General features: G+C 41.3%; 1 protein-coding gene across 1 annotated transcript; it reads right to left on the reverse strand.

Annotated features, from left to right (window-relative positions):
• Positions 1-30,496: 30,496 nt before the first annotated feature.
• LOC148014852 (uncharacterized) lies at positions 30,497-48,577 on the reverse strand. The gene is made up of 5 exons (XM_087665122.1): positions 48,415-48,577; positions 47,543-48,296; positions 31,559-31,810; positions 31,118-31,281; positions 30,497-30,963 (listed from the first exon to the last, which is right to left on the reverse strand). Exons 2-4 carry the CDS (start codon positions 48,292-48,294, stop codon positions 31,140-31,142), a joined length of 1,146 nt encoding a protein of 381 aa, XP_087521248.1. The 5' UTR covers positions 48,295-48,296; positions 48,415-48,577; the 3' UTR covers positions 30,497-30,963; positions 31,118-31,139.
• Positions 48,578-72,089: the final 23,512 nt, after the last annotated feature.

Raw genomic sequence — 72,089 nt, forward strand, 5'->3', positions numbered from 1 at the left:
AAAAGGGTATGTATCCAACTAGTTTTCACAGCTCATTTGGGCCTCTTTGGAGATGAGGAAACTCATCCACAATGGTGGTTAGGCACTAGCAGGCTTCTTCCAGGGGTAGGCCTTGCCATTTGATGAGGTATTCCTTAATGGATCAATATCTCAAGTGTTTATCTCGTTGCCCAATGTTTATCTCGCTACCCAATGATTGCCTCATGGATATACTAAATGATGCCTTCTTCTTCTATGGAAGGTAGCTCTTCCACATAGTCCATGGAGGTGCCAATGAAATGCTTTATCTAGCTAACATGAAACACATTGTGAATTTTTGTGGTGGGGAGAAGCTCTAATCAGTAAGCCCAGTCACCAACTCTCTTGAGGATTGAGTAGGGCCCATAGAAACAGTGGGCCATCTTACTACTACTGCCCTCCTTGAGTGTGGAGTAAAGGGACTTAGGCACTTTCAAGAGGAAAAACTCTCCCTCTTAGAAGCCCAAATTCCCTCTTTTCTCATCAATGGAAAGCTTCATGTGATCTTGTGCCTTTTCTGAAGATTCACTTTGTATTCTTGAAGCAAGGCCTGCATGCGCTCCTCATTTTTGTTTCAATCTTCCATTACATATACGTTACAAACTTTGACCTTGAATGTCTTGTAAGGGCATTTTGAGGTATGGTCTGCTGTGTACTTGTCACCACATTTAAAACATAGGTTTTTTTCCTCTCCACTCCTTCACACATCTAGGGAGATGAAATTCTGGCCACTTGGATCATTCAAGGCTAATGTAGTTTGGGGTCTATTTTTAGCATATTTACTCTCACCATTAGACCCGAGTGCTATCCGAAAAGTGCCTTGTTTTCTTTCAACATGGAAGGGGTTGCCTAAAAACACCCCCATATGGGGCTGACCTCAATCGAGTGCGAGGCTACTATCCATAACCTTGCTGAAAAATCTCATTTTTACAGTACTTTCTTGTGTATCTTTCAACGAATTCAATTACATTGAATAAAGTGGAAGGCTTTTGAGCCATTACATTAGCCAACAAGCTAGGCTCTAAATCATAGATATACTTGTGCAATTTCCCATCATCACTAATTGTCTCAACATACACGATCAAGTTCATGAATTGATTTATATACTCCCGTACTATAAGATTATGTTGATCAAGTTGATACCATCACCTTGCCAACTTCTCTTTTTCCACTAGGGATATAGAGACCTAAACCATATGCATCTTAAAGTCTTTCCAATCAATGAACTCGGGATTCTCACGGCTAATGTAGCACCACTATGTGTGAGCAAATCCCTCTAGATGGAGAGAAGCAAAGAGAATTTTCTGACCATCAATGTGTGGGTAAACATTGAACTAGGACTCTAATTTGGATATCTATTCTTCCAAGTCCGATGGGGATGGTGATTGCCCATTGTACTTCATAAGAATGATCTTGTGACAGAGTTCATTGAGGTCTTACTACCCATGATAGCCATGCTCTCCATGAATACCATGATTCCCATACATACCATGCTATCCATACATGCCATATTGTGCATTGAACACATGCTGCCCATTGTTGCCATGCTAGTTATTAATACCATGTTTTCCATGATGGAGCTAAGCCAAATAAGGCCCATCGGGGCTCCTAAGGAGAGTGGGTGAGGTTGTGGGCGAGGGTCTTATAGGGGGATTGATTGCATGGATGATGGGAGAGCTCACGAGAGGCTCATCTTGACTGTGAGAAGGCTCGCCAATCTTGAATATGGAGGGATGAGGGATACCCTTAGTTCCAAGAATACCATGTGGGCCATGAAGCAGGTCCAATGGTGGAGGTCATTGTGATTCACACTTGGACTCGTTTGCCTTGTCTTGTGCCAAGATGGTGGCCAACTGGGCTACAAGGGTGGTGAGTTATTCCAATGTCTGTTGATTCTAAGAGTTGGAAAGGGACATTTATTCAATTGCAAGATCTATTTTTTAGAGCATCTGACAATGATTGGCAACCATATCATTGTGCCTTTCCATGTGATGGATCTCATGCTAACAAAGGGTGTGATTGAGCATGCTATAAGGATCTATATTGGGCACTTCCTCTTGCATCTCACCATTAAAATATTGTGTCAATCTAGGTTCTTCATTCATTGAGGCTCTAGAGTCCCTAATCTCCCTCTGGACCTCCTCATGGACCTTGCCTTTGCCTTTTTTGTCCTACCATCTGAGTGCAGTCCACAAGACCCACTGTCAATAAAATGGGCATAACTGCTAGTAGGAAACTCTGATCGATGAGATTTTTTATTCAAATAGAAGGGGAAAAATCCTCTTCAATATGTGTTATAAAAATTTGTGTCAAAAAATAATCAGATAATTTTGCAATTGGATCTATGTGCCTATCCTGGAGGCAATCAATCCTCAGTGCACAAAAATGGCCATATCTTTTAGACCGTAGCTCTGATTTAGGAAATTTTTTATAGAAATCAAAGGGAACAAAGCCCTAATCTAGATGAGCTATAGGGTTCACTCCAGACACAATACAAAATTTACTGCATTAAGCTTTCTATAACTGTTCTTAAGTGTCTGTGACTAAAACATTGTCTGTCCCAATTCCAACATGCATTGTATGAGTGGCTCCTAGGCGCTCCTGGGCAAAGGAGCCTAAGAATCATAGTAAGCAACATACTGAGCATATTGAGCACAATCCCAAGTACATTTAAGCATCCATTTTCTCTACCATTCACTGCATAAGGAGGCCTTGAGGTCATACATCTTACATTGACTGCATAAATGTCAAGCGACATTCATAGGTGTCGTGATCACTAAAAGTGTGTCAAATCAGGGGGTATCTTATCAAGAATGGGGTGACCATTGAGTGTATCTACAACTACATATACAAGTATCAAGCTCCAAATCACTGAGAGGTGGGCAAAGTTCCCCCCGGGCCCGAGTTGTGCACCCCTTTAGGGTTTTGAGTTGTAAGAGAGAGTCACCTCTCTTTTGGCTTAGCGCCTCGCCTAGCATCGGCCTTTTTCCTCAAAAATGGAGTATACATGGTAAACATTTTAATTTATGCAACCAACATGGGATGAATTGGAAAATAGACATTGGGTATTCACAAATGGAAAGATTGAACAAGAGCTAGGATGGGGCTTACCTTGGCAATCTAGTGACTTACTAGCTGCCACACTTACCCTTTTACAAGGGCTTATTATAATTCAACACACACGTGATTGAAACTTCCTCTAATGGTGGGGGTCTCTCATGATGGATCTTGACCTTTCTCTTCAAGAATTGAAAGCTTCAAGTGGAGATTTCACGGTTGCCCTTAAGAATTCTTTGCATGTTGAGATCCATGTCTTCAATCCAAGTGAATGAGGCCAAGAGTGGTTGAAGGGGCTCCGAGGGGGGGAGAGAAGCTTGATTTGAGAGCTTGAGTTGAGCTTCAAACAGTTTACTACTATACACTAGGGTTTTTAGCATGTGGTGGGAGCTCAAATGCTGGAGAAAGAAGGTTAGGATCTTGATCAAGAGACTCAGTCAGTTGTTGCTAGAAGACCAGGGAAGCCATGGGAGAGGTTGGTCACAACCGAGGAGAGGCAAGAGGGGAATAGAGGCTACATAGGGTTGAGACCAGCCAAAATACTACTCAATCTCAAGCTGAGGATGCAAGGGATCAAGTGCAAGTGGTGGTGGCTGATGTCTTAGGAGGGATAGGAGTGAAGATCTTGAAGGTTCTTGGACCTCAAAGCCATGGCATCTTGCAAGGGAAGAAAGAGAAAAGGGCTAGAGTAAAAGTAACTAATATTTTTACTCTCCTTTAACTCTTAAGCCTCCAACTTTGTCCTCAACCCCCTAAAAGTTGCATAGAAAATAGTGACAACCTGAGTTAACCATTTTATCTCCACATATGACAAAGGCTCCAACCATAGCTCTTGCTTGCTTCAAGAAAATTGTCACTAAGTGTAGTCTTCTTGTTGTACGTGTACCTATTGTTGCTTGAGTAACTAGGGTTTTCAAATTTGAAAAGGGGACTAGATAGAGAATGAGAAAAGGGGAAAAGGACCAAAGCCTAAAGCTTTGATACCACTTGTAATGAATGAGGCTGAGAGGAGAGAGGAGAATGAGCAAAAGAGAACAAAAGGGAGGAAGAAGAATATAGGGAAAGACTAGAAGAGGAGAGAGAAAGACAAGAAAAAGGGGAGGAGGAAGGAAGCCATGGAAGCTGAAGAAGGAGGTGAAGAGTAAATTCTTGATTATATCTTGATGTACTAAACTAGGTCTCTTACACCTTATATACCCTGGTCAGTGTGACTAGGTATCTGACCCCTAGTTTGCATGTATCCTGCTTGTTAGATGCCTCACATAGCTGACGAATGCTTTGTCATGATATACTTAATGTTTGTTGATAAATTCAAGGGCTTCCTTTCATGTGACCCCTCATTGAGATTGGTTTCACTGCTATGGCAGTATGACTGGATCTATCCGTTGACCTGGCCTTGGAGATAGTTGGTATTGGTGATGTCTATCTCTACAGTTTGGTTTAGGCAGCATGTTCACTCTTCATGATGTCTAGTTATTGGTAGTGCCCTTGGTTCAGGTAGCATGTTCACTCTTCATGATGTCCAACATGTACGAGCTCTTACAAAGAGCCTTATCTCTGTTGTTGGCACCTTGGATGATGTAGGTTATTTTGTCTCTTTTCGTGATTCCTCATGGAAGATTACCCTTGGAAATCTTGTTCATGCAATATGTTCACTCTTCATGATGTCCCAACTCTCACAAAAAGCCTTCTCTCTACTAGCACCTTAGATTATGCAGGTTATTTTATCTCTTTTGGTGATTTCTCATGGAAGATTACCTATGGGAATCTTGTTATTGCATGTGGTGCTAATAAGTATAGTACCATTTATCCCTTGCTTGTATCTGGGATCAATTGACCATGTTTTGGATATGGCTATAGTACCACATGTATCTCTTTAGCCTCATCGCCCTTGGGCACATGTCTTTGAAAGGAATGAAAATGCCTACCAATTTACAATATCTTTCACCCCTTGACTATAAGTGTTTTGATTATTGTGATCATTGTTTATATGGCGAGAAATACCATAGTATGCATAAGAAGTCTGTCATGAAGCGCATGGGTGCACCTTTGGCTCTTGTCCATTTGGATGTATGTGGTCCCATGTCCTGTCAATCACTAGGTGGTGTGAATTAATTTGTCACCTTCATTGATGATTACTCACGTAAGGTTTGGGCTTATCCTATTAAGAAAAAATCAAATGTCTTGTCTACCTTTTAGCATTGGCTTGCTCTTTCAGAACCAGTCTGGGTATAGGTTGAAATGCCTAAGGTCAAATAATGGGGATGAGTATGTCTTGAAAGATTTTGAGCAGTTTTGTGATGACCAGGGTATTAATAGTCAATTGGCTGCCCCCTGCACCCCTCCCCAGAATGATATTTCCGAACGCATGAATAAGACTATTCAGGAGAGAGTCTATAGTATGCTTAGTTAGACAAGCTTACCGCAGCACTTTCGGGCTAAGGCAATTACTACTGCCATACACTTGATTACAGCAGGTCCCTTTGTAGTGCTATCGATTGCCAAGTTGCAAAGGAGGTATGGATTGGGAAAGCTCCATCATATGCTCATTTGCGTGTCTTTGGTTGTGAGGCATTCTACCATGTTTCCGAGGACAAGCACAATAAGTTGGATCCTAAGTCCATGAAATCCATCTTTCTTGGTTATGGGGATCCAGGTGAGATGGGCTATCGCCTATGAGGTCCACAAGCGCATCGGGTTATTTGCAGCAATGATGTAGTTTTCCATGAGGAAAAGATGCATAAGCAATCTAAGCAAGTAGTTGATGTACATAGGGTGATCTTTCAGGAGGATCCTCCTACTCGAGTATAGTCAACTAGACAGCCTTCAGCAGAGCTGATGCTCTCGTGGCCTTGGATCCATCTGTTGTGTAGGATCAGTCTATTTTGAGATGCTCTACTAGAACTAGATGTTAGCTTGAGCACTTTTTATGCCCTCGATGGATTATATGTTATGGTGACAAATGCAAGTGAGCCTCTCTCTTATGATGAGTCCATGTATAGAGATTACAGTCATTCATGGGACATGGCTATGCAGTCGAAGTTTGACTCCTTACAGACAAACCATACATGGGATTTGATTCCTTTGCCTAGTGTCAATAAGGCATTTCCATGCAAGTGGATGTATAACTTTAAAAGTATTCCTTAATACCCCAACCTTTCTTATAAGGCTAGATTGGTAGCTAAGGGTTTCAAATAGGAACATGGTGTTGACTTTGATGAATTCTTTTCTACTGTGGTCAAAATGATGACCCTACGCATGGTACTAGCATTAGTGTCTCATCTATATTTAGACCTTTATCAGATGGATATAAAGACTGCTTTTCTACATGGGGACTTGCATGATGAGATTTATATATAGCAACCTAAGGGCTTTGAGAAAAAAGGTAGGGAACACCTAGTGTGTAAGTTGAGAAAGAGCCTTTATGGTCTTAAGCATGCGCCTAGGGAAGGGTACCACAAGTTTGATGCTTGTATGCACTCACAAGGATATAGTCGTAGTGCTATGGATCCATGTTTATACACAAAGAAGACTCTTGATAGCAGCCTTATGATTTTGGTACTCTGTGTAGATGGTATGCTTATTGTTGCAAAGCTCATGATGAGCTAGATACCTTGACCACTCAACTCAAGAAGACCTAAATTGAGATGAAGGACCTGGAACAGGCTTCGCATATTCTTGGGATGCACATCACACTCTCATGCGAAGGCTAGTCAAGCCTATTATCTACATTCAAATGAGCAAAGGGCCAAGATGGCCAAGATCCCTTATGTATCCATAGTGGGTAATTTTATGTATACCATGATAGCCACTCGTCCTAACATAACATTTGCAGTGGGAGTCATGACATGCTATATGGCTACATCTAGCAAGCGGCATTGGGATGCCATGAAGGGTATCATGATATGCCTCAAGGAGGGTGTAGTAGATATGTGCATATGTTATGGTGGCTAGGATACAAGATTCATGGGGTGTACTAACTCCAATTATGTAGGACATGCAGACAGTAGGAAGTCTGCTTTGGCTATGTCTTTGCCTATACTGGAGATGTTGTTTCTTGGATATCCAAGGTGCAGAAATACACGGCCCTCTGTTGAGATATCGAGCTCCACTCGTGATATGCCAGGGTAACCGTTGTGCATTTATATCACTGACTTGTTAGTTGCAGATGCGGTTGGTACACCGCCCATGAATAATAGCTAGATGACAGCTATCCTTATCTACTCTAGTTCGTGGCTCAATATGCCACCTTAGTTAGTTGAGTTTGGTTTTGAGACCCATATATAGGGTTCTTCTATTTCTTTGTACTAGAGTTATTTTTTGCTTACACAACTAAGAAGAGGAAAACTGTTTTCAGCCTCCACCTGTGTGTGTATTCCCCCATTGTGCAAGAAAGAAAGCTACAAGTGAGACTCCTTCCTTCTCTCCCATAATCTTGACATGGTATCAAAGCCTTGTTCGTGGTAAGGAGCTCAAGAAAGCAAACCAAGTTCGCGGTGTTCTGGTAAGAGGACCAGTGTTGCTTTCATTTTTCTGTTTTGGGAGCAAGTCTCTGGAAAGCAAACCAATTTCACGGTGTTCTGGTAAGAGGACCAGTGTTGCTTTCATTTTTCTGTTTTGGGAGCAAGTCTCTACAGGTAGCACAGCTAGAAAGTGCAAGAGTGCATTGTCTCAGATTGAGACGCTCTTCGCGGTGTAGCAAGAGGGTAGTATATGCTGCGGGAAAGGGCTTTAGCCCTTGGTTGCTCTGTTTTTTTTATTTGAAGCCATTTCGTGGCCTGTTTTGGAGGCGGAAGTTTTCTGCACGCAGTTAGGAAAAGATCCAGTTTTATGTTGTGTGACCACTGTTCTACAGGTCGGTAAAAAGTTACTGTAGAAATTACATCGTATGCCTGTGCGCAGAGACATTGGGAGTTACAAAATCATCCATGTTGCCTGTTGATACAAAATCGTCACTAGGAAGTGACTGTGTGGTCAAATACCACTTTCGTCAATTTTGCAGATTTGCCCTTGTGAGGCTGAAGATGTGTTCTTTGCAGTGACAGAATTTTTTGCAGTGTTCTGTAATGGCGTCTGATTCTCTTTCACAGATTGTCACTGAAAAGCTTGACAAGAACAACTTCCAAGCATGGAAGTTTAGAATGACGAATTTCCTTATGTGAAAAGGATATCAAGAATTCATTGCACGAAATGAAGAAGAACCAGTTCTTCCTGATGTTCCCAATCAACAGCAAATGCAGGCATTTAAAGCATGGCATGAGAGAGCCAAGAAAGTTATGTACTGGCTGTCTATCAGCATTTCAGACTCTATGATTGTGCATATTCAAGATGCAAGTACGCCAAAGGAGGCATGGGATACTTTGTCAAAAATGTATAGCACAAATACGCAAGCCAGGAAAATGCAGCTCAAGCAAGAGTTGCACAATGTGCAAATAGAAAATATGAACATCAATGACTACCACATGAAGGAGAAGAAGATTGCAGATGCACTTGCTTCCATTGGGTCGCCAGTGGAAGATGATGATTTAGTTTATGTGACCTTGAATGGTCTAGGAAAGGATTATGCACAGTTCCGAACATCCATTTCCGTCCGTGAAAGATTTCCTGATTTTGAGGAATTGATTGCTCTTTTAATTTTTAAGGAGCAGAGAAATGGTGGTGCATCTTCTTCAGGAGGAACTTCAAAAGAAGCTGCCTTCTACTCAAATGCTGGAAGAGGTAGAGGCAGAGGTAGAGGAGGCCATGGTAGAAATCAGAATATGCAGCAAACTCAAGAAAACCAGTCCTATGGAGGAGGACGTGGTGGATGGCAAAGAGGCCAAAATGCAAACAACAATGTTGAATGCTACTACTGTGGTAAAATGGGTCATATGGCTAAAGATTGCTATAAAAAGCAGAATGACATCATGAATAGAAAATTGCAACAAGGGAATTATGCATCTTCTAGTAGACAAGGTGATGACAGAAATGAGCATTTGTTTATGGTGTAGCACATGAACAATTCTGTGACAAGTACAGAAGAAAGCAACGATTTATGGTATGTTGACTCAGGTGCATCAAACCACATGACAGGTCATGCAGAATGGATGGAGGATGCAAGGAAAATGGAAAAACCAGGATTTGTGAAAACTGGTGATGATACTGCACATCCTATTGTGAAGATTGGAAAAATTCCTTTGTCTATGCAAGATGGGAAAAAGAAATACATGTCCGATGTATTTCATGTCCCGAATATCACCAAGAATCTGGTTTTCGTTGGTCAAATGGTTGAGCACTGCTTGCAGGTCAGATTTAATCCTCATGGATGCTTTGTTGAGGATATGAAAAATAAAGGTCGCTTGATAGCAAAAGTAAAGAAGAAGGGCAGAATGTTTACGTTAGATGCAGACATGCCTGAATTGAGTGTAGCAATGTTTGCACATGGGACCGGTGTAGTTGCAGATATTGATATCTGGCATAAACGCATTGGTCATGTTAATGTACAGTGACTTAAATCAATGCAAGCCCAAAATATTGTTGCAGGATTGCCTAAATTCAAGGTTGCAAAAATGCATAAGGTATGTGAAGCCTGTCAATTTGGAAAACAGGCAAGAAAACCATTTCCTAGACATGTTCAAGAGAGTAAGAAGCCATTGGAATTAATCCACTCTGATGTGTGGACTACTAAAGGTGCATCTCTTGGAGGCTGTCATTATTTTGTCACTTTTATTGATGACTATAGCAGAAAAGTTTGGGTGTATTTTATGAAAAAGAAAAGTGAAGTTTTTGGGCATTTCAAAACTCTTAAAGCTATGATTGAAAAAGAAATAGGCCTGCAAATAAAATGCCTAAGGTCAGATGGAGGGGGAGAGTACCTCTCAAATGAGTTTGCAAGGTTCCTGCAGGAGCATGGCATAAAGCAGCAATATTCATGGAGTCATACCCCACAACAAAATGAAATTGCAAAAAGGAAAAATAGGCATATTGGAGAGGTATTTCGTGCCATGCTCAATGAAAAAGACTTGCCAGATTTTTACTGGGCTGAAGCAGTTGCTACAGCAGTCTACATAATGAACAGGACTCCCACTACAGCAATACATGGGATGACTCCAGAGGAGAGGTATACTGGTAGGAAACCAGATATTTCTCATTTGAAGATTTTTTGTTGCATTGCCTATGTTCATATGCCAGATGAGTTGAGATCCAAGTTAGATCCAAAAGCTGAGAAGTGCATCTTTATTGGTTACTCTCTGTAGAGCAGAAAGGGTATAGATGCTATAACCCTTCTACTCGTAAGTTTACAGTGAGCAGAGATGTTGTTTTTGACAAGATGAGTAGCTGGTATAAACCAGTAAATGTAATTGATGATGTAGATGCACAAAATGGTAATGTTGCACAGAATTCACAGCAGCAGTCACAAAATATTAGTGGACTTGGAGTGTCCTCTAGCAGTGGTTCACATTCTTTGCCATGGACAGGCAGATTGAGATCAAGAGAATCTCCTCAAATAATGCAGATAGTGGTATGCAGGTTTCACGAAAAGGAAAAGAGAAGGTAGATCATCCCATGTTTGATGTGAATGCAGGTCACTCTTATGTGGATGGTGAATCCAGTGGCTCAAAACAGAGCATTGATGATGAGTTGGGTATTCCTTCTATTGTTACACCTGGAGCAAGGAAGACTAGGGATGTTTTGAGAGCACCTGGGAGTGAACCTACTTTGCGTAGGTCTACCAGAGCTAGGTTTCCTATGGGTAGGCTGAAATATGATGGATTTACAGCCATTCACTATGCCTATATGGTCAAAGTGATACAGGAACCACAACCCACTTCTTTTGAGCAAGCCATGGAAAAAGAAAAATGGGAGAAAGCCATGGATGAAGAAATGGATGCATTGGAAGCAAATGCTACATGGGAATTTGTACCTTTGCCTAAAGATAAGAATGCAATTGGTTGTAAGTGGGTTTATAAGGTGAAGCACAATGCAGATGGCTCTGTGAACAGATACAAGGCAAGATTAGTAGTCAAGGGGTATGCACAAACATATGGCATTGATTATGAAGAAACATTCAGTCCGGTTGCAAGGATGGCAACCGTAAGAGCAATCATTGCTATGGCTGCATCAAAGGGATGGTCTTTACATCAGATGGATGTAAAGAATGCCTTCTTGCATGGTGATTTGTAGGAAGAGGTCTATATGGAGCAGCCACCAAGTTATGTGCATGATGTTCATCCTGAGTTTGTCTGCAGGTTGAAGAAAGCCTTGTATGGCTTAAAGCAAGCACCTAGAGCATGGTCTGACAAGATAGGACAGTATCTTGTCACTATTGGCTTTCAGATTTCCAAGGCAGATTTTTCACTTTATGTGAGAAAAACAGAGAAAGGTATTATGCTACTTGTCATTTATGTTGATGATTTGATTATGACAGGTGACAGTGATGAAGATATCCTTCATGTGAAAATGCTATTGAAGCAAAAGTTTGAGATGAAGGATTTGGGAGAGCTGCGTTATTTCTTGGGCATTGAGGTGATTAGATCACCAAGTGGGATACGGCTCTTGCAGAGGCAGTATGGATTGGACATGCTGTCCAAATATGGGATGACAGGCTGTAAGCCTATTTCAGTTCCTTTGGAGCAGAATGTGAAGCTGAGCGCAGATGCAGGTGAGCTTCTGGAAGACCCTACTATGTACACATGCATAGTAGGAAGTTTGATTTATATGACTATTACCAGGCCAGATTTGAGCTATGCTGTATATGCACTATTTTATGAGACTGGGGTTCAGATACATTTGCATGGATACACTGATGCTGATTGGGCTGGTAGTATTTCTGATAGACGATCTACCAGTGGATATGTGTTCTCTTTTGGTAGTGCTGCAGTCACTTGGAGCAGCAAGAAACAGCTTACAGTTGCCTTGTCGAGCACAGAGGCTGAGTACAGGGGTGCAGCAATGGCTGCATGTGAGGTAGCTTGGTTGCATAAGCTACTTTATGATATGCATCAGCCTACAGATGGGCCAGTTGTCATTTATTGTGACAACATGAGCAGTATACACTTGGCAAATAACCAAGTCTATCATGCTAGAACAAAGCAATTGATGTGCGTTATCACTATGTGCGGGAGAGGGTTTTACTAGGTCTTATTGATCTAGTTTATGTCAGCACAGAGGATCAGGAAGCTGACATATTTACGAAGACATTGGGCGCAGAGAAGCTGCGCAAGTTCAGAGACTACCTGCTTGGTGTGCAGGAATTGGGATTGAGCTCGAGGGGGAGTGTTGAGATATCAAGCTCCACTCGTGATGTGCCAGGGTGACCGTTATGCATTTATGTCACCGACTTGTTGGTTGCAGATGCGGTTGGTACACCACCCATGAATAATAGCTATGTTGAGATGACAAGCTCAACACATGCGGACATTGATGATGGACCGCCTGGTTAGATAGGTCCACACGTCTACACTTAGCATGTCGGTGGTCATTATGACTCTCACATGGCCACTGACTCATTACTTATTATATTCAGGTTGTTACACCTATTTACAGCTGACATAGTTATAGCGCCAGTCGACTAGTGTAGTCGGTTATGCATTGTTTGACTTAGTAGGCCACATTCCTTTTATGTTGTATCTTATCTATACTTTGTGTACATTGTAAAGTGTGTGGAAGAAGAAGAAGAAATCGGCAAGAAAACGTTTTGGCCTCCGTCTCTCTTCTTGTCTCTTGAGTGAGCTTCTCCTTGTGCATTCTGTGTGTGTTCGGCGCAGCATCTTGAGCAACTCTCCCCACCATGCGATTCTTGACATGGTATCAGAGCCGCACCACTGAGAGAGGCTGATTTCGAAGGTTGAAGCAAAGGAGAAGAAGCAAGGTTCGAGCAAGCAAGCCACGGGTAAGAAGCTCTCCGATCCTTCCACTCTTTCTCTTGGATAGTACCTGTGGAGGCAGCGAAAGCAATGCAGAGCAAAAATCTCAAATTGCAGTGAGATTTGGTGTGTGCAAAGAGCGTTGTATATCTGCAGAAAAACCTTTTAGGGCTATGCCGCAGTTATTTTGGGCATTTGAGACCGTTTCAGGGTCTGTTTTAGAGCCGCAAGGTTGCGGACAGTAGTTTCAGGGTACACTGCGACTTCGGCTGTATCGACTGAAAGTGGGTGCGCAAGTTACAGATTTCAGATCTGTAAGATCAAAGGTGTTTACCAGTGAGTAAACACAAGGTTTATCTGCAACTGGTTGCAAATTGCATGTATTGTTGAGTAGACAGTGAAAAAGGTTGTCTGGTGTATTGCTGTGCACTACAAGTCGAGGGTTGCAGAAGATTTGCTTGCTGTTTGGTATTATTCTTGTGATAATGGCAGAGAATAGTGGAAGCCCCATCATTGAGAAGCTCAACAAGAACAACTACCCTTCATGGAAGTTCCGTGTCACGAACTTTCTTATTGGAAAAGGCCTCTACGAGTTCGTTTCAGGTGAAGAAAAGGAGCCGGAGGTGAGTGATCCTCCAACTGCAGAAGAGACAAAGACACGAAAGGAATGGAATGCAAAGGATAAAAAGGTCATGTATTGGTTGTCTGCAGTAATTGACAATAATATGCTGGGACACATTAGAAATGCAGAGAATGCATATGCAGCTTGGACCATACTTGAAAGTATGTTTTCTGTAAATACAAAGGCACAAAAGATTCAACTCAAGCAAGAGTTGAATACATTGAAGAAAGGGAAGATGTCTATCAATGAGTATGCATTGAAGGTAAGGAGCATTGCAGATGCCTTGGCAGCAATTGATGCAATGCCCGATGATGATGATTTGGTGTCGTCTACCTTGGGTGGACTTAACAATGAAAAGGCTTGGAAGACTTTTGTAACTTCCGTATATGTCAAAAAGCCATTTCCAGATTTCGATGAGTTGGTCTCCCTTATGATCACTGAAGAGATCAACATGCAGAGTGAGACATCTGAAAGAAGCAGTGAACAGGTCCAAGCTTTCTACTCCAGTTCAGGAAGGGGATGTGGCAGGTTCTCTTCAAGAGGACGTGGTACAGGACGTGGTAGTGACAACCAGCAAAATAGATTGAATCAGCAATTTGGCGATATGCAGGTTTTAGGAGGTCGTGGTAACTTTAGAGGCAGGGGGAGCTTTAGAGGAAGAGGTGGATGGCAGAACAGAGGTTCTAACAACTCTAGTATTGTGTGCCACTACTGTGGCAAAACAGGTCATATTGCAGCCCAATGTTATGCTAAGAAAGATGATATCCGTAGTGGTAAGTTGCAGCAAGGAAGATATGCATCGTCTTCACGACAGAATGAAGACAAAAATGAACGTCTGTTTGTTATGCAGCATATGCTGAATGCTGTTACAGGAAAGGGAGCACATGATGATGTTTGGTATGTTGATTCAGGTGCATCCAATCATGTGACTAGCCATGCAGAATGGTTTGAAGAGATGCAAAATTTGCAGAATGCAAGTTATGTGCAGACAGGTGATGACTCATGCCACCCAATTTTACACATTGGAAAAATTCCCTTGTCCTTGCATGATGGTAAGACAAAGAGTCTTTCAAATGTATTACATGTGCCATCTATTACAAAGAACTTGGTGTCAGTCGGTCAAATGGTAGAGCAAGGGCTGCAAGTCAGATTTAATGCAAAGGGCTGCTTTGTAGAAGATTTCAATGACAAGTGCAGGTTGGTAGCAAAGGGAAGTAGAGTTGGACGTATGTTTACTCTGGACGCTGGAATCCCTACTATGAATGCTACTATGTATGCCAAAGGAAAAGGTGTTGTTGCAGACATTGAAATTTGGCACAAACGCATTGGACATGCAAATGTACAAAGGCTGAAATTAATGCAGTCCAAAGGGTTGGTTACAGGTTTGCCTACATTTAGAGTTGCAGAATTTCAGAAGGTATGTGAAGCATGTCAGTTTGGTAAGCAGACAAGACAACCTTTTTCACATGATAGAGATGTAAGCAGAAATATCCTTGATGTTGTGCATACAGACATTTGGGGGCCTACACAAAATGTATCTCTTGGAGGCAGTTCATACTTTGTCACATTCATTGATGATTGTTCTAGAAAGCTATGGGTATATTTTATGAAGGAAAAGAGTGAAGCGTTTGAGCACTTTAGAACTTTCAAGGCTGCAGTTGAAAGAGAAACAGGCTTGAAAGTAAAGTGCTTGAGGTCAGATGGAGGGGGAGAGTACCTCTCAAATGAGTTCAGTGATTTTCTGAGGTCTCATGGGATAAAGAGACAGTTCACATGCAGGTATACCCCACAGCAAAATGGGGTTGCAGAAAGGAAAAACAGGCATATTGCAGAAGTTGCACGCGCCTTGATGGCTGAAAAGAATATGCCTAAGCATTTTTTGTCTGAGGCTGTTCATACTGCTGTTTATATTATGAACAGAACTCCCACAGTTGCAGTTCATGGTATGACCCCCGAAGAATGTTTTACAAGTAAGAAGCCTGATGTTTCACACTTGAAAGTGTTTGGTTGCATTGCGTATGTTCATGTGCCAGATGAGTTGCGGAAGAAACTGGATCCAAAGGCTGAAAAGTGTATCTTTATTGGATACTCTTTAGAGCAGAAAGGGTATCGCTGTTACAACCCTGTCACATGTAAGTTCAGAGTGAGCAGGGATGTCATCTTTGATGAAATGAGCAGTTGGTATGCATCTAGTGGTGATGCATTGGATGTTGATGATGATCATGATACTCATGTGCAGGCTGAAAAGCAAGAATCACGGACTCTTAGTGGACTAGAGACATCATCTAGTAGTCCTTGGTCTGGGAGACTAAGGAGTACCTCTACATCTTCAAGTGCATCTAGTAGCACTACAGGTAAAGACAAAGGAAAGAATAAAGTGTCAGAAGGCATTGATGCAGTTCTTGATGGAGACTCCAGTGGCTCAGAGAGCTTGGATGATGAGCTTGGCATTCCTTCAGTGAGGACTCCAAGTGTGCAGAGAGCACGCGTTAATGCAAAGACTCCATTGAGTGATCCAGTGGTACGCAGGTCTAGCAGGGTGAGATACCCTGTTAAAAGATTTGGTTTTGAAGGTTATGCAGCTCACCATTATGCTTATATGGTGAAACTAGTTGAGGATGTTGAGCCCACATGTTTTGAGGAGGCTGTTGGTCATGCTCATTGGGATGCAGCAATGGATGAGGAGATGGCTGCATTAGAGGCCAATAAGACTTGGGATCTAGTATCATTGCCGAAGGGAAAGAAAGCTATTGGATATAAATGGGTTTATAAGATTAAGCACAATGCAGATGATTCTATTAGCAGGTACAAGGCTAGGCTGGTTGCAAAAGGCTATGCCCAAACATATGGCATAGATTATGATGAAACCTTCAGTCCAGTTGCTAGGATGGCAACTGTCAGATGTGTGATTGCCTTGGCAGCAGCCAAAGGTTGGAGATTGCAACAAATGGATGTAAAGAATGCCTTCTTGCATGGTGATTTGCAGGAAGAAGTGTATATGGATCAGCCAGCAGGTTATGAAGATTTAGAGCATCCCACGTATGTGTGCAAGTTGAAGAAGGCACTCTATGGGCTCAAGCAAGCACCTAGAGCATGGTCTGACAAGATAAGAGAGTATCTTGTCAATATTGCTTTTTATGTTTCTGATGCTGATCACTCACTTTATGTGAGAAAGGGAGATGCAGGTTTGGTCATCATAGTCATCTATGTGGATGACTTGATTATTACAGGTGATAGTGATAGTGGGATTGCTGAAGTCAAGGGTTGTTTGAAGATGAAGTTTGAGATGAAGGATCTAGGTGAGCTAAGGTACTTCCTTGGCATTGAGGTGATCAGATGTGATGATGGTATATGGCTGTCCCAAAGACAGTATGGCTTGGATATGTTGTCCAAGTATGGTATGACAGCATGCAAACCACTTTCAGTTCCATTGGAGCAGAATGTAAAGTTGAGTGCTGATGTTGGGGATGAGATAGAAGACCCTACTATGTTCACGAGGATAGTGGGGAGTTTGATCTACATGACCATTACAAGGCCAGACTTGAGCTACGCTGTTGGTCTTGTGAGTCAGTTTATGCAAGAACCTAGAAAGCCACACTTGGATGCAGTCAGACGCATATTGAGATATGTGAAGTCCACATTACATTATGGACTTTTCTATGAGGCAGGTACAGATGTACAGGTGTTTGGATACACGGATGCAGATTGGGCTAGTAGTATGTCTGATAGAAGATCTACCAGTGGATACATGTTCTCTCTTGGTAGTGCAGTAGTTGCATGGAGCAGCAAAAAGCAATCTACAGTTGCTTTGTCGAGTACAAAGGCTGAGTATAGAGGTGTTGCTGTTGCAGCATGTGAGGTAGTATGGCTGCAAAAACTATTGGCTGATTTGGATGTGCAGGTGGAAGGTCCAGTTGTCATTTATTGTGATAACATGAGCAGTATACAATTGGCTAGAAACCCTGTGTTCCATGCCAAGAAAAAACATATTGAGGTACACTACCACTTTGTGAGAGAGAATGTACTAGCAGGTGAGATTGACTTGGTGTATGTCAGCACACAGGATCAGATAGCTGACATCTTCACAAAGGCATTGGGTATAGAGAAGCTTCAAAAGTTTCGAAGCTTACTTGGAGTTGCAGAGATGCAGTTGAGCTTGAGGGGAAGTGTTGAGATGACAAGCTCAACACATGCGGACATTGATGATGGACCGCCTGGTTAGATGGGTCCACACGTCTACTTAGCACGTCGGTGGTCATTACGACTCTCACATGGCCACTGACTCATTACTTATTATATTCAGGTTGTTACACTTATTTACAGCTGGCATAGTTATAGCGCCAGTCGACTAGTGTAGTCGATTATGCATTGTTTGACTTAGTAGGCCACGTTCCTTTTATGTTGTATCTTATCTATACTTTGTGTACATTGTAAAGTGTGTGGAAGAAGAAGAAGAAATCAGCAAGAAAACGTTTTGGCCTCCATCTCTCTTCTTGTCTCCTGAGTGAGCTTCTCCTTGTGCATTCTGTGTGTGTTTGGCGCAGCATCTTGAGCAACTCTCCCCACCACGCGATTCTTGACAAGCTAGATGACAGCTATCCTTATCTACTCTAGTTCGTGGCTCAGTTAGTATGCCACCTTAGTTAGTTGAGTTTGGTTTTGAGACCCATATATAGGGTTCTTCTATTTCTTTGTACTAGAGTTCTTTTTGTCTTACACAACTAAGAAGAGGAAAACTATTTTCAACCTCCACCTGTGTGTGTATTCCCCCATTGTGCAAGCAAGAAAGCTACAAGTGAGACTCCTTCCTTCTCTCCCATAATCTTGACACCCTCTCTACTACCGAGGCCAACTATGTTACAACCATTGAGAGGCTCTCAAGTTAGACCATCTAGTGGCAAACCTTAGTATTATTGATGTGGTCCCTACACTGCATTTGGATTCTATGAGTGCTATTCAATTGGACAAGAATCTGATCTTCCATGCGAAGGCAAAGCACATTGAGGTGCATTACCACTTCATCTAAGAAGCCGCTTAGAACAAGTCCATTGAGCTTCAAAATCTCAACTGGCCAAAATCCTACAAATCAAAAGTCTCTCAGCGGACAGTTTTGCCTTCCTTAGGAAGTTGATGGGCGTAGGATGAGATGGCATCCTTTCCTCATGAAAGGGAGCGACGGATCGAAGGTTGGACTCGAGAGCTATGGCGGGAGAGCAAGAGCAAGAAAGAGAGAGACCAAAAATGGGAACTCTAACAGTCACAATGTGTGACCGAGCCTTCCTTTATTCAAACTGTCACTAAAAGAATAAAGAATAAAGTGACTGTGACGGGCGCCTGCCACTTGCAGTGTGCAGTGGCAGTGACTGTCAGTGTAGTAATACACGGGGAGCTAAGCAGAGGCGCCTTTACCCCCAACAACCTCCCACTTAAAGGCGAATCTACCCCAGTGAGGAGTGAAAAGAAAAAGAAAAAAAAGACAGTACAACATGTATACATGTAAAACAGGATGAGGAAAGACATCATCTCATCCCACGCCCATCAACCTCCTGAGGAAGGAAAAGCACTCTATAGAGAGGCTTTTCGTGAGCAGATCTGCAGGATTCTGGTCAGTCAAGATCTTGACAAGATCAACAGACTTGTCCTCAACAACCCCACGTATGAACCTCACCTCAATGTGTTTTGTCTTCGCATGGAAGACCAGATTCTTGGCTAACTGAATAGACTCATAGAATCCGAATGCAGTGTAGCGATAGCATCAATACCAAGGTCAGCAACTAAACAACCCAACCAAATGGCCTCCTTGCAAGCCTCAGTGGCTACAACATACTCGGCCTCTGTAGTAGAAAGGGTCGTGCATTTCTGCACCCTGGACATCCAAGAAAGAGCACCTCCAACATAGGTGAATACATAGCCGGAAGTGGACTTCCTACTATCTACATGTCCTGCATAATCAGAGTCAGTGTACCCCACGACTCCTATATCCTAGCTGCCATAGCATATGCACATATCTACAGTGTCCTTCAGGTACCTCATGATACCCTTCACGGCATCCCAATGCTTCTTGCCAGGTGTAGCCATATAGCGTGCCATAACACCAACTGCAAAGGCAATATCTAGACGAGTGGCTATCGTGGCATACATAAGACTGCCCACTGCGGATGCATAGGAAATCTTGGCCATCTCGGCCCTCTGCTCATATGTCTGCTGACAATCAGCCTGTGATACCTTCACATAAGAAGGCAATAGGCAGCCAATAGGCTTTACGTCATGCATGCGAAAGTGCTCAAGGACTTTATGAATGTACTCCCTCTGTGACAAGTAGAGGAGTCCCTGATGCCTGTCGCGTCTGATGCGCACACCAAGTATGTGAGCGGCATGTCCCAGATCTTTCATCTCAAAGCTCTTCTTGAGCTGAGCCTTAAGAGCATCTAGCTTATCATGAGCTTTCCCTGCTATCAGCATATCATCCACATAGAGTACCAAAATCAATAAGAACCATCACAGGCTTTCTTCATGTAAAGACATGGATCCATAGCCCTCCGGCTACCACTCACTAGGTGCCTGTTTCAAGCCATAAAGACTTTTCTTCAATTTGCACACTAGGTGCTACCTGTCAGGTTCTGCAAAGCCCTTAGGTTGCTCCATATAAATCTCATCATGCAAGTCCCCATGTAAGAAAGCCGTCTTGACATCCATCTAGTACAAATCCAAGTCAAGCTGAGCAACTAAAGACAAGACTAAGCGCAGGGTGGTCATCTTAACCATAGGAGAAAAGACCTCGTCAAAGTCCACACCATGCTCCTGCTTAAAACCCTTTGCTACCAATCTAGCCATGTATACTGGCTTGGGGTGTCCAAGGGTACTTTTTAGCTTGTACACCCACTTGCATGGCAAAGCCTTCTTGCCCGTAGGCAAGGAAACCAAATCCCAAGTGTCATTCTTATGCAGGGAGTCTATCTCAGACTGCATAGCCCTCTCCCAGGAGTGACTGTCACCCCTGCACATAGCCTCATCATAGGTGAAAGGCTCTCCTGCATCTATAACCAAGACATAATGCATCGAGAGCTGAAATCTATCAGGTGGACGTCTGTCTCTAGTAGACAGTCTCACGGCAGGCTCTGCTACCTACCCAACTGCCTATCCAACACCCTGGCCATGAGCATTTGCTGCAGTTGTAGGCTGTCCAACTGGCTGTGCGGGAGCTCTCGGCTCCTCTCGAAATATGACCCTACGGATCTCAATAACTCTCTTCAAGCTGCCTATGCATTTTGTCTTCATGGAAGACTACATCATGACTGCGGATGACTTTTCGCGCTTGTGGATTCCAAAGATAGTAACCCATCTTGCCTACATCCCCATAACCAAGGAAAATACATTTGACACTCTTGGGATCTAGCTAACTTCTCTTGTCCCTGGGCACATGGCAAAATGCCTCACATCCAAAGACACGGAGATGCGCATAAGAGAGAGGTTTTCTAGTCCATACCTCCTCTGCAACCTGGAAATCCAAACCACTAGAGGGCGATCTGTTTATGACATGCACAGCTATACTAACTTCCTCAGCCCAAAAGCTCTGTGGTAGGCCTGCATGGCTAAGCATACTGCGTACACACTCCTGGATGGTTCTATTCATCCGCTCAGCCAAACCATTCTGGGGGGGGTGTAGGGGGCGGTCAACTGACGCTCAATACTCCTCTCATCACATAACTGCTCAAAAGCACGTGAGACATACTCACCCCCATTATCTGTCCTTAGGCATTTTAACCTATACCCAGACTGGTTCTCAACCAATGCAAGCCATCTCTGAAACACATCCAAGACATCAGATTTCAGCTTAATGGGATAAGCCCAAACTTTCCATGAAAAATCATCTATGAACGTAACAAAATACTTTGCACCACCCATAGACTGACAAGGCATGGGCCCACAAACATCCTAATGTACCAATGCCAAGGGCTCACTCATGCGTGGCCTACCAGACTTCTTATGCGTAGACCTAGTCTGCCTGCCATAAAGGCAATGCTCACATGAATCAAAACATGCATAATCAAGGGGCGGTAAGTACTGCAAACCAAAAAGCATTTTCATTCCCTTCAAAGACATATGGCCCAAACGGGCATGCCAAAGAGATACATGTGGGATAGAACCCACACACAAAACATGATCAAGGAAAGAAGCCGATACAATCAAGGGTAGAGACTGCCAGCCTTGGCACCTCTGGCAATCACAAGTCTGCCCACGAGTGATCTTCCATGCAGAGTCTCCAAAACATACATGATATCCTGCGTCATCAAGCTGTCCCAGCTGACATGAGACTGCATGTCAAAGCAGGTACATGACGTACATCCTGCATAACAAAACTGCTGCCAGAAGGAAACTACAGCCTAACATCACCAATGCCCACAATATCAAGAGAGCTATCATCACCCAAGCACACAGAACCCGAAACAGTACGGTATGAATGAAACCACTCTCGGCAAGATGTCACATGAAAGGATGCACCTGAGTCCAAGAGCCAACACTGTGCATACATAGAGTGTATCTCTGTCATCTGCGAAGCACTAGAAGAAGCTGCAAGGATATAGTCATCATCATCAACATCCTCAGGCTGCATAACATTGATCTCTTCAATTTTAACACTGGACTTTGCAGGCACTATACTGCAATCAGAAGACTTATCCTGCACTTTGTCTTTCCCCTTATCTTTGTGCCTTTCATTGCGCAGTTCATGGCATTGTGGCCTAATATAGCCTTTTTTCCCACAATGGTGACAAGTAACATCTACATTCCTACCACGGGATTTACTACGTGACTTTCCACGAGACTTGGATCGAGATTTCTGAGAATCCCGTCCACGGGCACTGCCACTCCCATGCTTTCCATATCCATCATTCCTGCCTCTAACTGTCATAGCATGCGACACACGAGAGGCATCCAAATTCTTACAGTTAACCTTTTCATGTAGAAGAGTACTCTTAACATCAGATAATTTCAAGGTAGCAGTAGAGGCACATAATGCAGTACGGAATACATCCCATGACTCATTAAGAGTACCAAGCAAGAAAAGAGGAGTGACATCCTCTGCAAAAGTGATGTCCTGCGAAGTCAAGTTCTTGAGTATAGCATGGAACTGGCTCAAGTGAGCAGACATAGTCACATTCTCCTTCATGCGCAGATCCATAAGCTGCTTCAGCAATACATCTGACTCGCTAAACTTTTCTTGTCATAGAGATTTTTGATCTTTTCCCACAACTGCCATGCACTCTGTTCTTCCTCAAAGACATTATAGTGAACCTGTTCTGTGAGAGACAATACAATAGTGGACTTGCATAACTCATCAAGCTCAAGCCATTCCTCATCTGGCATAGCAGATGGATGCCCGCTTAACCTCAAAGGTTTAATCTGTGATTTTTGCACCAACACCTACCAAATCTGGCTCTTCCAATAAGAGTAATTTGTACCATCAAGCTTAATGATGTTGAAAATAACAGGATCAGTGGACAAACTTGCCATAATGCAGGCTGGAAGACTGTAGACAGTTCAAAACTGCTTGCTATTTACTGCAAAAAATGACCAATAAATCATCAAAATCGAGGAAAAATGGCAATGAAAGTGGAACCAAAGCTGCTGCCCACCAAGTACTAGTAAAAGTACATCATTTCAGAGTGTTTTAGCATGAAAAATCCATGTCAGTCCATACATATATGCTTGCTGTAATAAATTTCAGCTTTCAGTAAAAGAGAGCTAACAGTGCCAAAATCGGATCCCAAGGCAATCAGATACTGCCAAGACCAAATCCGACATCATGTGGGCATAGCATAAGCATATGACGGTCGATAAGCATGAATCCAACACCCAAGTATGTCATACAAACATCTGTCAGTGAGTAGGCACACCCCCCAAGCAACGGGGCAAAGTGTTCCTGCCACTACCAAAACTTGACACAAGTAGGTGTCAGTTCACAAAGATACGGATCCAAAACTGAGACTTAGCTCATAAGCATACAGTGAACCAAGACATATGATGTATCATCCCAAAAGATAAGAAGTCCAAAAGTCTCAAGTGTCTGTAACTGCTCAATAGCATGTAACGGCTCAATGCATAAAAGTACCACCTGCTCAATGTTTGATAAGCATTCAAGAATGCTCCCACTAGCACAAAAGCCGTGTGTACGAGCTCAAGAGCTCAAGCCAAGGCAAGACACAGTGCCAATGACATAAGTCCAAGACAATACATCAATAGTACATCCCGAACATGTAGGCGGTAGAGCATCCGTATGTAGCATCCATAAGCATGTAAGACATCAAGTACATCCCAAGATACAACTCTGGCAAGCCAATAAATAGCTCAAGTAAGCTCCGAGAATCCAAGGTCAAGCCAAGACCGAGCTCCAATAGCAATAGGATCCAAGCAATGTAACTAGCATGTAGTAATGGCATAGGCTAAGAATGTCAAGACCGGTCAGACATAAGCAACATACATGCCATAAGTACATCCAAGACGGAGTATCCAAATGCTTTGCAAAGCAAGCTCAAGCTCAACCAATGATCCCAAATCAAAACCAAGCTCTATGTCGAGCCCTAAGTGTCAATACATCACCATATATGTCTGAAACATAGTCCAAAAAGCATAGGCATAAGTATACATGAGTAAAATGACTTCATCCCAACTGTGTACAGCAGTGATTTACTGTTCAAAACTGAGAATTTTAGCACCAAAATCAGCTCCAAATGGTTGCCAAACAATAGGCATACATTCCTCTAACATCCGGGCATCAAACGGGACCAACCATGCATCAAATGACAATGCCAAACAAGCTGTAGCATCAAATGTCAGAGTACCACTGTCATAAACTGCCTGTGGACTGTTATGACAGTCCCAAAACAATGTTAAATCAGTCCAAATGCTATGCCAACACATCAACCATCAAAACCAAGCATCAAAGCATGTTCATATGCCCAAAATGGAGCCTTTCCAAGTGCCAATGGAGGGGGAGAGCTGTTGTTGTGACTGTCAATGCTGAAGACACATGTGGGAGGGCTGCGTGATTCCGCCAACTGTAAATGCTGGTCCTGGGGCTGCAAAAAATGGTGGCCAAGCTTCGGAGGGGTCCAGTTAAAGCCAAGGAAGGCCTCAAACAAGCTCCAACAAGTCTTGTTCAAAGGCAAGTGAGATATGAAGCAAGGGAGCTTCAATGGTGGCTGCCCCAATCTTGTTTACAGCTTGTGAGACCTGAGAACTGAATTAAACCCTGAAGAAAATGATCAAATACCTCTTATGTAATGCCCTAAAGGTACCCAACAATGCCGGGCAAGTGCTCGGGAAGCCGAGGAGTGATGAGAGCTCGAAGGAGTCGGATATGGCTGCCGGGAAGGAGAGCCAATGCAAGTAGGGAGTCGATGGGATGCTGAGAATGCCACGAACCAAGCTCAAGAGTCGAAAAGCAAAGCTCTGATACCAGTTGAAAGGGAGCAATGGATCGAAGGTTGGACTCGAGAGCTATGGCAGGAGAGTAAGAGCAAGAAAGGGAGAGACTAGAAATGGGAACTCCAACAGTCACAATGTGTGACCGGGCCTTCCTTTATTCAAACTGTCACTAAAAGATTAAAGAATAAAGTAACGGTGACGGGCGCCTGCCACCTGCAGTGTGCAATGGCGGTGACTGTCAGTGTAGTAATACACGGGCGGCTAGGCAGAGGCGCCTTTACCCCCAACACCTCATTCTATTGTACTTTGTGTACACTTCTACTTTGTCACTTTTTTCTCATTCTCTCCTCACTAAGGACACATTCATCTTTGAGTGGGAAGTTGTTGGGGATAAAGGCACATGTGCCTAGCCGCCCATGTATTAGTTACACTGATAGTACCCGCACTTGTACACTGCAAGTGGCGAGCGCCCATCATTGTAACTTCATTCTTTATTCTTATTGACATATGAATAAGGGAAGGCCCAATTACACATTGTGACGATTAGAGTTCTCACATCTTGGGTCTCTTGCTCTTGCTCTCTTACTCTTTCCACCATAGCTCTTGCTTCTGCTTGCAGCCCACCACTCAAGGTTCACTCCCTTCACTACTATGTTCCATCAAACAAAGGTAGTATATGATAGCTTTTGGATAACATAAAACAAAGGTATCTGACTAGTTGACTTTATAACATCGTAGCACCTCTCTTCAAGGAATGGTGTCGCTTGAGAAGTTGCCAAAAATTTCTCTCTAAGTTGTTGGATAATTATTAGTTGCCAAGATAATTTTTTTAAGTTGTGATACTTGCAACAACTTGAGGCATTTATTACATCAAAAGAACTTGGCTAGTTATGCATTAGACATGAGTTGCTAAAGGGCTTGTAAATACTTTTCCAATTAATAGAATTTTTATTTTATTTTTTTAACTTGAGGCATTTATTAGCTCCCTTAGACCTATAGATGTTTTTTTTTTAAGGGTATTATCACTAAAAGAGGATTATAACCATTTTATACACAATGCCGATGATTTTGTAAGATGGGTAATAGTTGAATCCTTAAGCTAAGTTTTTCAAAGCACTCTTACAATTAAATTAACAATAGTACTTTGAAGCCTTTTGTTACCTTCATGGGTATGTTCATTCGATGAATAATTTGAGTGGAAACATGTCCTTTGGGCTTGTTTTTCTAGTGACTTTGTAAGTGCGGTTGAGATGATGATTGGGTCCCATGATGACTCCTACAATATGCATTAATACTAATGGTGCTAATGATGTGTTTTTGTACAAATGTAGGTAAAGATACAACCCTTCACTTACTAAGGCTTGGAAAATGCTATTCGTAGCGACTAGTACCAAAATGAAATGTAGATATTTCTATATAATGATGTCAATTTCAATTACATTTTACTTTATAAACACTCACAATTATAAATTGTATTTTTTGTGAGAAAATGGATTAATTGGATTATAGTTTGTTGTTTTTTATCATTTTTAGTTCAACTAATAAATGTAATCTTATATTTTTAAATGTATATCTCAATGGTGTCTATGAAGTAGAGATTTCATTTAAGGTAATTTATTAGCTTTTCAATAATCCTTTATGCTTTGATTCTTTGAGGGAAAATTTTAATGCCCACTTACATTATCCCTACAAACCATTAGATGTGTTAGTATCATCTAGGATAATGAGTTTTACTAATTCAAGGAAATATGGCACAAAAATGTTTGTCAAAATAAATCATTATGGCATGAAAAAAGGTACATATCTCTATCTTTTCATTGTATAAGAAAGAAAATCTTACATATAATTGATCAAACACATGGACAAATACTGGCATATCTCATTGAAACATATCTATTTAGACTATTATCATCAAGTGCAAATAGATATTACAAAAAGAAAGCACACATCACTTCAATATTTTACTTTCTTTTGATATATCAAAGGAGAATAATCAAATATAGTTAAGCCATAGTGTTATATGGCCATAACATGGCCTTAAGTCAAGTCTTTGAACCCTCTTACATTGTGACCAATAGGATATGGCCTCATTGCGACCAATAGTATATGGCCTTAAAAGGCTAGTCTTCTATACGTATTGCACTGCACTATCATATTTTCAAATAACAATTGGGACACAATAATGCACAAAATGCCTACATTGCTTACAAACAAGATAGTGTATAAATAGAACTTACAAAGAAGATGGTGTATAAATATATGTCTATCTTACAAACGATGGATATGCACACCCCACAACAACACAACACACCACAAAAGTCATATTAATGATGGCATGGAACTTCTGAGAAGCATGTTTACCATTAAAAAGACAACTTGAATGTGTTTCTCAACACACATGAAAATCTCTTAACCAATGTAAGGAGCAGACATTGTATTCATCCTTAACCCATTGGATTATCCAAATGGTAAAGCATTGTTAGCAACTATTATTTTGCTCCTCAAGTGCAATAGAAATTCGAACACCTTGAGCATCTTTTGCAAGAAAACTAACTATGCCCCAAGTACTCTTTAGATCACACAACCTATGCTGATCATAGCCTATTATCAATTCGATTAATGGGAAGCAATGGAAAATGATCCCTCTTAAAGTTTTTGCATTGACATTTTGATGTCCCCTCAAATCCACCATGCATCAATCTTTTTTGTTTAGATCACAATGAGGCTAGTCCATTCAAAGATCTCATTATTGCTCCTTTGACTAATGTCTCAACTTTTGACTATTCAATTTGGTGCCTCTATTTAAACCAATATGCAAGCCTTCTAATTTGAATCTTTTGAACTCCCTGTACTACTTTATATACAAGTTGGGAAAGTTTATAAGCATCCATTGATATCCCCCTTTCTTGATCAAAGAGGTCTTCACCCTTAGCATCTTTCCATAAGCCATTCAAATTATTTTTCCGTAGCTATTACGTATGGTCATGAACCCTAATAATCCAAGCATATCTAAACCCAAATTTCCTATGCAAGCTTCTCCATGGTGACAAACAACACTTCGACTACCATATAAGCCACTCCAAAAATAACAGAAGTTGTCAATAGTCCCCAAAACAAATGATTTTTCCATAGTTATTGCATATGGTCATGAACCCTAATAATCCAAGCATATCTAAACCCAAATTTCCTATGCAAGCTTCCCCATGGTGACAAAAAACACTTCAACTGCTATATAAGCCACTTTAATTTTGCACCATGCATCCACCTCTCAAAACCCTCCTCCAATGCAAAGTTTTTAATACCCACACAATAATTGATACTAGGAATCAACTCAAAAGCCCCACCAAGTCATATTTCAAAAATATTTCCTCACTAGGTATCTTTCACGTCATTCACTAAAATAATACCCTCTTATAGACTTTGCTAGGTATCTTTCACACCATTCATTAAAATAATACCCTCTTACAAACTTTGGTACAAATGGAACACTTAAATTCAAATATGTTGATTTGGATGGCATCTTTAGGTTCTTTTCTTTAAAACAATATTTCTCGGTTAACGAATTTCTCATTACCAAGACTTAACATAACTTCCAAAAGTGCTTAGGATTATCTCAACTAGTTTATCATTGTTGTACTTCATTTTCCTTCTAGGGGGGAAATGCCCAAGTGAATCCCTCTCATTATCCTCAACAAGATTACACAAAGAGAATGAAGGATGCCTTAAGGGTGTGGGCACCTTTTGGCCAATCTCATGCCAATATTTTGTTTACATAAATTACATGCCTATGATGCTATTATACTATAAATTGTCTTATCAGTATCCAAAAACCTATACAATTTTCAACATCCTTAAGTACCTACATATCATTTCAGCTATATGGGGACCTTCTACCAGCCTTGCATCACTGATTTGTTTGCACAAATTACTTGCCTGTGACAGGATCCTACTATAAATTGCCAACTCAATATAGTATTTAACATCCTTAGAATACGGCTTTGCCAAAATCATCTGAACTTCTTAGGTAAGCATGGTTTTTGAAAAAAGCAATTACATGAAGATGGGGAGCAATTGGTATGTGCAATTATCTGGTCTCCCTCACCTCAACTGGCACAAGTTGCTTTATTTAACGAGCAGCTTTTTTATGTTAGTCAAATTTCAATTTTGTTCCAGTGCTACATAAACAACATAATTATTGACAGTACACGCATTTCTCTCCTCTACAGTTAAATAATGATCCCTATTGTTGGACTGTAGGAAGCAAACCTTCTTCCATGCAAAAATGCCACCACCCAAGTTGACATCTACTGTAAATCCAGAGTCAATGAAAGCCATCTGCATTTTTTATGTGTCCTTTGTTGCTGGGCGTAAAACGTAGTTAGCCTCAGATTTGAAAGCCAGACTACCCTCCAAGTAGACATTAGAGAGTCAGACTACCCTCCAAACACCTCGTGACTGCACATGGAGATTAGAGTCATGCCTATTGTCATTAATGTTGTATCCTCCATTCCAAAATTAAGTTCTTAGTTTGCATGTCTGCACTGCTATTAGCACAAAAATATGAAAACGTGTCAACATCAGGCTTAAAGTTTCAGGGCATGCAACTTCGTTTCAACAAAAAGTTAATTAGAGTATAAAGCATAAGAGCTGCTTTTATGCTGCTCATACTAAGCCCACATTACATTTAGATCACTAAAAAAGGTTTAAAGACAAAACCAAAAGGTCACATCAAGCTATCTCTACAAATTGCAAGTGTTCGAAAACGTTTGTAGGCCCAGAGTACCAGAGCAGGGAGGCTATTTGTAGAAACCCAAATCGCATAGGAACAGTTGTGGACAGAAACACCCACAGATTTGACCACCAGCTAAGATCGATTTTCTCAGATTTAGACACACATACAGGAATCAGAATGGCACATCAATGGGCATTTGAACAACTTTATGAGGGTTAAAAGGGACACATTATGAACAAACAAAAAGTAAACAGCAAATGCGAGTGTCTGAAACGCATGAAATGGTAACTAATAAGTTAGATGTTTATAAACCGAGTTAAAGAGAGCAATAATCCTACAATCATGCCTTGGAAACTCGTAACAATAAACACCTAAATACCTTGGGCAATGTGTGAGAGCCAGTACTGTTCATTTTTCACACCAGTAACTAACTTAAACATGGAAAATAATAGAAACTTCCCTCTAACACACCAGCTGAATATTCTAGACACGTAATGCATATGCTATGCAGGGTTCGATCACAAAAATCACTAGAGAACTCAGCCTACTCTGCTGCCCCACACAGTATTCGAGTTTTTACATATGACAGTTAACACAAAAGAGAGTGCTTACTGATCATAACAACAGCATGAAAACCAAAGCCAATATATAAATGCAGACTAGCAATTATCCAGCAATTGTAACAGTCAAAGCCTTGTAGTAACCACCGTACTAGCAGGCCCACAAGACCTCTCTCTATGAAAAGACCACTCTCTCTATATGTACAAAATCAAGCACCAAAATATCACCAAACAATTTGCTAGAAAAGAATAGGCAATCAAGAAATGAATAAACATCGAATAATCATAAGGATCAAGAAGTAACAGTAAAGTAAGTATCAAATAATTCATAAAGATTGAGAAACAAGTTGCAATAGTATAATAAGCATGGTGATTCCCTGAGCCACTTCTTTGAAACCACCAGACTCCAGCAAGTTCTCTAGATAAAGTTATAAGAAACCATTCACCAATCATGTCTTAAGATTGCGCGATGGCAGCTTGCTCTACAGAACTCGCTCCAACTCTCTTGTTAATAACATTCAAGTCCAAGTGAAGCTTGATACTAGACCAGAGAACTGACTCTCTCAAAGCCTTTGTAGATTACCCTCGATACCACCTGTCTCAAAACCAAACTCAATGTCCATAGACCTCAAAAACCTATCCATTCCCATTTCAAACTATGCAAAAATGTCAGGTCCAATAACCATCAAGCTGCCTGCTAATCTGTTGCAAAAACACAGAAGCAAGAGGAGTTTACAATCCTAGAATGACATCTGAAGTTTCTCAATTGAGTTATTACCCCACAAGTCAAAGAAGCAGTCGACCAAGTTTTCTGCAGCTTATGCATGCTTTTGCATTGGTCACCAACTACACTCACCCGTCACTCTAAAGCACCAGCATCAATAACGAGAGGATGTCCTTGCTTTTTCAACCAGTACTCTTCGGCCATTCCATTCTGTTTGATCCAATCCTCTGATAGCAGCATCTGCATCTTCATCATGCTCAAGAGACAAGAAGCCGAATCCGCGTGAATCACCGGACCTATACATTCAACATGACAAAAGAAGCTAGCAAAGTTCACCTCAAACTCAACTGTAAATGGCCATTCTAATCAAGAACTTTCCCAGACAAGCCTCTTGTGGATGTTTGGATAGCATGATAACAGTATTATGAGCACTAATTTAGCATTTTCAGGGAATTCTCTTGTTAATTACTACTTCATAAACCATAGTATCATGTCATGTGCATGGTGTTTATACATGTTGCTGCTGAACAATTATATCCACAAAGCTCATTATGTATTCCAGAGAAAACATACCGCTTATCGCGAATTATGCGAGCCTCTGTGACCCGTCCATACCGAGAGAATTTCTTCTCCAAATCCCGTTCCGTTGTGCTAAAGCTAAGACCTGCAATGAAAAGGTTATTCCCTGGCTTTCCAAGACCAGTACTTGGAGGAGATCTTGCCCGTCTGCTTGGAGAATGCCTGCGCCTAGATCGATAACTGGAGGGAGGGCTCCGCCGTCTTGGAGAATTTCTGTCTCGACCAGAGTACCTTGACCTGTCACCACTGTGAAGACCAACCATAAAAACCGTTTAGCAAAACCATGCAGATTGCAAGGGAAATACCACAAGAAAAGGCTTCAGCACACCTTCATGTGAACAGGAACCACAACAACTACATAAAAACATCAAGCCCTTGGGATCAAAAAGTATGTTTCTGCCTTTTAAGAAATCCTTGCCACAATAGGGGCATCCTTCTAGAGCTTTTGACCAGCCAATTCGAAGGGCTGAACCAAATCAAGTAAGAACAAAGTAAAATGCTAAGTGTAAACCTCAATTCGTGGAGCACCTGGGCCTATTTTTAAAGACATGAATTCAAACCTTGTGGCACCTCTCCCCATAAGTGATGTGGTTGGGTTAAGCCTTGCAACCAGTGTTGTCATCACAGTTGTCAGGGAGCCAGAGTTGTCAGGGAACAGTAGTTGTCAGGGAACGGGAACATTTCAAGACGTATACCGCTGAGAATGGGAATGGTAACAGGTCTGGGCGAGACCAGGAACGCCATATGTCATATGCAACATCATCAGAGTAAATTTCATTCATTGGTAAGGCATCTCATACTTAATGTGCATGATGGGTGCACAAAAAAACAAGTGTACATATTTTAACTAGCTTGTAAGCTGTATGAAGTGCAAGTGCATGCACATGTGTGTGAAGCCTGCATGCCTGTGTATGTGCATGAGAAAGAGAGAGAGAGAGAGAGAGAGAGAGAGAGATTTATTATAAACTGTGATGAAGCTTTATAATAAACCAAAAAACTCTAGACGATGAATGTATGACCTCAAATGAGAGGAGTGAAGTTGGAGAGGCACGTTTCTCCATCATTCCTAAGAAAAGAAAACACCTTTTCTCCAGCATTCTTATAGACAATTTCTAGCAGTTTGACACGCAAGAAAAAGACTTAACTGTAGCCCCACTCGCAAAGAAGAGTCTCTTTGAAAAGATGCTCAACACTTCCGCAATGACTTTGGCTGTATATACTACATGGACACTTCTCAAGCCAGAATATCATTCCATTAATACAAGTATCACTAAGAAGGGCAGGCACCAACTCAAATAAGCTCCAGCACTGTACTTGCATCATATCACGACTACTTCAAAGCACACATCTGACAAACAGCAGTAGCATTAGCAGTAGTGGCAACACCAGCGAAGAGGTTCCATCAAAGGAAAAAACAGATCATCATAAACCAGTCTTAAATCTCACCTTCACACACCATCTCCAGTGACAGCGTTACTGGTGATCTTAGGCTCCCCAGATCCTGAATCACTCATTCTCACAGAATATTACCTCTCTATTCTTAGCGTCAGCAAGACTGCTTGGGCATGCCTATAAGGAGCCCCCATGCCCAAACTACTACCACTCATAGAAGAAAATACCATATGCTGTAAAATGCTCAAAGACACTGTATCAGTCAAAGTCAAGACTTATACTTACCTCTGAAGGGAGCGCTGGTACTAACTTCTACATGTAGCAATACACCTTAAGCTTATAGAAATGAATCAGCAGTATCCTTCCATTATGCACTGCTTGCATGAATCAAAAGAGCTCATAACATCTCTCCATTGTCTACTGTGCTTAACAAAGAGATCACAAGTGATTGTCTTGTTCATAGAAGTAACAGACCCTTTTTGTGGACTGAAATGATGATGAGTGGCTTCAAACATCAAGTGCTAGTACCCAAGGGGATAAAGAGAACTTGCACAACACCAAAGCTGAAATAAGATAGATGAATGATCATAAGATGATTGATGAATGTACAAATGATAGGGCCTGAATATCTAGGTTGAAGCATCCCCCTACACCTCTAACCCTTAATTCTTGGCGTAAAAGGTTTTCACACCTAGATCCGCACCTTTACACACTAATGTGTGTGCAGTGTGCACACATGGAGATGAATAATAATGAACAAACCCCACATGGGTGACCCATGACATAAACCATAGAGAAAAGGAAATGGGAAGGTCTTGCCTCAAACAAGTAATGTGTAATCCCTTACAAGTCTCTGTAGAGGAGATATATAAGCATGAGAGATGCAACATGAGCTAGGTTATGACATAGTCTATCAACAAGCTCATGAATCCAAAGCAGAACATGGTTCAGAGGTACGTGTGCTTGGCTCATGGGCCAACCAAATGCATGGCTCAAAGGCATTGGGTACATGACCAAGGGCATAATTCAAAGATGTATGTGCATGGCTCAAAGGCTGATCAAGCACCAATGTGACTCAGAGGCAGACTACACATGATCAAAGGCCAAACAATCAAGTATAGCTTTCAGGCTCAAATCAAAGGTCATGCAAAAAGCCACAATCCCCCTTGAAACATAACTCCTAATAGAATCATGAAGAAAAAGAATATACAAATATTTTCAAATAAGAATCGAAGCAAACTAGCCCACACATACAACATATGCGTTGGAAAGGTCTTAATGCGTGCAAGAGTGAGGTCAATGTCTAATACCAAACACAATTTTATTTTTATTGTTTTTTAGTTTTTTTAAGTAATTTTTGTTAGAAGGCATAAGGTTTTGGTCCACCATTGCCTAAAGACAATGATTAAATAGAAATAGTAAGAGCCTTGCAAATGTAATGGACGGCTCTTCTAAGTCGCCATCACTATCTAATAGAGAAAGCAGCCATATAATGCATGTCTTGCTTGTCTTGCCCCTTGTCCTTCATTTTGTAGCATTGGTTAACAATGTAACTAGTATGTTTGCAATACTTGCATTTTGGCGATTGCCTCTTAGTGTAGAAAGCTCCAAGGACTATACCTATGTTTTTGGTCCCAAGGGACAGTGACTATCTCTTCATACTTCATTCCCCTACCCACTTTAAGAGCTATCACAATCTCACTAAATTTATCTTCTTTCACTAGACTTTTGAGGAGGACAGCCTTCTTATTGTCATCATCCAAACAATTATTTCAAAGGCAAAGGCAAAGAATCACAAAGAGGGAGGACAAGCAATGAAGCTCGAGACCTTCACTTGTGTAGATCATTAAAGCCATCTCTAGTGAGAGGATGCACAAAGTTAGCGGTGTACATTTCATGGCTGTTATGCTCATTTATTAAGCTTGTTATTGGGCATCTTATGGGCAATTGGGCAAGTTATTTAGGGCTAGCTTGTTGTCTACAGTCTTGCCTTCTAGTCTGTATATACTCTATTCCACTCTCATAGTATCGGATCACATCCATTTGGAGAGGAGACTCCAAGTACCTTTGGTCATCACACATGCCGTTGCTTGTGTGATTTGTGTAGTGCTTCTCGTGTCTTGTGTTAAGGATTCCGTTGCTAATTCATTCATTCTTTAAGTTCTTGTGTCCTTTCTTTCACCATTCATTCTTCTTAATGTTTAGCAATCACATTCTTCCCCTTCTATTGCTCATTCCCACGTGTTATCAAGCGACCAATTTTGGTGATTTTGGTGCTTTGTGTTGTTAACATGCTATAACAAATCTTCTATAGGCTAGGCTACACCTAAAGAGGTTGATTGAATGTTGCCTTAAAGTTGGGTGAAGCTTCTTGACAACCTAGCTTTCACCCTTTGTTGGCTAGTAAACTCTATGTTTTCAGCAATCTGCACATCGTATCTACTGCAGCTACCTTCGTGGAGTCTCATAAGAAATCGCCTACCTTCCCAATCAACCACAGATGATTTTTTATCCTTGACTACTCACATCATGCTGAAAGTGGCCATTTTCTACCTTTTCCATTGGCATTTTGGTTGTTTATGCTGACAATTATCCTTTCACCCATCGGACAATTGCATTTTCTATGGCTGGTGGTGATCTACTTATATTTCAGCTTTAGACAAGGTTCGCATGTGGTGTTCATATACTACACTACATTGTTGTTTCCAAATCTTGTATCATCATCTTGTTGTAGTTCATACAACTACACAACCTTTTTATTGTCAGGGATGGTTGACCACCAATACCACAAGTATCTCTCACTCTCTATTCTCTGTCATCATCTTGCATATCATCAATTTTCATTATTATTATTCTATTTGATGGGCTTGTGATTTCTTCACCATGGCCTATACTTGATCTTCTAAGGCTCGCTTTTCAAGCTTGCAAGATGCCTTGTCTTTAATCCATGGTAAGAAAAAACTCATATTCTACTTCAATCTTGTTTCAAGCTCCACAAATCGCATCTCTAGTGCTCCTAGGACCTAAATACTTCTTCAAAGGCTAGTAATTTCCAACATGCTTCATCAAGTTCTCTCAATGGCTGCTTGCTAGTAGCTTTGGTGGCCCATCCCTATGCTACGCACACAAGATGGCGTCATGCTTGTCAAAAGTGGTGATACAACAAACCAACAAATCAATGGTGGTGACATCTAAAAAGAGGGTCACCCGGCTCTTGGATGACATTCCCAATTTTGTTCTGCCGAGGGATAGATGGCTATTATATTGTCCTTTGACTCTCGAACCAACTCAAATGGTGGTATTGTGTCAAGGAGGAAAGCTAGCTTCTCTTGCAACATAACTACTAAGCTGAACTACTACCTCCGAGGTTTGCCTACGTAAGTTTTGGTATTCCTTGATTTCCTCTACAACAATACTTATTCTCCTCCATACATATCTTAGCACAAAGCGAGGATGCCCCTATCTTATAGTAATGGAAGGGTGTGTCTAAATTATCCTCTAGCCATATAGGGATGATTGCGAGAGGACAAAGGTAGGGCATGTTTCTTATCATTGAAAGCAATTGGACGATCTTCATATGAATGGAGGAGGTTATGGGAGTGCACAACGGAAGAGAACCATCGACACAACAAATTGGGGGGGGGGGGGGGAGAGAGAGAGAGAGAGAGAGAGAGAGAGAGAGAGAGAGAGAGAGCAAGAGATGAAAGAAATCTGCACTGACTAAATAGAATGTTGAATACAAAGGAAAGGACAAATCGATCTCTCCGCGCAGCCCGAGGCTTCAGTGAGGACACCAAATCAAGCTGAAATGATGATAGCAACACCGACGATGATGGTGACAAAGATGGTAGCAGAGACAGAGATTATCCTGCCTGCTATCCACACCAGAGAAGAGAAGACTATAGCCACCTAACAAAGCACCTACAAAGGATCAAAAGAAGATGATCTGCCAACCAGTGAGGGGCAGCTATATATAGCAAAGGACCCCAAAAAGTTGGCCAACCAGCAAAATGGCCTCTAAGGCTCTAAATCTGGCCGACCTGCTAAATAATACCTTGGGACTACAATAAATGCAGTCCAACTGCATAGAAAATTTTGGCAAATAGTGAGTGGCATCGTAAGCAATCCAAATGCAAGCATGCACTAGCAAGGGCTGGATATTGACTGGAAATGCAAGAAATGCTCATAAAACTTGAATGGAAAAAGAAATGCATGCTCTAGAATGAGTTGCCTCTTCTATCAAAGCACATGCCAAACATATTAGAGCTGCTATGTCCCAATCCAACTCAAATTGAGGCTCACAAGCAGGAGATGACCAAGCATGACAAACATGACTACTAGCAAAGATAACATGGTGTTTTATTTAACAAGCATTAAAGATATTCATTGCAATTAGCCTTCTCCTCCTACTTGTCATGTTCTGTCATCCCACTATAGCAAATCTTCTTTCTCCAACCGTCGTCAACTTCTCTCCTCAATCAAATCTCCCTCCTCCATCCAATAACCTTGCTCATCTATCCTCAAATCAACACTCATGCGAGGGCCTAGTCCATCATCTTTAAAATTGTATGTAATCAAGGTTCATTAGTGGATGTGTTTCTTTAGTATCTCCTTTCTAGGTTCACTTGCTCTCTTAAAATTGCACTATTGCTTCCATATGTGCACTCACAATATCCTATGTGAAGAGTAGGAACAAGACCCAACTTGTTGGTCGCAAATTATGGAAGAAAATTTTATGGCAAGAAATTAGAGTATTTTGAAATGTTTTAACCTATGCATAGTCATTGTCAAGAATGATAAGTAGAGGGATACATGATTCAAAAGTTGACCTACAAACAATCACAAATTGAATGAGTGTCTTGTGATTGTTGTTAATAGATGTGTCAGCTCATGTGTGAGTCTGAGCTGCAGAGGCTTGGGCACATTATTTAGGTTATTTAGGCATTTTTTATTGTGTCACCTTGTAGTCATGTTGGGCATTTATTGCTGACCGACCTGACATATTTTATGGCATTATTTGTGCCTATTTATTCTAGGCTCCTCTTCCTCAGTTGGTCAGTTCACCACCTGGAGGTCCTGTGGAGAGAGGAGCCCGTGCTGGTGCCCACACAGCCAGTAACTCACTATTGTATGCAACAATCTCGTGTCTAATATATGGATTCCATTCCCCGAGCATACATCTGAGTTCTCATCTGTAGTGTGTTCGTTCTTTCCCTTTCTCTTTTGTCTTGTGTTTCAACAGTTTATTACAGCTTATGTTTACGCTTCCATTGCTGCACCACTTTTGACATGGTATCAAATTTTAGGATTTGTGTTCCTATTGTGTTTTCTTACTGATTTCAAGATGTTTTCACCCTTGCTGATCAGGCGGCTCCTGCTCCATCCAGGCGAACTGTTTGACCTGCGTTTTCTGCAGATTTGCCATCGGCTGCTGTCTACAGCCCCTCTGCTACCTACGTTTTCAGTTTTCAAGCTGCTGTGACAGTTTTCCAGCCTGTTTGTGGCAGTATTCAGCCGGTGTTTTGGTGTTCTTGACTCCTCCCTAGCTGGCAACACTACCTTCAGGCCATTTTTACCCTTTTTAGCAGTTTATGCTCGTGTTTTGGCTGTGTTCCCTCTCCAAATACCTTCTTTTCTCTACTTCTCTTCTACATCCTCTACAGACGGCTCTTCCGTGTCAGAGTGCAGCGGTGCGGAAGCGTAGGACTGAGAGAGAGAGAAAGAGACAGTGGACGATGAAGATCTGCTGTATAAAGAATGCTGAATACAAAGATATGCAGATATATACACGGGCGCAGTGCGCTGGACTGCGTGTCTCCACCTCGACAATGCAACCTGCTGTCCACCTCGAAGTCCGCTGCAGTTTGCACTGTCTGCTGTTTGAAATCTGCGAACAGAGACTGAATCTGCGCGTGTCACCGGTCTGTAATCTGCGAGAAGAGAAGTGTGCCAAACTGCTGAAAGTGCCAGGTATAAATAGCTGAAAAACCGGGGGAAAGAGGGCGCCAGAAATGGCCAGGCAGCTGCATTAAATGCAGCCGACTGCCTGCTGCAGGTCGGACTACCACGTGGCAGTCCGACTGTGCAGTCCGACTGCACCAGACCTGGCCTGCTGCCCTGATCTGTTCTGATCTCTAACACCCCCTCTCAGAGCTTGGGCAGGGCAGAAGCCTGAGGGATCTGGAATGTCTCCGAAGTAGAGCTTGAGGAAGCGCCTTCGTAAACAAATCCGCAAGATTGTCCTCCGTCTTGCAGTACTCCACAGTGATGGTCTCATCCAGAAGCTTTTCTCGAATGAAGTGGTACTGGATCTCTATGTGCTTCGTCCAGGCATGAAAAACAAGGTTCCTTGCCAAGGCAATGCAACTATCATTGTCACATCGCAGCAATGTAGGACGAGTCTAGGGGCACCCAAGCTCCTCCAATAATCTCCGAAGCCACACAGCCTCGCATGTGGTGGAAGACGCCGCTTGATACTCCGCCTCAGTAGACGAAAGGGCTACCGTGGGCTGCTTCTTGCTACTCCATGAAATAACACCTGCACCCAAAGTAAAACAGTAACCTATAGTAGACCGCCCGTGGTCCACATCACCGGCCCAATCCGAGTCGCTCCAACCTGCAAGTACAAGATCTGACCCATCTGTCCCTGCGGGGTAATGAATCCCTAAATCAGACGTCCCCCTCGGATACCGAAGTATCCTCTGAGCAGCCTGCCAATGCACCGTCTTAGGTTCACTCATGAACCTTGCCAAGAGCCCAACAGCAAAACATAGATCAACCCTGATGTTGAGAAGCCAAATCAAAGACCCAATCAACTGTCGATAACGGGACGCATCCGCCAAAGGAGAAGCTGAATGGGAAGTGGCCTTCCAGTTCGGATCCATAGGAGTAGAGAGGGCCCGACAATCCTCCATCTCAAAAGACACCAAGAGCTCCTGTACATATCTCTGTTGAGAGATAAAGATCCCCCTCTGAGACTGATAAATCTCATGGCCCAAAAAGAAATGGAGTAGACCCAAGTCCGTCATCTCGGACGTCCGATGTAAAGCTGACTTCGTCTCTTGGACCTGCTGTGCATCATCACCTGTGACAATCAAATCATCAACATATAAGACAAAAAGCACACAAACATCCTCGGAAGTGTGAACATACAGCGACGGATCGGCCTTGGTCCGCCGATAGCCCAACTGAGATTGGAGGAACGGATCAATCTTCTCGTTCCACGCACGCGGAGCCTGCTTGAGGCCATACAAGGCCTTCTTCAACCTGTAGACTCTCCCATCTGAGGATCCAAAGCAAGGAGGCTGCTCAACATAGATCTCCTCCTTCAAATCACCATTGAGGAAGGCCGACTTCACATCCAACTGATAAACATGCCATCTCCGATGGCCAGCCAAAGCAAGAACAGCTCTAATGGTCACCATACGAGCTGTGGGGGCAAAAGTGTCATGACAGTCAATCCCTGGGCGCTGTGCAAAACCTTTAGCAACAAGGCGGGGCTTGTGCTTATCCAAAGAACCATTGCTAAGGTATTTGGTCTTGAAGACCCACTTGACTCCAATCACCTTCTTATTCGGGGGGCGAGGCACGAGTGACCAAGTGCCATTCCTCTCAATAGCCTCCAACTCGGCTTCCATAGCCTTCTTCCATGGTGCGGACTGTAAAGCCTCCTTCACGGAGGTGGGCTCTCGATCCTGCATAACACGAGTCATCAAACAATAGTTGGAGCAAACAAGCTCCGTAGAATGTGCCTGGTGCCTCCGTGACCGCCGCGGACCATCCTGCGGTCCCCACTCCTCATGAACCCCCTCGATCCCTGAATCACGAAGTGTGTCACGGGCCCAACGAGGAGGAGGCCGAACCTCCCCTCGTCTTTCTCCATCAGCAAAAGACTCTGGAATATCCACCGGTGGTAACTCCTCAGAGGTGTCCGGTGGAACAATAGACTCTGTGTCAGAAACAGAATCATAATCAAAAGGCACAGGCTCCAGTGGAACTGTAGAAGGAGCCCAACTCTCCCCTGGATCTCCAAGAACGGGATGCTCCTCACCCGTTGAAGTAGCCGGAACCTCCACAAACCGCACATCACGGCTAGTGTACACATCCCGCTTGACGGGATCATACAGTCGATAGCCTTGGGACTGGGAGCTGTAGCCAACAAATACCTGTTTTCGAGAAGCTGCTTCAAATTTATCACGGTGAGCCTTGGGAATGTGAACATAGGCATCACACCCAAAGACCCGAAAGTAAGAAACATCTGGCTTCGTCCCAAAATAAGCCTCAAATGGGGTCATCCCTTCCACGGCCGAAGTAGGGGATTCCATCATGGTGCATGCCATCTCGATCACACTGCAGTTCTTCCGTTCAAGAATACCATTTTCTTGAGGAGTGTTGGTATTAGCAAACTCCTGGTGAATTCCTCTATCTGCACAAAACCGAGTAAACTCGTTAGAAACAAATTCACTCCCTTGTCGGATCGCAAGGTCTTCTCAAAGAGAAGCCAATCCTTGAAGTGCGAGAAAGCTTCTGACTTTAATGCCAAAAAGTAGGCCTATATCATCCTGCTGTAGTCATCCACGATCAGCATGAAGTAGAGCTCCCACACAAGGACTCGTTCCTCATAGGGCCACATAGATCCGTAGATACTAGCTCCATCGGTGAAGTAGACCGCCGCGAAGCTGTGTGGGGAATGGCATCCCTATGCTGCTTCCCCCGTATGCAGGAGACACATGGCTGTTGGCTCACCACTATATCCGGCAACCCTCGAACAAGCTGTCCACGTGACGCCCTCCGAAGATAGTCATAGTTCAGGTGACCAAACCGAGCATGCCATAACTCTGACTGTGACTGAGAGATAAGAAGAAGAGTAGAGAGGGCGGTGGAAGACTTTAGTTTGTAAATGCCGTTCTCCTCATATCCGGATGAGAGAACCTTCCTCGATCCACGATCAAGGACTCACACCGTAGTACTGTCAAACTCCACCAGAAGACCAAGGGAGCAAATCTTATGAACTGAAAGGAGATGGTACCCTAATCCTGGTACATGCAAAACCTCTAAGGTATGGGTACCACCTCGACCATCGGGAATAAGCTGCATCTTACCCCGACCTGCAATAGATACTGAAGAGCTGTCTCCAATGAGAATCTACCCACGCGAGGGTCGCAACTGGGCAACACCATCTGATGAAGGAGTCATGTGCCGTGAGGCACCACTGTCAACAATCCACTCTCGAGCCTAGGGAGCCGTCATCACAGCATCAGAAGCATTCGGTGAAGCGTCCTCAATGACAGCTACATGAAGAAATGCAGCTGATGAGAGTGCAGCCACCGCTCCAAAATCCTTGGTGTCCTTCTTCTTGGTGTCCTTTGTGTCTTTGTCAGGGCAATCGTTCTTCCAATGGCCAGTCTTTCCACAAATATGGCATGTGGAGTCTTTGTCCTTGTCCTTCTTGGACTTGTTGTCCCCCTTCTTCTTCTTTTGGTCCTTCCCCTTCTTCTGAGAGGCTTGACCTGTCAGCGCCTCCGACTTGGAAGCATTCTGTCCCTTTAACTATTCCTCTTGGTCCAAGACCATAGGAACCAACTCTTCCCACCGAAGAGTAGACTCTCGCCCCGAAGCAATAAGGGCAGAGTAAAATGTACCGAATCGTGGCGGCAACTGGGACAATAGTGTAATTGCCATGTCTTCGGAGGAAATCGGCTTCCCCGCATTCTGAACCTGCATCTGTAGCTGCCTTAGCTTGTTAATGTGCTCCCGTAGCGAAGAAGACTTATTTACGGACAAGGTCCGCATCTGTACCTCCAAAGAAACCCGCTTCATTAGGGTCATCCGATTGTACATCTGATCAAGCTCCAGCCATATCTCCCGAGCCACCGTCAAGTGCTCGATGTGAGCGATCACGGTTGTAGTGCATGATAGAAAGAGAAAGGATCGAATCCTGGCATTCAATTTGTCCCAATGAGACTGGGCCTTGGCCAATTCCGCACGAGCATCGGAAGAGAGTTTGGACTCATCTCTTACCGAGGGCCGGTCAATCTCCTCCTGTACCAGCTCCGCCAAATCATATGACTCAAGGATGGCCAACATCATGACGCGCCAAATGTGGTAGTTGTCGCCGTCGAGCTTCTGATCAGCAGGAAGAGCCGGTAACACAGGCACCTTCCGGTCCATAATCGACTAGAACTCCAAGTCAATCTCTGTAGACATCTTCTCCTGCAATGCCTTCACAAACGCAAAAGCAGCCCCCTCTGACTGGGAAAACTCAGCCTGCTAAGGCTCTTTCGCGTCCTGAACCTTCTTCACCCGCCGGAGGCGATGAAAAAGTAAAACCTGCACTTGTAGGCTGAAAACTCAAACTTCCTCCGCGTCAAACAGCAGTAAATAGCAGCAAATCCACCACCTGTACTCCTTTCCTATGCGCCCACACTCGTTTCAGCCTTGTTCCAAGGCGCAGCCCTCCTGTCTGCCCTTAAACGCAAAAAACGCAAATTTGTGTCGCGATGGAAACTCCTCTTCAGGTTGATTCTGCACTCAGTCAACCCTCAAACATTGCTCTGATACCATGTCAGAGTGCAGCGGTGCAGAAGCGTAGGACTGAGAGAGAGAGAACGCAGAGAAAGAAGAGAGAGAAAGAGACAGTGGACGATGAAGATCTGCTGTATAAAGAATACTGAATACAAAGATATGCAGATATATACATGGGCGCAGTGCGCTGGGCTGCGTGTCTCCACCTCGACGATGCAACCTGCTGTCTACCTCGAAGTCCGCTGCAGTCTGCACTGTCTGCTATTTGAAATCTGCGAACAGAGACAATCTGCACGTGTCACCGGTCTGTAATCTGCGAGCAGAGAAGTGTGTCAGACTGCTGAAAGTGCCAGGTATAAATAGCTGAAAAACCGGGGGAAAGAGGGCGCCAGAAATGGCCAGGCGGCTGCATTAAATGCAGCCGACTGCCTGCTGCAGGTCGGACTGCCACGTGGCAGTCCGACTGTGCAGTCTGACTGCACCAGACCTGGCTTGCTGCCCTGATCTGATCTGATCTCTAACATTCCGAGCACATCCATTGATGACAAGCTCCATGGACCTGATTATTACACATGGAGTGCAACGATGAAGGCCTGGTTTATCCAAAAGCGGTTATGGTCCATGGTTGGCGAAGCTATGACACGTCCTCAACCACCTTCTCCTATTCCATCTAATTGTGATGAAGATAACCAAGAGGAGGCAATGCTTACATGGGATTCGAATGATGCCCGTGCTTATTCTTTCCAAAGAAGCCCTACCGGCGGTCACCTCCTACACGACAGCTTCAAACATGGTTGAAGTTGTAGTTGATGTACGAGACTCCTTCAACCATGAGGGCCGTTACTCTCTATGGCCAACTCCAACAACTAAAGTTTGAACCAAAGATATGATCCAATTATTCCTACTTCACATTACCCAACTCCAGGACCAACCTTACACTATACAGCATGCCCTATCAGAGGCACATCTTGTTGGTCCAATACTCTATAAGCTTCCTTAGGAGTTTGATGGAGCAGTGAATGCTTTACGAGTGTAGACATCTACGACTCTTGTCCGTTTTCTTCACATGTCCTCGATGCTCCTTGAGCATGAGGCGACTTTGCGACTACAAGGGCGGCCTCCATCACATTATGGATGTTCAGGTGAGGCTTTTATAGCTTCAGAGAGGGATTCAAAAACGAAGAAGCAGAAGGCCCAATGTTACCATTGTGGCAAGAAGGGTCACTTACGAAAGGACTACAAAGAGTTAACAACTTCCAAAAAGAAAAAGGAGCAAAAGACAAAGCGGGATGTAAACTCCTCCAACGAGTCATCATTTGCCTCAAATTCCGACTCAGATCCTCTGATCAAGGCGAAGTCCAAGGCGTGGAAGGGATCCTCTTATTCGGATCGTGGAAAGGGCTTGGTGGCCCCTTCCTCAATTGCTTTCTAGTGGTGGTGGTAAGGTCATCCCTCACGACTCTCCAGTGCCAGAGAGGAGTGAGAGAGGGTGGTGAGATGGGGCAGCTGCACCTCATCTATATTTCTATATAGATGCACCAGATCCAAAGAGGGACGTCCCTGACGCATCGACCAAAGTCTGGCAGGTACAAATCCTGGAGCTAGGATTGACATCCTAGTTCATGATGGGCTGGTTCTTTGACAGAGAGCCGGTGGCTTTCGTCTGGAGCTCACGAGGGGACACTTTGGCGGTTTCGGCCAAAGGAGGGGATCCATGGTCATTTATGTGCTATGGCATTGGTGATAGGATGGTCACGTGTGCTACATCAGTGACATTGTTGACAAACATTGAGAGCTATTATGATCTTCTCCATTTTCAAGAGTTGGTATGATCGACATCAACATCAGGTTCACTCCGAGGCACCTTGATAGTGACTTGATCACCCATTGCTCGGGTATCCATGGTTCTACTTGGTAGTTCTATGTTATATGATTTATGATTCATTCTCATTGTACCATTGTATTGCATCAGATCACCCATGATCTGAGAGAGGGTGTTAACAGAAATGTCAGCTCATATGTGAGTTTGAGCTACAAAGGCTTGGGCACATTATTTAGGTTATTTAGGCATTTTTTATTGTGTCATTTTATGGTCATATTGGGCATTTATTGTTGGCCGACCAGCATTAAATACTGGCCAACCTGACATATATCATGGCATTATTTATATCTATTTATTCTGGGCTTCTCCACCTCAATTGGTCAATTCACCACCTAGAGGTCCCGCGGAGAGAGGAGCCGTGCCAATGCCCACACATCCAATGACTCACTGTTGTATGCGACAATCTCGTGTCTGATATATGGATTCCACTTTCCGAGCATACATCTTAGTTCTCATATGTATTGTGTTCTTTCTTTCCCTTTCTCTTCTATCTTGTGTTTCGGCAGTTTATTGCAACTTATGTTTACACTTCCATTGTTGTACCACTTCTGACAATTGTAAGCATGTTTACGCTTCCATTGCTGTACCACTTCTGACAATTGTAAGCATCATTAACAAATCTCTAAGGATGCTACAAAGTAGGGTTGCCATTTAGCTATGCAAATGGGTACAAAAAAGCATCATAGATATATCGTCTAATGATGCTATGAAATAGGTGATGACATTCATTTGGAAATATTGGATATGTCAAAAGATGCACTCTATATATAGATAAAACATCACAAGTAAAATTAAGGTTTTGACAACTCCAAGGAAATCATCAAGACTAATAAAGCTAGGATTAGATACTTGTAAGTAAGTAGGGTACAAAGAAGGAAAGGAAACACGAAAGTAGACATACCATTTTAAGAAATAATCCAAATAGCGTGAGTGACATATACATAATTATAATATTCGATCAAATTAAAAATTGGATTCACCTCCAAAGTAATTGTTGGGATTATTAAAACTAGGATTAGATAGTAGTAGGTAGATAGAGTACTAAGAAGGAAAGTAAACAAGAAAGTAGATATACCATTCTAACAAATAATTAAATAAGTGTTGGTGGCGTTTGATCTATATTTCACAAGAGTATATAAATTCACAAGTGTGTCCCAATAAAAAAACAAAAAACAAAAACCAAACAAACCAACAAACAAACAAAAAGCTTCCAACAAGTAAATAAATAAAACCTCTTACTGTAACATGGGCATGACTTAGATGTTCAGGTGCCTAACTACGATAACATATGGAAGTTAAAAGAGTCTGTTGTATGCACTATTGTGAGCATGCAACACACTCAACATTATAAGTGCAAGACGGCCAAAACAGACCCCAACATCACGAGACTTTCGGTATTATTCTTCTAGCCTTGGCTTGGTATCATTCTTCAAACCTTAGCTTTGAGATTTCCTATACTCTTGGGAATCTTCAGAATTGCATGCTACCTAACCAGCTTTGGAAAGCTGTCTTCGTGAGAAAATAAGAACTATCCCTCATCTTGAAATCCCAAAATGAGTGGGCATTTGTCAAGAACATGTAATATATTGTATCAAAAATCATAAACCGCACACTTCTTACAAAACCCTTCATTAAGACTTCGTCAAGTGACTAATGCATGCTTTGCCTCTGCCTCCATTTTCCAAATTGGGTATGCTCATATCTCCATCATGCATCAACTTAATTATTCACATGAAGTCCCAGGTCCTCACTCTGGGGTACCATCAGAAAATTCAAGTTGGGCAGAAAAAGGCCACAGATACTCTTAAGACATTTCTGGAAGCTACTGTTGGACAAAAACTGTTCTCTGATTGAACGTCCCATGGCAAACCTAGCTTTCAGAAAACATAACACATCATCTCTCACAATTATATCACATGAACCTTTCCACTTCAGTACACAAAATAATTTAGAAGGCAACAAGTTACTTTACAACATTAGCTTCAGAATATAAAACCAATCAACTGCCAATCACATTCCCTGGACATCCATCACAAACACCTTCTGTGCAAGCACTCTCATCAAATCTTTAACAAATAGGTGCACTTCCACTCACACAGCTCTGCCTCCACTAAACTTGAGGCTTCACTTTAAAAATTTGGCTATTGAATGGCAAAGAGACAGCTCAAAAAAATGTATACCGAGGTGAATAACGATGGCTTCGAGAAGGAGGGCTCCTGGAACGTGACCTCCCTGACCGTCCCGACCTACCAACAGGGGATCTGGATGATGAAAGATCGCGGCGCCTTCTGTCCCTGGGTGAGACAGATGGATCATGTCGTCGATCCCCTTCTGGAGAATGCCTTCTATGTGGGGAGATTCTGCGTGGGGAACGAGATCGACCTCGAGGTGGGGTGGAACCAGCCCTCTTCTCAGGGGACAGGGCTGATGGGGATACTGCTTTCCGCTCAGCATTTCCAGCTGGAGACCGCCCATCATCAGTGAACGTATCATCTTGCTTCCGGCGGGGGGAGTCAGGAGATGCAGATTTGTTCCGGACAGGGGATACAGGGGACAAGGAACGCCTGCGACTGGGTGAGGGTGAGGCCGAGGGAGAGACCTTCTGGTCCGGAGAACGGGACATTCTGCTGGGTAACGCAGGGAAGCTATTGTCGGCAGGGGACGAGACTCTGTCAGCAGGGTTGGGGTTATCTTCGTCCATGGCCTGGTGGCCTTCTTCCTGTTCGGGGTCCTCGGAGGACTGGCGTTTTCGGGACGGGGAGGGGGAGCCCTCCTCCTGAGGATTCTCTGCAAGGTCTTCCTCTTTGGGTATGGCCTGGTTCAAATCTAGGTCAGCAGACTGCCTGCTCTGATCATCCCCACCATTCTGGTGAGAGAAATCCTCTTCCTCCTGATGCCTACCCCCAGTTCCAGTCGGGGAATTGGCCATCATACCTGCACACACAGGAAGGGACAAAAACAGAGGCTACTAAAGGTTAGCTCCGAGGTCCTTAGATAGACATCATAGCTCCTCGTAGACAGCCATGTGAGCTCTCGGCGGGGAAGAACATACCAGGGGTTTGCAGAAGAGTGTGTTGGTGAGTCTCTCTCTGATGGAATGGGGGCAATGGGAATTCCCAAAAAACTTATGGGCTTACCAATACTCGTATTTGGGCAGATATCCTCTCTTCCAGAAACCCTCAATCCGTTGATGAACCTTTCCCTTCACACCCACCACAACACAAGCCTACTTTATCATCACAAGGAGCATGACTTATTAACATCTTTTTTGGTCATCCTAGTCTAATTGGCTTCATAGCGTCACTTTAGGCTTAAGGCCAAAGAGGCTTTCTTCTAGAATAAGGTTGGTTTGCCATTCACAATCCTATTAGCCTGCCCTTTGTCCATCTAAGAATGTTCGCCGACTCCACAACAAAGGGATTGCTCTACATTGATCTTTGAACGTGGAGTTATATAAAGCAAGACAAATGGAGCAATCTAAACTTGTATTTGGTTGTCAACTCTCATAAGCTCTTTCCTTTATAGGACAAAGAGATTCACCAACAAACTTAAGCTGCATAAAATTGTACTAGCGTTCCATGCACATGGAACGCTAGGCCGCTTCACCTCGAAGCGTCGAGCGAAGTTGCCGTGAGATCCATTTCTTATCTTTTTCTCTCCTCTTTTTCCTCTTTATTTTTAATTTCTTAATTTGCTCTCTCTCTCTCTCTCTCTCTCTCTCTCTCTCTCTCTCTCTCTTTATTTTTCTCCTCTCTTAATTCTCTCTCTCCTTTTTTTCTCTCCCCTCTCTCTCTCTCTCCCCTTTTATTCTCCCCCTCTCTCCTCTCTTTTCCTTCTCTCTCCCTCCCCTCTTTTTTCCTTTTTCTTCTTCTTCTTCTCTCTCTCTCTCTCTCTTCATCCTCTTTTTAAATTTTTTCTTCTCTCTCTCTCTCTCTTTCCTTTTCTTCTCTCTCTTCTCTCTTTTCCTTCTCTCTTTCTCCTCTATTTTTTATTCTCTCTCTCTTTTTAAATTTTATCTTTCCTCTCTCTATTATTCTCTCTCTCTCTCTCTCTCTCTCTCTCTCTCTCTCTCTCTCTCTCTCTCTCTCTCTCTTTTAATTAAAAAGAAAGTTTACATTAAAAAGTTTAATCTAACTGAGAGAGAGGAAGAGAGAACCTAGGCCCTACACATGAGAGAGAAGGGGGGAGGGGGAAGAAAAATGTTTAATTTAAAAAAGAGTATTATCTTTCCTCTTTCCCCCCTCCTCTCTATGTCTTCTTCTTTTTAGTCTTCTTCTTCTTCTTCTTCTTCTTCTTCTTCTCTCTCTCTCTCTCTCTCTCTCTCTCTCTCTCTCTCTCTCTCTCTCTCTCTCTCTCTCAAAGTGTGAAAAACTAAAACTATGTTCGAAAAACTTTAAATTTAAAAAAACTTTTAAAAATATTCGATTAAAAGTTTAAATTAAAAAGTTTAATCTAAGAGAGAGAGGGAGAGAAAGAAACCTTTGATTTAAAAAGAAATTTGATTTAATTAAAGGAGGGAGAGAGAACCTAGGGCCTACACTTGAGAGAGAGAAAGGGGAGGAATTTATTTAAAAAAGGGAGGGGGAAAAGAAAGAGAGAGATTATTAAGTGAGAGAGAGGGGGGGAACTTTAATGAAAAAAGGGAGGGGGAAGAGAAAATGAGAGATTTCACTTAAAAAAGAGGGGAGGGGAGGGGGGTTTGATTGAAAAAGGGAGGTTTGGAAAAGGGGTAGGTTCGGGAAGCCCTCTAGAGGTTCGGGGCTTTCCGAACCTATAGCGAAAATAATATAGTGGTAAGATGTATAAGCATAGAAAAGGCGTTCACCACATGACAATGAAAATTATATTTTGGTCATGGAGTTGTATAGACTCTTGCATTTGTACTATGCATACCTAACACATTTGCCACAACAAAGCCACTCTATTGTTACTAGTGTTGATCCATGGCCACTCTTTTAATGTGTTTATGCATGTTTATTATCAAACAATGTGGCTTGTCAATGAGGAAAAATTAGTGATAGTGATAAGACCATTGTTTCTTTGTTGCAAGCATGTTTTAGTAGCTATAACCACCCTTCAAAGAAAATTTCCCTAATCCAACTAAAAGCCATCAAGCTCTTTCTAGTGTAAAGTCTTGAGCAAATAAATACCTTGTTGTCCTGTTCAAGCATATTTGTTGCTTGAAAGTCATTTCCTTTTGTCACCCTTTGAGCAATATTTAGCTTTTGAACAACCTAGAACTCCCATTTCTAAGTATACTAGTTGGTCGACTAGTGTTGTCCACTAGAGCCACTAATCGTGCATTGTGCGGTTTGTGGACTTGCAAAGCTCACAAGGCTTTGCCTCATTTTGCCTTGTAGTTTTGTGAGCAAAGGGAAGCAACTATGCGGCACAACCACTACCCTTTGCTCACAAAATAAGAAATTGTGTGCTTTGCATGCAAAATATGAGGCACTTCAGTTGGTTTGTTCAAAAGTTAGTTAGTTAATTAATAAGTTAGTTTAGAAGATTACTAACTAAAGAACTAACTAAGGTAAAAACTAACTAATACTAATTATTAATAATTTTTATTTAATTTAAAATATTTTATTTAGAAAAATCAAGAGTCGTAAATTCGAATTTTTTTTTTGAATTGGCAAGGACTGTGGCCACCCTTCACGTAAATTACAACGTGAACGAAACTTATGAGTTATATTAATCACTAGGATAATGTGTATAGTTTGGATGGTCTAAAAATATTAGACTTATGTCAAGAATGCCATTATGCTATTTATCGAGATTGTTTATTGAAGCTCTTATTGTTATTCATTTATTTTTGAGACCCTCAATAATATCGTTCTCTTTTGCCCTTTTTTCTAACATGTAATCGGTAAGATTATCCATGCAACATGTGCTTCATATGTAGGAGACTAAATGGGTTTTGGTGTGCAGGGGGGTAGGTATATGTGTGCATGTACACGTGCACTTATATGTTTGCATAAGTTAAAGTGATTGCTTTTCATTATGCATATGTATGTATATGTTAGTGTTACAAGATATGTCACGAACACAGGCCGTGCAGCCAAAAAGAAACAGAGGAAGGCCGAGGAAGCCCAAGTCAAAAAGTGAATGAAGAAGCTCATTCTACCCAGGCAGAAAAAGTGAAGGAGAATGCAAGCTCAAAAAAAAACGTGGAAGGCCACCAAGTATTCTAGCTAGGCTCTCACAAAGATGAAGGAGATCCTCTCAAGAATCGAGGAGGCTCTCTCAAGGATGAAGAAGAACCTCTAAGGGCTCTCACAAGGAAAGTGCGGGGCGTAATGTAATTCATTTTATAAGAGTGTCAGACTCCCTCCTATGTAAGTTGTAAAGTCTAAACAAACATAGATGAAGGGATAAGGCAACTAGAAGGGAATAGGGAAAGAGAACCTTGGTAAGATTCCCAGTCATGTAAAAAAGGGGATGGGTGCCCAAGGGATTTAGGGTTTTGTATATAAATTCAAAAAGTGAATGAGGAGCTCGTTCTTTGGTGTGTGGCAAAAGTGGTCTCTTCTTATTCCCTTCTTCTCTCCTTCTTGCTTGCTTGTGTGTGCTAGAGAGAGGGAGTGTGAGGGAGTGAGTGTGTGAGGGTGAGGGATCTTGGAGAAGAAGCTCTCTATCATCTCCTCCCTTCTTTTTCTCTTCTCTTCTCTTGCACACGGCTATGGAGGATGGAGCTCGAAGGAGGAGGCTTGAGATTGCTTAAGCTTACATCTCGAATCATGGAGCTACTTGATGCCAGGAGGCATATTACACGGTGGATTCCGTGAGGTTTTACAGTGGATTCCGTAAACTTTTATTACCGGGGCTCATACACAAAGTGGATTCTTTATGCGAGAAGTCGATGGGGACGCCTATTCTTTTCGGGTGTTTTGTTAATTTAGTATGTACATGGGTGATTCCATAGCGGGTGATTCTGCAAAATACATATTTAAATTAATAAACATTTATGAGTTTAGAGTGCACACTCGTGATAAATTAAGGTTAAGATTGATTTCTAACCAATTTATTTATTTATGTAGCTGAAGACTGCTAGGTATTCACTTTTGTCGGTTTAATTGTATTATTTTACTAACGATTGTGAATGCTTCAGTTGATGTGTAGAGATAGCAGCGGTGGCAGTGGAAAGCATTGGAGGATAGCGTGTATTCAAATTATCGTCAATATTTTGATGGGCACATACCTTAGGCATGGCGCCTATATTTTGTTGCGCCTATTTATCAAGGTGTTTGATATTTATTTATTATTTTTGTATGCGCATAGGCGCACGATTTAGATATTTGTATTTAGACATTGTATTTGGGTACGCCTGACTTCTTGGGCGCCCATTAGCTTTATTTCTATTTGGCACAAAAGCAAACTCAAAAGCCAAAAGCGTGCTATTTTGTAATTTGGGCTATTATTTGAGCTTAAAGATGATTAATACATAAAATACATGATTTGTCGAGCGCTCACATAAGGCATGGGGGGAGATTGCACCCAATTGGTCTCTTATTCATGTCGTGCAAGTCTTTCTTCTACATTGATTTGTGTGCAAAAAGTAGAGTTCTTTTGTTCTTGGGGACCTTCTGACGCTCACTACGCGCACTTACGACATCCGATTCGTGCACCAGTGGTATCAGAGCGAAGCTGAGATCGAGAGCTTCCAATCCCTTATCATCTTGCGCGAAGGCGAAGCTCTTGGAACGATCGAGCTCTACAGTCAGTTTCATCGTGAACGGTCGATACGGGTGACTTCCTGGCGGTCAAGAATCCCTATCTGTAGCCTTTGATCGCGAAGGACCTGCCTAAGGAGGCAGAGGACCACGTCAATATCTCCTTCTTTAAGTCGTTTTGAACCAGACTGAGTAAGCTTCCATATTCAAAGAAAAAGTTCAAAAGCTAAAGTCAAAGCTTAGTAAGCCTTATTAGTAAGCTTTAAAAAGCTTACTTAAAATGAAAATTCAACAACTGTGGCTGCGGCATGCTGACGACGGAATCGGCGTGAAAAACGGCCCCCCCTTAATCATCGACAGTCAGATCTTCAGCTTAGTTACATAAGCTTTAAAATTCCCAAGTCCTCTAAGTTACCAAGTTAACTTACTCCTGCAAGTCTTGAAAGTCTACAGAAGTCAAAACAAACTTATCTCAATTACTCCCATAAAGGCTCTTCACACGTAGAAGCACAGAATCACAGAATTGCTCTCTAGAAGACCCTGTTCCTATTTGCAGACTTACTGAACCAGTTTCAGCAAACGCAGAAGGTCATATGCAGTTCATACGCAGTTTCTACGAAGACTACGAACACCACAACCACAAAAGACAAAGACCGTAAAAGCCAAACAAAAATATATAAGCCTTGTATACCCGACTTTGAGCTACGCTCATCCCACTAATCAGATTTCGAGAGTGTGAGGTCTTTTGGATTTTTACAGGATGACGGAACAAAATATGGATGATTTTATGGCTGAAGGTGATCTTCCCGAACCAATGATGGAATAAAAGTTGAATTTGATTATGATGCAGCTTGATGAAGAACAAAGAGCCCGACAAGCTTTGCAAGTTCAATTGGCCAATTTGCAACGATCTACCACCGACAAAGATGGACCGCAACCCGAATATCTTATACGACGTACCATCAATGCGACGCTTGAAGCTCAATCCATCCGCAAAGAAACAAAGATAAGTAAAATAAACTTCAAATTTCATACTTTCAATGGATCTCAAGATGGAAAGACTGTACTTGCATTTATCAGTCAATTTGATGATTACTTTCATGAAGAGACATATGCTGAGAAAGACAAAATTAAATGTGTCACTAATCATTTAGTCGATTGAGCATCTCTATGGTGGACTGTGGTTCGCAAGAGCATTGATTGTCCCACTACCTGGGAGAGTTTCCAAAAGAAGTTTTTGCAGAATTTCCTTCCTCCTCAATTCCATGAAAAAGCCATTAAGCAATGGGATCTTCTACAGCAAAGAGATCGTGAACATATTTTCCAATACACTGAACGTTTTTGGAATGCCCTACTGCAACTACGTATGCTCGAAGATGTACCTGAAGCGACTCACAAACGCAAGTTTATGTCTAGCTTACTTGGACATTACTATGCTGAAGTCAATATGTTCAAGCCAACAACCCTTGAAGATGCAATTTCTTTGGCTCATGACACTGAAGACAAGATTCGAGGAAGAGACAAGCGTCCACAACAATTTCAAGCAAATGGTAACTATGGTTCCAAACAATTCAATTAAAATTTTAGAAGATTCAATTAATGTCGTTTTCTTCCATCTTCATTCCGTAAGTCTTGGACACGACCACGTGCTTTGCCATCAAATACCAATCCAAACCCTAAGCCATCCTCACAGCCAAATCCCAATATTCCTAGACTTCCTGCCATTGCCAACAATGTATCTAAAGCCAAACCTATAGTTTGTTACAAATGCCATCAACCTGGACATCTAGCAGCCAATTGCCAATTGAAGAAACCACCTGTCCATATCAATTATCTTGGAGTAATGGAAGATGAAGAACGTGAGGAAATGCCTGACTTTACGGAAGATGATGACGACATTGCCACTACTTCAGATACTTTGCCAGGTATGCCAACTCCACATTCTTTGTTGACAATGAAATGTTTTGTGCATGGTAAAGAAAAGATTATTTTGCATAATGATGGTAGCACACATGATTTTATTTCTGCAAAGTTAGTGAAAGAATTGAAATTACAAAGTGTTTCTACACATTATCGCATTAAAGCAACATTCCTAGGCACAAGATATAATGGAACACAAGAAGTGCATAACTTAGAAATTAAAATTGGTGAATATACTGAATGTAGGAATTTCCTAGTTGTACCTTTGCAGTCTAGTGATATTATTTTAGGTATGCCTTGGCGTCATCAGTATAATCTTGACATAGATTATTCTACACATTCAATTAAATTTTATTTTCAAGGAAAACAAATTACATTGCATGGTATGCACGCTTCTAATAATGTTCCACTGCTTACTCATACTCAAGCTAAACGTGCATTACGTAAAAGTAGTAAATCTTATTTAATTTGGGTGAATGAACTTCAATCTAAAGAAAAACATATGCATCCTAGGCATACACAATTTCTTGCTCAATTTAAAGATTGTTTTGCTAATGATTTACCACCTGGACTACCATCTTCACGACCTGAAGATCACAAAATAGATTTAATTCCTGGTACACAACCATCATGTAAAGCACCATATAGGCATAACCAAATAGAACAGAAAGAAATTCAAAATCAAGTAGAGGAATTGCTTCACAGAGAATTAATTAGACCTAGTAGTTCTCCATTTGGCGCACTTGTTTTATTAGTAAAGAAGAAGAAGAATACTTATCGCATGTGCATTGATTATCATGCCCTGAATAAAATTATTGTTAAGAATAGATATCCGATTCCTAGGGTAGATGATCTTATGGATAAACTACAAGGTTCTACCATATTTAGTAAGATAGATCTTAAATTCGGTTATCATCAAGTGAGATTGGATACATCTGATATATTTAAAACTGCATTTAGAACACAATTTTGACATTATGAATTTCTAGTGATGCCTTTTGGTTTAACTAATGCACCTGCTACATTTAGTCGAATGATGAATCGCATATTCTTGAAATATCAGCATTGTGTTATAGTATTCTTTGATGATATATTGGTATTCAGTAAAAATGAGAATGAGCACTATGAACATCTGTCTTTAGTTTTCAAGTTGTTAAAAGATAATCAATTGTATGCTAATCCGGAAAAGAGTGAATTCTTTCAAACAGAAATTGAATATCTAGGACACATTGTTTCATCAGAAGGTATTAAGGTTGACCCTAAAAATATAGAAGCAATTTTAAATTGGCCCATACCCAAAAATGTACATGAGTTACGTTCTTTTCTAGGTCTTGCTAGTTTTTACAGAAAGTTTGTACGAAATTTTTCATTACTTGCATTGCCTTTGACTAAACTTTTAAAGAAGGGTATTGTGTATAACTGAACTGATAATCAACGAAAATCTTTTGATTTATTGAAACATGCATTAACCCATGCTCTTGTATTACAACTATCTGATTTCAATAGACCATTCTTTTTAGTAGTTACTGATGCTAGTGGATCTGGAATAGGAGCCGTCCTTATGCAAGATAACCATCCAATAGCCTACTCTAGCTGTAAACTGAAATCATCTGAACTTAAATATTCTACATATGATAAAGAATTGCTAGCTGTAGTACAAGCCTTACGTCAATGGAAACATTACTTAATGGGTTCTGAAATTATGATTAAAACTGACCAACAAAGCATTAGACATCTCCTTAGTCAACCCCAAATATCTGACCGACATATTAAATGGGTTCTGAATTTATGATTAAAACTGACCAACAAAGCATTAGACATCTCCTTAGTCAACCCCAAATATCTGACCGACATATTAAATGGGCAGCTTTCATTCAAAGTTTTCATCCCCTTATACAATACCAACCAGGAAAAGAGAATGTTGTAGCCGATGCTTTAAGTAGAAGACCAACAATTCATAATATTTCTGTGATATCATTTGATTCCCTTATCCCTATGAAAGATACTTATCATCAGGATATTACTTTTCAAGCTGATTGGAATAAATTAGTTGCAAATAATTGGATTCCTATTGATTCACTCTCTTACAATAATGAATTCATGTTTTGTGAAAAGAGATTATGTGTGACAGTTCCATTTAGATCTTTTGTTTTGAATGAGATTCATTGTCCTCCATATCAAGGTCATAGAGGTATTATATCTACTTTGCGTACATTGACTGAAGATTTTTATTGGCCACATATGGACACTGATGTATCTAACTTTGTATCTGAATGTTTAGTTTGTCAACGAGTTAAAAGACACCATGGTAAACAATATGGTCTACTGATGCCATTATCTATTCCATCATGACCATGGGAACAGATTTCTAAGGATTTTATTACTGGTTTACCTAACACTAAAGCTAGCCATGATATGATTTGGACTGTTGTAGACAGGTTTAGCCATTCCATGCAAGAAAACTTTAACTGCATCTGAAGCAGCTCAATTGTTTTTGAAAACTGTGTTTACTAATCATGGTCTACCAAAAGTTATTATTTCTGATCGTGATTCTAGATTCCGTAATAATTTTTGGATTACTTTGTTTGCTAACTTAGGAACAAAGATTGATTTTTCATCTGCATTTCATCCTGAAACTAATGGTCAAACAGAAGCTACTAACAGTACTATTTTAGATCTTTTACATGCTTATACTATTTCAAAACCACACACATGGGATACACATCTACATTTACTTCAGTTTGCATATAATAATACACCACACACAACCACAAAGAAAGCACCATTTGAAGTGATTTATGGTTATAGATTGCATACACCTATTGCATCATTATCAAATAAAATTCAAACTACTGATGATATTTCTAACATCCAAGCTACTATTTTTTATGAAGTTAAAGATATGATTGCCAAAGCCCAGTAATCATATACAAAACAAGCAAATAAGAAAAGACAGGCCATGAATTTCAAAGTTAATGATTATGTTTGGTTACACATAGAAAAACGTAGATTACAAAGTGTAGATAAACACCCAGTTGTGAAATTAGCACCTAGATTCTATGGACCATTCAAGATCATTCATAAAATCAATGACAATGCATTTAAACTAGAACTACCACCACATTGGAAAATTCACAACACCTTTCATATTAGTTTATTACGACCCTTTAGAGGCCAATTACATGTACACCCTGTCTATGAAAACCCACCTTTGTTAGAAGAAGAGACTGAAATCCTTGAGCCTAAAGCTATTATAGCTACTGACTTTATGACCACTAGAACTGGCCGTAGATATTCTAGATATTTGGCCAAGTTTAAAAACCATCCTGTTGAAGAGGCCCAATCGATGCACACTAGAGACTTAAATGCTTTTCCTACTTTGTTAGCTCCACATTGAGCTAATAGCAATTGAGGACAATTGCTATCCCACCTCGGGGGTATGATGCCAGGAGGCATATTACACGATGGATTCCGTGCCACGGTGGATTCTGTGAGGTTTTACGGTGGATTCTATAAACTTTTATTACCGGGGCTCATACACAATGTGGATTCTTTGTGCAAGAAGTCAATGGGCACGCCTATCCTTTTCGGGCGTTTTGTTAATTTAGTGTGTACATGGGTGATTCCGCAAAATACATATTTAAATTAATAAATGTTTATGAGTTTAGAGTGCGCACTCATGATAAATTAAGGTTAGGATTGATTTCTAACCAATTTATTTATTTATGTAGCTGAAGACTGCTAGGTATTCACTTTTGTCGGTTTAATTGTATTATTTTACTAACGATTGTGAATGCTTCAGTTGATGTGTAGAGATAGCAGCAGTGGCAGTGGAAAGCATTGGAGGATAGTGTGTATTCAAATTATCGTCAATATTTTGATGGGCGCATACCTTAGGCATGGCGCATATATTTTATTGCGCCTATTTATCAAGGCATTTGATATTTATTTATTATTTTTGTATGCGCATGGGCGCACGATTTAGATATTTGTATTTGGACATTGTATTTGGGTACACCTGACTTCTTGGGCACCCATTAGCTTTATTTCTATTTGGCACAAAAGCAAACTCAAAAGCCAAAAGCGTGCTATTTTGTAATTTGGGCTATTATTTGAGCTTGAAGATGATTAATACATAAAATACATGCTTTGTGGAGCGCTCACACAAGGCATGGGGGGAGATTGCACCCACTTGGTCTCTTGTTCATGTCGTGCAAGTCTTCTATATTGATTTGTGTGCAAAAAGTAGAGTTCTTTTGTTCTTGGGGACCTTCTGACGCTCACTATGCGTGCTTACGGTATCCGATCTGTGCACCACTTCTGGCTTGCTTGAGAGAGGAGGCTAGTCATTCGGGCATCACGGTAAGCTCACTACACCCTCGTAGGATTGAAGGCGCATTGGCTAGGTGAGAGATAGCCATTTGTGCTCACTTGAAGCAATAAGAGGTTCGTGGTTCTTGGCGGTTGAGCGTAAGCTCCCACTACAGTTAGTGTGATTGTGTATGTATATGCAACATTAAGTTTTAGAAAATATTATTTGACAACATTGATCCATCTCACTTAAGCTCTTATTTTTGTTCACTTCAGAGACCCTCAATAATATCATTCTCTTTGTGTGTGTGTGTGTGTGTGTGTACGCATGTGAGCCTATGTGTTTACATTAGTTTACATGTGTGTGTGTGTGTGTGTGTGTGCGTGTGTGTGTGTGTGTGTGTGTGTGAGCATATGTGTTTGCATTAGTTTGTGTGTGTGTGCATGCGTGGGTGCACGCACATGTGAGCCTATGTGTTTACATTAGTTTGTGTGTGTGTACGTGTGTATGTGTGTGCATGAGTACGCAATGTGAACCTATGTGTTTACATTAGTTTGTGTGATTGCTCTTTATTATTCATGTCTATGTATGTGTGCATGCATGTGTCTATATGTGTTGGCATATGTTAGTGTGATTGTGGCACTTTACTACACATGTGTATGCACATATGCATGAGCCACATATTTTGCCTTACATCTCTCTATTTCTCAATGTAATTGCTTCTTCTTTGTCATTCTATCCTCACCCACTCCTCTCTATCTCATGTGCATATATATATTTTTGGATTTTTTAAAATAAATAACGTAGATAATAGAGTAAATAACTTAACTTATAAATAGTTTGTATTGCTATCTTACATATTTGGCACACACAATTCTAGGTTCTAACCATGGCAAACTAAAAAACAAAACCTACAACTATACTAAAGAAAAGACTTGGGACGAATTGAACTCCTAAAGTACTCCAAATGGTGAACCAATGTAGAAGTCTACCTACAAAGATAGAATATGTTTGAAGTGCACACATGTGCATGCGCACATGCACACACACACAAACACATACACACACACTCTCTCTCATCAATAGGTGCAAAAGACAACCAAATAGTAAAATGTTGACTAACTCTTCCTTGAGCAAACACTAATGAACACCGAAACATTAAGTATCGAGTAGTTTTGACTTTCTAATGCAAGCTTAGCAAAAGAAGGGGATTAGTAACTTTGTTTAGCATGAAGATTGCAGATATCTCAATTTGCAATAGTCCAAAAGCAAGGCATAGAGTTAACTATGAGAGCCATAAGTGTAAATTGCTCCATAATGCTAGAGATAGAGATGCTTTCATCCTTCCAATGCCTAAAATGCCATCACCTAAGCATTAATTAAATCTTGTCTTATGGTCATGATAAGAAGATAGACACCCATGTATTATTTGGGTGTGGTTAAGCTAACACTTCCCATACATGGTATTCACTAAGGTTAAAATAGCATCCAGTTTGATGAAGCATGCTCGATGCTCACATGCATGTCTAGCTCCAATCACCTTTGGCTCTCTAATTGTCATGTTGACTGATATCACGACAAAAGAGAGATATGTTCTTTACTTATATATGGTTCTATATACATGCATCTATATTTTGAAATTTGATGTTTATGTATGGGTGAGTGCATGCATGCTTGATTTTTGTTTAGGGGGGAAGTTAGTTTGAGTGTTTGTGTGCATTATAGGGTGTGCATGTGCAAGTAACAAGGGTGGATTCAAGTTTGTAAGTGTATGCATTGACTTGTCCCCTCGTGAACTATATATATGTGCATTATGGATATGCAAGTCTATTTATGTTATGGTATGTAGAACTTTAGCATATGTATTAGAATGGGGGACTTCAATAGTTTAGCCCTATTTAGTAGGTACATATCAAGTAATGTTAATCAGCACAAGTAATGAGCATTTCACAATGGTTTTGTGGTTGCTTCAAGCACTATCACAAATAGAAATGCATGTATGACATGTATGTAATCTAAAGTGGTGTCACATATAGAAATGTGTGGAATTTGCTAGAATTATATTCATATATAGATACATAAACAAATACTTGGACATGAATATTATAGAGAAATGCTCCTCCTGATTAATGTCACCCTCATACATGTACTTGATGCTATAGCAACCACCATTATTATTGTGAGCTCCTCTCCCCCTCGGCCTCCTTCCCATTCTCACTTTCCTTACTTATTAGCATGCATCATACTCTCCCCTTGCCAACCCAACCTTCTTCCTCCTCGTGCACAATTAGCTACAGCTTCACTCTCAATGCTAGCACAAAAAACAAAACACCGCACTCAAGCTTCAGCTCCACTCCCAAATCCTACAGCAACCTCATCTTCGATCCCCTACTTACTTCATCATCAATCCCATCAACTCTCTTTTGGTATCATGCACGATTGCTTTATATTACCCTCATTCACCAAGGCCCTCAAAGGCTCCATGCACACAGCATCCTATGAAACATAAATTTTAAGTTATAACTTCAAGCCTCCCCTCCTAATATATTTCAATGCCCTATGCTTGCAAGTGACTTATGGCTGGTTGTTTTTGATTCCAAATGCCATTGGGGAGAGAGAGAGAGAGAGAGAGAGAGAGAGAGAGAGAGAGAGAGAGAGAGAGAGAGAGAGAGAGAGAGAGAGAGAGAGAGAGAGAGGCATTAATGGCTGGAACATCAGTTTTGCAATTGCAAGGGGAGAGAGAGGGATGAATGCACCCAACCCTACATAGTAGAGTGGGGAATCCATGATCAGCTCTCCCTCTCCTATCAACATCCTTACAAACACCTTGCAAATCTGGCTTGTCACAAGAATTTATAGCCTAATGTAGACAATCTCCATCTCCTTTTGCACCTCTTGTATAGCTTGCCCATGATGAGAGAGAGAGAGAGAGAGAGAGAGAGAGAGAGAGAGAGAGAGAGAGAGAGAGAGAGAGAGAGAGAGAGAGAGAGAGAGAGAGAGAGAGAGAGAGAGAGAGAGAGAGAGAGAGAGAGAGAGAGAGAGAGAGAGGCATTAATGGCTAGAACATCAGTTTTGCAATTGCAAGGGGAGAGAGAGGGGAAAGAGAGGGATGAATGCACCCAACCCTACATAGTAGAGTGGGGAATCCATGATCAGCTCTCCCTCTCCCATCGACATCCTTACAAACACCTTGCAATTCTAGCTTGTCACAAGAATTTATAGCCTAATGTAGACAATCTCCATCTCCTTTTGCACCTCTTGTATAGCTTGCCCATGATGAGAGAGAGAGAGAGAGAGAGAGAGAGAGAGAGAGAGAGAGAGAGAGAGAGAGAGAGAGAGAGAGAGAGAGAGAGAGAGAGAGAGAGAGAGAGAGAGAGAGAGAGAGAGAGAGAGAGAGAGAGAGAACATAAGGACAACTCGAGCTTCCACTAAAGATATTGATCGGTTACATTGTCATTGTGCACCATAAGGTGAGTCATAATAATGAATCATGATATAGCCTCCAACCAAATATCACTCTCTAGACTAGGATGATCCAAGTAGGCTACGCTTATAAGAAATCATGAAATTGTGAACAGCCATAGCTTCTTCCACAACAAAGGCAATGTTCTATCATCATTGCCTCTTATTGCATTAATATTAATCTATTCATTCTTCTCAAAGTTCTATTCCTCATCAAGTGATAAAAAATTCCATACAAGGGCATATCTACCTTCATCAATAATAGTCACATGTTTTGTTACTTCAGCATTGTTAGGGGCCATGGTACATCTCTTGGATACAATAGATGAGATAATTGAAAGGGTGTTTTTGAAGCATAGTTGGATGCAAAGGCTCCATCAATAGTGTACTAACCATGAAAGGAGGCCACATGACCACTGGATGTGAGCATGTGGTAGGTTAAGTTGTCTCCCCCTCTTTTTGCTATAAACAATCAAGATAAGAGTTGGGGGATGTTATTCTCTATGTCTCATGAGTTGAATAATGGATGCAAAGAAAAAAGGATAAATAAAGCTAATCTTCTCTGCTTTTCTCTGCAAGCGCATGAAGATTTGGCCTTGGTTGCATAGAGATTTGAAGTTGGACTTCTCCAGTCTAAAAGTTGGCATTGGTTCCATGAAGATTTGAAGTTGTTGGTCAGTGATAGTTTAGGCATAAGGACACTTAGCATGGGTTGGGTCCAAGGGTACCTTAATCTTCATGTAAATTCCAATGCCATTATGGTTATGTAATTAAATCCTCTTGGAATCGAATGGACTCAACACTTGCTAGTGTCAATGCTTTTGATGTTTTTCTCTTCAATATTTCATGCATTGAAGCCTTTGCCCATCAACTTGTAATGATATTTGTGCCATCTCGAGGATGGTTGCCAGAATCAATATTGTCAACATTTACTCAAGCAAGTGACATTGCAAACTTGTGCTAGATGTGTTGGTACTGTTGCTTTAAGCCACAAATTGTCTTTCCAACCACCCAAGTAGTTCATACTAGCTATCATACTATAAGGTAACCAACCTCTAAATAGTCAAAAACCTTTTATAGTCAATCAAGTCCATGATGTTTGTAGTCAACACTAGCTCTAGCCCTTTCAAATAGAATAGTCTTAGTCAATTAAATGACTTGGCTCTATCTTCCAAGGAAAATAGAGTCATCCTGAAGGTAATCTATACCATGTTATCATAGCAATGTAGATTCGATCATTGGTTTATAAATGTTATCACTTTTAGTCTTAATGATTCAGAAGTGTTGCATGAAAGGTGAGAAGGATCGAAGCTTTCTTGGAAGTGAGTTATGGCGGAGAGCAAGAGCAAGAAGAGAGAGAGACACAAATGGGAACTCCAACAGTCACAAGGTGTGATCGGGCCTTCCTTTATTCAAACTATCACTAAAAGAATAAAGAATAAAGTGACGCTGTCAAGCATTTTTTTTGAAACTGAAAAGTCCTAGTCAAACTGTAGTTAGGTTTGATTTTTGCTAGCTTAGTTATTTGCGTGATAGATTGTTTTGTTATTTCGTAGTTAGATTTCTTGTATTTGTTTAGCCTAGGATTTGCTTCTGTCATTTTGTTTGATTTGTTGAGTGTGAAACTTGATAGCCTTGGTCGAGCTTGGTATTTTTTTTGAACAAGATGCAACTTGTGTTTGCCAATAGCTACAGAACATTGAGGAACAAGGTATGTTTTCTTATCAAGACTCTTGCACATCACAGGGATTATGGGTTTACGAGCACTTCACGTTGCACTTACTGATGCACTGCACTCGGGGGTCATCTCCTGTCCTTATCAATTATTTCCATGCCATGGGTTGGGATTAAGCACATTTTTGCACCATCATTGAGCACTAGCACGGCATGAGGTCCGCTGCAACTATATGCAGTAAATCTTAGATGCACGCGCACATGATTTTGCACCATCATTGAGCACGCACGTTTCTCGCACGCACCATTTGGGATGTTCATCACAAAGTTAGGAATCTCTGGTTGAGAGGGTAAGGGGCTGGGAGAGTTCGAGGGTCGTGAAGGATGCCATCAATTGTGAGAAGGGTTGTTCATATTTGGTCAACATCTTGAGGACCACCATTTTCTAGAGTGATGTGAGATTATGGGCGGGTGGAGCGGAGTATATCATATCTTCTTATGAGAGTTGAGAGGTGAGGATAAGGAATTTTAAATTAATAAGGAATTTTCTTTACATTTTGCATGACGCATGATCATATGTAGATAGGCTAGGCACAATTCTTCCAATGCATCCATATTTTTGTGTGTAGCATCGATTGATTGGTTGCATATCATGGATCCAACATTGCATATTTTTTCAAATCATGAATGATTAGGCACGGAGTTCATTTCAAAAAACCATATTCTTGCTAGGGCACACTGCATAAAAATAGGTTCATATCCAAAGAATATTCATTTTGAAGACTCAAGGATCAAAGGAAAAAGGTCGTATGTTTTACATCGTCATCGAAGAAAAAGAGAACATGTGTGTTGAAAGTGTGTGCAATCACAAGAAAAATAGGCTAAGGAAGGGAATAAGTTATCCAAGATAAAAGATGGAGAAAAAATGATCTAATTTACGAAAATCAATATTTTTGTCTAATTTTTATGGATTATCGTAATTCTGCCCATGCTAGCTTGTCAACTAGATGCGTTCCAATCGTTTTGAGTACCCGAACAACTAGATTCGGAGTTCAAATGATGAAGTTATGATCCAAACAAGTTGCAAACAGGCATAAAGCAGAAAAAACGAAAATAGTGAAAAGCAGTAGAAAAGCAAAAGCCAAAAGCTGAAAGCAAAAAGCCTAATGTGTGTGAGTGTGGATAGAAAACTATATAAGGAGATGAGAATGGAGAGTTAAGGGCCTTCCCCCTTGATTATAATTGTATTTTGTGAGAGAGGAGAGTGGAGGGTCACATGCTAGAGTGAGCTCTTGTCATGCCAATTTGAAAGTTGGAGCTTTTGGATGTCAAAGCGCCGAGTGTCGGCTCAAGGTTGTTAAGGTACGAGAATATATTTCACTTGGTTTATTTTCGAATTGTTGGTATTTTTGTTATGTTGTGGTTGTGTGATGCTCTACCCGCATACGGGTTTTTAACTTTTTTTGAGCTATAAGAGGCATTGTGTGTTATTTTGTTTTCGTGTGAGGTTCGTGGTGTATTGTTGAATATTTGAATGTTTCAAGTTGTGTTGTGCATCTGACAAAGTCAATTATCCCAACCGGCACTCCTTAACATCTCGTTATTGGGTTGTGAGTGAGGCTTGCTCTCGATCACCGCTCGTGTAACAACGCTAACGGGTGTCCGCCACCTACAATGTGCAGTTGCGGGTACTGTCAGTGTAGTAATACATGGGTGTCTAGGTAGAGGTGCCTTTACCCCCAACAACCTCCCACTTAAAGGTGAATCTGCCCCAGTGAGGAGTGAAAAAAAAGAAAGAAAAGACAGTACAATGTACACAGGTACAACAGAATGAGGAAAAATGTCATCTCATCCAACGCCCATCAATCTCCTGAGGAAGGCAAAGAGCTCAGTAGTGAGGCTTTTCCTGAGCAGATCTATAGGATTTTCAACAGTGGAGATCTTGACAAGGTCAACTAACTTGTCCTCTACGACCCCACGTATGAAGTGATACCTCACCTCAATGTGTTTTGTCTTCGCATGGAAGACCGGATTCTTGGCTAGCTGAATAGCACTCATAAAATCTGAATGCAGCGTAGGTATAGTATCAATCCCAAGGTCATGAACCAAATGGCCCAACCATATGGCCTCCTTGCAAGCCTCAGTGTGGTAGAGAGAGCCGAACACTTCTGAACCCTGGACATCCAAGAAACAACGCCTCCAGCATAAGTAAAGACATAGCTGGAAGTGGACTTCCTACTATCTGCATGTCCTGCATAATCGGAGTCTGTGTAGCCCACAACTCCTGTATCCTTGCTGCCATAACAAATACACATATCTGCTGCGCCCTTCAAGTATCTCATGATACCCTTTACGGCATCCAATGCTTTTTGCTAAGTGTAGCCATATAGCATGCCACAACACCAACTACAAAGGCAATATCTAGATGAGTGGCTATCATGGCATACATCAAACTGCCCACGGCTGATGCATAAGGGATCTTGACCATCTCAACCCTCTGCTCATCTGTCTGCGGACAATTGACCTGTGAAACCTTCACATAAGAAGGTAATGGATAGCCAATAGGCTTTACGTCCTGCATGCAGAAACGCTCAAGGACTTTATGAATGTACTCCCTCTGTGAGAGGTAGAGTAGTCCCTGACGCCTATCGCACTTAATGCGCACACCAAGAATGTGAGAGGCATGTCCCAAATCCTTCATCTCAAAGCTCTTCTTTAGTTGAGATTTAAGAGCATCGAGCTCATCATGAGCTTTCCCTACTATGAGCATATCATCCACATAAAGTACCAAAATAAGCAATGAGCCATCACGGGCTTTCTTCGTGTAAAGACACAAATGCATAGCACTTCTGTTGTAGCCCTGTGATTGCATAAAGGCATCAAACTTATGATACCACTCCCTAGGTGCTTGCTTCAAGCCATAAAAACTTTTCTTCAACTTGCACACTAGGTGCTCTCTGCCAGGTTTTGCAATGCCCTTAGGCTGCTCCATGTATATCTCATCATGCAAATCCCCATGCAATAATGCAATCTTGACATGCATCTGATACATGTCCAAGTCAAGTTGTGCAACTAAAGCCAAAACCAAGCGTAGGGTGGCCATCTTGACCACAAGAGAAAATACTTCATCAAAGTCAACTCCATGCTCTTGTGCATTTCAGCCTATGCCCAGTTTGGTTTTCAACAAATGCAAGCCATCTTTGAAATACAACCAAGACATCAGACTTAATCTTAATGGGGTAAGCCCAGACTTTATGCAAAAAAATCATCAGTGAACGTCACAAAATACTTTCCACCACCCATAGACTGATAGGGCATGGGCCCACAGACATCCGAATGTACCAATGCCAGGGGCTCACTCATGTGTGTCCTACCAGACTTCTTATGTGTATTCCTAGTTTGTCTGCCATAAAGACAATGCTCACATGAATCAAAACATGCGTAGTCAAGGGGTGGTAAGTCTGCAAACCAGAAAGAATTTTCATTCCCTTAAAGGACATATGGCCCAAATGGGCATGCCAAAGAGATACATGTGGGATGGAACCCACTAACAAAACATGGTCAACAGAGGACCCATCAACTACAAGAGGATAGAGGCTGCCAGCTTTGGCATCTCTAGCAAGCACAAGTTTGCCACGGGTGATCTTCCAGGCAGAATCCCCAAATGAAACATGAAACCTAGCATCATCAAGCTACCCTGCAGACATAAGACTACGTGTAAGCATAGGTACATGGCATGAGATTGTAGTAGCACATCCCTTGCTATGTTTTGTTGTTGTTGGCCCAATCCAAATCTCAAGATAGTCTCACAATTCTTGTGTAGCCTCCTTTGTCCCAAGAGCTCAATCCACACTTTGGCTCACTTCAAGATATGACCTCCATAGCCAAGAGGAAGAGGCTCATTAGAAGAAGATGGAGATGGAGAAGTCTAGAATGTGTTACCCTTGTCCATCACACTCTCAATCTTTATATACATATATCAATGGAGGTACGCAAGAAAAAACATGAGCAAGAGAGTAAGAACCTTTGGGGCTTATATACACGAACACTTTTCTTGACAACTCTCACATTGGATGCCCAATTTGAGTTGGCCCTTTGAATGGATTTTTGGTGTTTTTAGGATCACGATGTCCTTTGTAGAATTCTACACAACTCTTTTACAGTTTACATAGGCTTATGCCCAATGACTTTTACAATGGATTATGTCTTGGCTAAGTAATCCTTTGAGATAGTAAGACATTTCAAGAAATTCAATTGCTAACTTTTTGTATTAAGATTCTTCCTTTGACTTCTTATTCATGCTTCTTCAGTGATGTACAAGGCAAGGGGGAAAAGAACCTCCTAGAGAAGAAAGTGTCCAAGCAGTCTTAAGTATATTCATATACATTGCTATTGAAATATGGTAACATATCCCCCTTGGGAGTGACATTACAAATAAGAGCTAGCACTAATATATAGGGAAGTTCCAAGCCTTGTGAACTACCATTATTTCCATAAAGGGAATAAGCCTAAAGCTTTGCAAAGAGCTTCAAACTTGTCATGATGTAAATTCTTATGAAAATATCTACTAGGTTATCCTATCTTTGCATATATACCAAATAAATATCTCCTACAAAAAGCCTCTCTCTAACATGATGACAATGTATCTCAATGTGCTTATTAGCACAAGCATGGAACATCGTATTCTATGTAAGTACCAATGTTAGTGAAGGTGGTGGTGGCTAATGACTTTCCAATGCCTAAATCAACCAAAAGTCATCTAAGCCAAACACACTCAACATAGGTATGATAGCTTCCATGCACTTATAGATTCACAACTATAAATAGCTATAGTAGACTATTTCTTACTCAACTACAATACCCATGAGCCTGCCAAAGCAACAAGCAAATATCACTTGTGTGTGGAATGACCCTATCAATAAGAAAAACTATAATTTGACAATAAGCTTGTATGCAAGCTTGTAGTATTAATGCATGAAAAAAAGGGGTAATATAACTTAAGACTTTATAAGATTAATAAAAATTAAAAAATCCTTTCTTTCCCAATCATTTTTCCTAGTCTATTGTGAAGATATAACTACTTTCTCATTAGCTATTTCGCTAAAATCTTGGATCTAGGTGCAATCTCTACTCCTAACTTCTTTGCACACTTTGGAGAAATAAAAGAATGAGTGATTCCATAGTCTAAGTTTTGAAGGGTTTACCTTGATGGTTTGTTGGTGATTGAATCACTAAGATTGGTGATTTAGTCCTTCTTGTTGAAAGCATCATGGACCATTCCTCTTTCCATTTTTACTTCCATTGTGGGTGCTTCCTTTTTCTTCTTCTACCTTGTAGGTAGTTGTGGTAGCCTTTGCTTTTCCTCTAGCAATGCTTTGATGATTCTCTATTTTGTACATGAAGCTGCCTTTGATGAAGAGGCCAATTTAGCTTTGGGCATTGTCTTTTGAAGCACCTTGGTGTGTGCAATGGTAGCATCTCCAGGAATCATGGCTTTTGTTTGTTGGGATAAATTTTTTTATTGCATTAACCTTAGCCTTCTTGCATGCACCAGCTTGCTACTATTGGACTCAGGTTCTTTTGATGAAAGCATGTGGTCCTTTGTTTGGAGGACCTTGCTCCAATATCTTCCACTTCTAGACTTGGATTTGATATCTTGGTAAATGAGTTTTGCTTGTAATAAGGCAATGTATCTTGTAAAAGGAATTCCTGTTACTATGCAGTGCCTCTTGGCTATCACAATTTTGACAAAAGAATGTCTATTTTGCTTTGATTGTGTAAATATCAATATCTCTTTAAGTCTTACATTATGAATATACAAATATTTATATGAAATCTCAATAAGTTATACTAAAGTAGTCATGTATGTTATAATCCAAGGCATCACACCTATTTTTAGCCCTACCAAGACTCAAGAAAAGAAATTTCTCCGTATGCAAGTGAAGCCACCCAAGTTTGACAGCAGGGTAAAGTTGGCAAAATTGATGTAGAGGTATGGATTGATGCAATTGAGGATTACTTCCTTGAAGCTTGAACTAGTACTTCATCCTAAGCCATAATATCTAATCTCAAATTAATAACAAAAGAGTGGATATGGTGGAAACAATATTGTCAAGTAAATGGAACCTTAGAATCATTGCTACTTGGGAGCAATTGAAGGAAGAAGCAGAGATGAAAGATCTCCCATTATCTTATTGCAATATGGAGATGAATGAGTTCTTTGCCCTATGCTAGATGGGATTGATTTGGAAGCTTAGTATTCCTAATTTGTTACACTCCAAAGGTATGCTCTATCCATGGATATCTAAGGTTTTGTACTTAGAAGAAAGGTGTGGGTAACCTTCTTTAGAATAGTTGTGATGGCCATACTGGCCTATAATAGTGACATGCTTAGTTTGAATGACTTGAATCACTTGTTTATAAATGTAGTAATTTTGTTGAATCCACTATCCACCTATGTGAAGTGTAGAGATTAATCTAGGTTCTTCAAACATGAATATCTTAACAACTTTGAGATTTTCCATCCACTGAATTCTATTCAAGTTGGTTCAGAATAAATGTGATCAGCCTTAATGAAGTAGTACACGCCTTTATGCATCCAATTTATTTCATGGTATAGCAAAGATGGGTTATAAATTTGAATCAAATTAAACACGAATTGATTTCTCAAATTAAAATCCTAAGAGTGCATAAAAAAGGTGAATATAGCCCAAAACACTAGGAAGCACTGCTAAGCTTCATCATTCCAAAAAAGGTATAATTCATAAGTAGTAGAAACACTTCACAAAGGAAGCTGTCTATAACCTTACACAAGTTTTGCAAACAATTCCTCCTAAGTTCTTAATTAATAGTCTTCTCACTTTAATACCACATGTGATATGCCTATCTTATGAATCCTTGATAGCACGACTTTGATAGTCCATCAAGGGATATACCTAGGCAACTCCATTCGAAAATACCATGAAATATCCCAACTTTGTGGCATAGGGTAACTGTGTCTTCCCTCACAAGGGAAGATTTGACTCCCCACAATGATTGACCTACAAAAAGGGTTTCTAAATGACTCTAAGGTTTGCCAATATAATTTCTAGTGTTGGATATGGGTAGTTGTTTATGTGTTTATTTGAGGCAGTTAGAATTGAAGCAAACCTGTATTTGTACATTGTTCAGAGAGATTGAGAAACAAGAGGAAGATAGATGTGTAGACCTCTCTATCCATAGGGTAAAGTCTCACAATGATCCCCTAAAATGACACTAAGTTAAGGTCTAAGACAATCAATGTTTAGATCTTCCTAGAGGTTCCTAGTCTAACACTTTTTATGGGAAACCTCTCAATTAACCGAGACCATCGTATGGAACCTATTGGAGATTCAACCTTCCACTTCCCATTCAAGTTGGCGTTTTCTTAGTTTCTAAGTACCTACCATATTACTTTAATATCTACATAGAGCTTTCTTAATTAACCCATTAAACAAGATTTGTCCATGTAACATTAGCACGAACACAGAGACAATAGAGAATAGTCCTTTTTAGAAAATATAACCTTTATTTCAAGAGTTTGAACTATTCTAGAAAATATAGCCTTTATTTCAAGAGTTTGAACTATCATTGGGAGGAGCTAAGTGGTGATGTACTTAAGCACATCACCACTTAGCTAAGTTGTTGAAGGGTGAAGGTAGAGTGTAT

This window comes from Lygodium microphyllum, chromosome 24 (genome assembly GCF_053477565.2).
Source record: "Lygodium microphyllum isolate KBCC chromosome 24, Lygodium_microphyllum_v1.1.10, whole genome shotgun sequence".
In the NCBI taxonomy this organism is placed as follows: Eukaryota; Viridiplantae; Streptophyta; class Polypodiopsida; order Schizaeales; family Lygodiaceae; genus Lygodium; species Lygodium microphyllum.

Excerpts from the sequence above, each read along its gene's own strand:
- LOC148014852 (XM_087665122.1), bottom strand. The coding sequence starts at position 48,294 with ATGATGGCCAATTCCCCGACTGGAACTGGGGGTAGGCATCAGGAGGAA. Across the intron at positions 31,811-47,542 it reads AGCCATCGTTATTCACCTCG|TGGTGACAGGTCAAGGTACT; the intron begins GTATACATTTTT and ends TGGTCTTCACAG. Across the intron at positions 31,282-31,558 it reads CGCATAATTCGCGATAAGCG|GTCCGGTGATTCACGCGGAT; the intron begins GTATGTTTTCTC and ends TTGAATGTATAG.